This window comes from Vespula pensylvanica, chromosome 8 (assembly GCF_014466175.1).
Source record: "Vespula pensylvanica isolate Volc-1 chromosome 8, ASM1446617v1, whole genome shotgun sequence".
NCBI lineage: Eukaryota > Metazoa > Arthropoda > Insecta > Hymenoptera > Vespidae > Vespula > Vespula pensylvanica.
This window is the reverse complement of record NC_057692.1, coordinates 5,598,053-5,670,141: the sequence shown is the minus strand read 5'-3', so window position 1 is coordinate 5,670,141 and position 72,089 is coordinate 5,598,053. Positions and strand designations below refer to the sequence as shown.

General features: G+C 33.1%; 3 protein-coding genes across 6 annotated transcripts; 2 read left to right on the top strand and 1 right to left on the bottom strand.

The window, feature by feature from the left end:
- Positions 1 to 12,955: 12,955 nt before the first annotated feature.
- On the bottom strand, positions 12,956 to 39,592 carry LOC122631235 (MICOS complex subunit Mic60). 3 transcript variants are annotated; one of them, XM_043816659.1, is made up of 15 exons: positions 39,471 to 39,592; positions 38,922 to 39,007; positions 38,465 to 38,533; positions 38,059 to 38,271; positions 37,876 to 37,982; positions 37,607 to 37,723; positions 37,271 to 37,475; positions 36,783 to 37,194; positions 36,539 to 36,673; positions 31,538 to 31,766; positions 19,574 to 19,726; positions 17,697 to 17,800; positions 16,771 to 16,952; positions 15,965 to 16,160; positions 12,956 to 13,666 (listed from the first exon to the last, which is right to left on the bottom strand). In XM_043816659.1, the coding sequence occupies exons 1-15, from the start codon at positions 39,513 to 39,515 to the stop codon at positions 13,646 to 13,648; spliced, it is 2,274 nt and encodes a 757-aa protein (XP_043672594.1). In that variant the 5' UTR covers positions 39,516 to 39,592; the 3' UTR covers positions 12,956 to 13,645. The 3 variants fall into 3 exon arrangements, with proteins under 3 accessions (XP_043672594.1, XP_043672595.1, XP_043672596.1); XM_043816660.1 differs by having other exon boundaries at positions 37,927 to 37,982; XM_043816661.1 differs by lacking the exon at positions 37,607 to 37,723 and having other exon boundaries at positions 37,927 to 37,982.
- Positions 39,504 to 41,208, top strand: LOC122631238 (39S ribosomal protein L35, mitochondrial). Its single transcript, XM_043816665.1, has 4 exons — positions 39,504 to 39,638; positions 40,001 to 40,157; positions 40,260 to 40,403; positions 40,531 to 41,208. The coding sequence occupies exons 1-4, from the start codon at positions 39,608 to 39,610 to the stop codon at positions 40,760 to 40,762; spliced, it is 564 nt and encodes a 187-aa protein (XP_043672600.1). The 5' UTR covers positions 39,504 to 39,607; the 3' UTR covers positions 40,763 to 41,208.
- Positions 41,209 to 41,399: 191 nt separating this feature from the next.
- On the top strand, positions 41,400 to 47,722 carry LOC122631236 (fumarylacetoacetate hydrolase domain-containing protein 2A). 2 transcript variants are annotated; one of them, XM_043816662.1, is made up of 7 exons: positions 41,400 to 41,834; positions 44,146 to 44,307; positions 44,917 to 44,952; positions 45,615 to 45,831; positions 46,654 to 46,988; positions 47,074 to 47,161; positions 47,261 to 47,722. In XM_043816662.1, exons 1-7 carry the CDS (start codon positions 41,686 to 41,688, stop codon positions 47,321 to 47,323), a joined length of 1,050 nt encoding a protein of 349 aa, XP_043672597.1. In that variant the 5' UTR covers positions 41,400 to 41,685; the 3' UTR covers positions 47,324 to 47,722. The 2 variants fall into 2 exon arrangements, with proteins under 2 accessions (XP_043672597.1, XP_043672598.1); XM_043816663.1 differs by lacking the exon at positions 44,917 to 44,952 and having other exon boundaries at positions 41,407 to 41,834.
- The last annotated feature ends 24,367 nt before the right edge of the window (positions 47,723 to 72,089 follow it).

Below are 72,089 nucleotides of genomic sequence, written 5' to 3'. Positions count from 1 at the left end.
CAAGAAAGAAAAAAAGATAAAAAGAAAGAAAAAGAAAAAAGATCTATTCTTCCTCTCATACATACGATCGCTAATCCTTCGATCGAGCGGTGATCTATTTCTTTAAATCTTATCCGTATATTTTTATAATGCATTACGGAAAAGGGGTACGGACAGATTTATCGATATTCCATCGAAACGCGTAAAATTAAATTTAACGATCGTTAAATTTAAATCGATCTTCATCGATCATCGCTCGGTCTTCTCGGTGAAAAGAGAAAAGACAAATACATATATACATATTTTCAATTACCGACAGTCCGATGACGAGAATTGATGTTGAATCGTGGATTAAAAAGGGAAACGATGTATCCGTGGTTTTTATTTTTTTTTTTTTCGATAGAGACAACGATTGGGATACTGTTCTCGATAAAAAAAAAAAAGAGAGAGAGAGAAATAAGTAAAAAAAAAAAAAAAAAAAAGAAAGAAGAAAGAAAAAGAAAAAAGAGAATAAACGATCGAGACGCGATCCCGCGTATACCTCGAATCATTTTACACGAATATTCTGTAAAGTAAAAGCTAAAGAAAGGAAATAAAGAAAAGAAAAGAAAAGACAAGAGAAAAAGAAAAAAAAGAAAAGAAAACTCGAAGAATGGATCATCGAAGAGGTATCGATTAGTAAATATCAAACGAGTTATCGATAGCCTTTGATTGATGCGTTGTCGTGAAAAGTAAAGAAAACGTTCACACCATTATATTATATTATAATATTAGGCGATTATCTAACGCGTAAGATTTTATTATTATATTACAAGTTATATAGTATATATATATATATATATATATATATATATATATATATGACTTAAAGAAAAGAAAAACAAACGCTGATATCGTTCCGAGTCCTACGAAGCTTCTGCCGCTAGATAATGAATTAATTAACGTTTACTTATCATCAGCGATGGTAGTATCGTGAGTACTAATATACGTGCCGATTGGTAATAATGATAATAATTGTTTCATTTCGACGCTTTCGTTTTCGTGAGATAAATTTAAAAGGGAGAAAGAAAAAAAACTCTGACGATCGGAATCGACAAAGAAAGAAAAAGAATCTAATCCTATAGATTTATATTTGAAAATTCGTATTCCGCATGGTTTCACTTTTGACTTTTACGTCAATCTCGATCCAATCTCACTTCATCCCAGGAAAAGATATCGATATATAGATATCGTAGCTTTTTATTTCCATTCCTTTCGCGGTTTTGTTTTTAATGTTGTTTCTATTTCAGGCACGATCTCGTTACTCTTCGATATAAATCAATCGTTTCTATAACTCTCTTTTCTCCATCGCTTTTCTCTTGTAACGGAGAGAGAAAAGTTCTCTTTTTATTTAATTGAGTTAAATTAATCAGGAAAAGCTCGACGTTGATTGCAAAATGTACGAAAAAGAAAATAATAAGTTTTAATCGGTGGAAATGCGGGAATTATATTTAAATATTTAATGGTCGAGGTCGAGAGTATATCGACACCGTAACTCTCCGTTCTCGTTTTCATAGAAAGAACGAAGTTCTATAAAAAAAATATCTGTAAAAAATATTAAACGAAACGAAATAAATTTCTCGAACGAAAGCGTCGATTATGCCGACGGACAAATCGATTCTACCTCGTTGATTCAACAGAGAACATTCTAAGTGACAATCGTGCTGTATGTAAGTAAATACGTACAACACGTACAGAATTCTTACGATTAACCGTGATCCTTCGACGAGCAGCTAAGAATTAATAAAAAAAGAAACAAGAAAAAAGTTAAAAAAAAATAGAAGGAAAAAAAGAAAAATTTCAAAAAAAGAAGGAAGAAGAAAAGAGAACAAACGAACAAACGTATCAAACGTTGCTGCGTATTTGCGAACGAGACACGATCGATAACAATTAAAAAAAAAAATAAACGGATAATATATCTTTTGTAATTTATATTCGGGAACGAAATTAAAAAAAAGAAAAAGAAAAAAAAAGAACAAAACAAAAAAATAGACAAAAAAAGAAAAAGAAAGAAAAAAAGAAAGATAGTCCGCCATCGATCAAGTTACAAGTATTAATACTTACAAGTCATTCTCCTATTTTTTCTACCTGGTCGCACGAACACACGCACATGCAGATAGAGTTCAGACGTGCATGCACGTTAATCGATTCATCGAATCGATATGTCGAAGCAATTAAATCGTAATATCGTGTCGGAGATTCAATCGTGAATGTATTTTACCATAGCTGCTCGTCGGTGCTTTATAGAAAAGATACCTTTGTCACTTGTCGCTTACACGAGAGAAAGATAAAGAGTGATAGTGAGAGAAAATGAGAAGGGCTCGTTGTGTCGATGAACGAGTATGGAATACGAGTATACATGTCGAGAAAATGAACTTCGAGAGATTTATGAGAATACGTCGTTCGAATGAACGTTGCGCTTGTATGAAAGAAAGTGTGTACGAATGAGTGGACAAGCAAGAAAATAAAACGACGAAATAAAAAAGGAATTAATTAAGTCAATCGCTTTAACTTGGACAGAGAAAGAATGAGAAAGAGAGAGAGAGAGAAAGAGAGAGAGAGAGAGAGAGAGAGAGAGAGAATGTTATTTTCTTTCCACGTTTCGTCGATTTCTTCCCTCGACAAAATCAAACACTCGTCTATCCCTTTTTCTAACAAGCACAACAACGTTGTTCTAGTCTGCTCAAGCTATCAGTTCTATTTCTTCTTCTTCTTTTTTTTTTTTCTTTTTTGCAAATGATGCTCCAACATAGCGGAGATAGTGCTCGGACGCAAACGCACGAGAAAAAAAAAAGTAAATCACTAAACGAATAAGAAATAAAAACGCAAGAGAAATAAGAGGAGGAGGAGGAGGAGAAGGAGGAGGAGGAGGAGGAGGAGGAGGAGGAGATTTGCGAGCGTTTTAAAATAAATTTTAAGATTACGATTTTAAACGACGATTATATATACATATACATATATATATATATGTGTGTATGTATGTATATATAGTAATTATATCGATAGTTGAGCGGACCGAGCGAAGGAAAATATTACAATTATGTTATATACATACATATATATATATATATATATGTGTGTGTATATATATATATGTATATACACGTATATATACACACACACATATATATATTATACTATATTATATTATACTAAATTATATAGCCACGTAAGCAGAGTCATATGTATGGCGAGTTGTACATTTATAATAGACATACAGACGCAATAATAAAAATCATACTCCGAAGGATGCTTTCACTCTCGTATTAAGAACCGACCGACTCTCGTATTTATTATAAAATGAAAACACAAGATCGAGCATAACAAGATTATACTATACATACGGAATATTACCGTGGGACCATGTCCAAGGTAAATATTTACATATGGTGTACTTTTTGAAAACCCACAGGACAACGGGAAACATAATTAAGACGACCCAAAGAGACTTTATGTGTAATAATCTGCGGACGTACGTGCATGTCCAATTCTAATTAAGAAACTAGAATTATGAAAGGGCTCTTTGTCGTGGTAAACGACGAGTTCATTTCATTTCATTATAAAACTTTATGCGGTGTTGTTCATCGGCTAAGTTTTCTACGTATGTTGTCTCGTTGATATAGTTTATCGGTAGGGAATATCCTTTTTAAATGGATACATTATTTTATTTTATTTTGTCGAGACCAAGACTGCATTGAAAGAAAAAAAAAGAAATGTCTCATGTTTTTATTTCTCTTTGATTACAATTCTGACATTAATTTAATCGGTATATCTCTTGCGAATAAAGTAATATTTGGAAATTACAGATATCTCGTACAAAGACCAATAACAATTTCGTTATCTACTTTTATTTTCTCGTTTGTATTGATCTCACTTATTATCTTTATCAGTATCGTTATTATTATTATTATTATTATTATTATTATTATTATTATTATTATTGTTGTTGTTATTCATATTTACATAGATATTTATTGCTATCTATACTTGTTATCTATCTATCTTTGTCTCTCTTTTTCTCTATGTTTCATCGAAAGAGAGAAATAGGAACGAATAGACAACGAATGAGAAGGAAATACAATTATTGGATATGTAATATCATGCTATCACGTTCGTACTCTTATAATTTAAAATGATATCAGGCACATGAACGAAGTACGATAATTAACTCGAAATAAAGACGAACTTGTGCGGAATCATACGTTTAATAGGTGGAATGAGCATAATGTCCGTTTTCCTGCTCGAAACCACAAAACCCAAATCGAGTTACATCATGAAGGGCATACTAAAGGTAGCGTAGTAATTTGGCCATCTTGTATATTACGTTCAAGTAATTTGCATAGCGTTTTTTTTATGAATTAACAGGCTTATAACAATTACAATAACAATGATAATAATAATAATAATAATAATAATAATAATAATAATAATAATTAAGAGTAGAAATTTTGTGTATACGAGAGAAAATTGAAACGTTAATTATAAATTCAGTTTGTCTAAGAATAGATATATTCGTGTAACTAGTAAAAAATAATATCTTAAATTTATCGATGGCTAATTAAAAACTTTTATTTCGTTGTTTAGAAAATACTATGATCATTATAGTTTATTCGCTGGTTCGTATTAAAGAGTAATAAAAAGATAGAAAGATATTCTATATTAGCGGTCACAAATTAAAAAAGTTTAGCATTTCTCTAGCGGTGTACATGCAACTGGGCATCATTCCCCTTGGATGTTTAAAACCATCCAGGTGGAGATGTAAGCACCCTCGGACGATTATTTCCACTTGTCCGCGGGTGAATGCCAAACACGTAAAAGCAGAAGCCGCAGAGACCCTGTAATTAACTTCGCTCGAGTAAAAATCGATATTCATTCGCGGCAACGAATAACTTTTTCTCTCATTTCCTTTCTCCCTTTATTTCTTTCCTTCTTTTTTAGTTTTTCATTGTTTTTATTTTGTATTATAAGAAAATAATAAAAATTGCTCGATAAAATATACGAAGAGAATCGGAGTTAGAAATCGTTACGTTAGATCGTTCGTGTATGCCAATCGAAAAGAGGCATTGAATTTTTGATGAGATAGTTGGCCCTATAACGTACATTTCCTGCGGTTTTCAACGATGTTAGGATGCGCTACGGACCATTCTTGGCAGCGGTTTTGTGGTCTAGTCCCTCAACCCCCTTACCCCTCATCCCCACTTCTACGAAAATGTAATAGTCTTTTTATCCGCTTCGCTCGCAGACCGAATGCATAAAGGATCTGAAATTTCTCTCTGTCGTTTATAACGAGTACTTCCTATAAATCTATTTCAATACTTTTCTACTCTTACGGGTCAATGCGTGTTCCTACGTATGAAAATAATAAGCAAAAGATGTCTTCTTCATCAAGTTTTATCGATTAATTATGAATTTATGATTTATTGTTCAGACATATTTTAAATAGGTCAAATAATATGCGATGTCTTTTTTTTTTTTTTTTTATGTATCGAACATCAATTATTCGTTAATAACAGCAGCGATATAATTTACAAGTTTACAAGTCATTTTCTTGATTTTTTTTTTTTATTAAAAATTTTGACGTAGAATGATAATAATGATAATGAAGATAAGGTTCAGGTTCGCGTATGTTCCATATCGGTAATGGACCTTGCAAATGTACATACCATACGCTCGAATAATCAGGTTAGATAAGTCCAAGATCAAAACCATTGGACGAAGGCCAATGTTAAACTCAGGCCGTTTCTAACTCGAAGGGAAAAGTTTTGAAGAAACAAAAAACATTAAGATTGATTCGATTGTTTTTCAGTAACTCGTCTTCTTAAGTCGATCTATTTTCTTACTTGCTTTTTCAAGATCTCTGAACACGTCCAAAAAGGATAACCATTCCATCTTTGTTCCTATGTAATACTTGTAAAAGTGTTTTTTGTATTCTGAATGTTTACACTCAACAGAACAAAATTTTTTCTCTTCTTAAATTATATAATAAATATATATAGATATAAATATATTTTATATATATTTATTATATATATATATATATATATGTATATATATATATTTTAAATCGAACTTTCTAAATCCCTTTTTTTTCAAGAATTAAATTTTTCTCACGTAAGTAATTTTACGATGTATTAAATATAATATGTTTTTAAATAAAAAAGAAAAAAGAAAGAGTAACTACTGAAACAAATGTTCTCCAAAATTGTAGGTGACAGGAGAAGATGCATCGTAGTCTTTGAAAATTTATTCTCACCCTCTACATATATTTACGAGCATCGTACGATGAGAGAAGAGAAACGACGAGAATCAGGGAAAAATTCTTTTCTCGAAGCGAAGAACGGTATTACGTTATTTATTTTAGAATCTGTACGCGCTGTTGTCGAGAATATTTTCACGGAGCGTACTTATTCTTTAATAAATGTCGTCAACAATCAACAAGGTTAATTCTAGAATAAAAGGAGAGTGTATTTTTTGTCCACTTGTCTTACAGTTAAAGGTAAATTTTCTTGAAATTTTTCATCTTTACATTAAGAGAAACTGTCTCATCCGATCCTCGACGATTACTTAATAATTTTTATTTAAAAAAGAACAAAAAGATTAAGATCAAATTTGTTTATCATCTTTGTCTCATCCTTCTTCATTTGTTTGTTAATTTCGTTTCCAATTAATTTACAATGATTTATATATATATATATATGTAAGTACTTATTATAATTTATCATCAACGAAGGAAAATTGCTTTTAGTAAAATTGATTTGGCTTCGTATCGTTTAAGTTCAATCATACATCAAACGTCAGGTTGTGTTTATCGGACGAAAATATGTTGATCGAAGGAAAATTTACACAAAGTGCCGAAAATAGATCGAACAGGAAAAAATTATATATAAAGCTTTGCCTTTACGTTCGGCAGTCATTTTCGGTTTCGGCGTTAAAATCCATTAATTATATTATATAAACTTTCACGAGCAGATGAAAAAGTTTCATTTTCGTCTACGTCGACCAAGTTGCCAAGCGTCTGATGCTTCTTTTTCTAATTCACACCCAGACATAAATTGTAACTTAAGATACATAAACAGAGTTCCTCGTCTGATATAGCTATTTGCATATTAAGTGTCCGCTAAGGATTGCATTTAAATTGTAAATGTAGTCGCCTCGGTGTTTCACATTTCTCTTTTGAAGAATATGTATCCATACGACTCGAATGTAATATAATGAAGTTGTAATAAATTCTATCCTCAAAACACAGTACTCTTTTTTATTATCAAGCAAGGACGAATAAGTTTCTTACGGAATTTTTCTTTTTTAAGTGAAGTTGAAAAGAGATAGAGAGAAAGAAAGATCATTATTCTTAGCGTTGTTTTTAAGTTTGATTAAAGATCTATCTTGAATATTATGACTTATATGCGTTTATATACTTATATTGTATATGTTATATATTTGTTTATCATTACAATATTATATCTACAAATTCACGAAAATTACTAACTCTATACGATAATACTGACTTTAACATTTAACTTCGAAGATATACACTTTAGATAGATATATCTATATTATTCAAGTCCTATTTAATTTTAACACCATAGAACTAATAGTCTGTTAATATTTGTTAAGTATAAGTTATATATGTTTTCTTTCACATTCATGATTCTTGTTTGTCGAAAAAAAAAATTGGATTATAGAGGATCAGAAATATTCATTCGCACAACCTACTTTAACGTACTGGGACTGAATTTAAAAAAAGAAAAGAAAAACATTTTGAAAAATGGTAACATAAAATTATATGTGTCTCCTATGCCACATAAACGTTTATATTTTAGGATTTTCTCGGTTAAGAATGTACGCTTAGTTAGATTAAAGCGGCTACAACTTTTAAACCATGGCTATATATTCAATTTCGAACACAGGTATTAACACACCTAATGGTTTATGTCTCGTAGCGGAAGTTTAATTAAATTTAAAGTTTAATGGTGCGCTCATGTCGTTTGTCGCAACCACCATACGCATACATACATTATCGTCTATTCGTGTACACGATTATTTACAATCGAATTTATTCACGGTTGTTTCGTTTCCAACGCTTCATTTAACTCGAACGAATATATTTTGAATTATAGTAATCCTTTATTTTTTTAGAAATAATCTATAGAAAGATGAAACTTAAATTTTTTCTTTTTTTTTTCGATACATAATAAATTTTAATTAGACCAAATATTATTAAGAATCGAAATTGTCTCGTAATTCATCGTTGGCGTGAAAAATATTAATAAACTTAATTGCATTTAAATTCGTTCTTTTTTTTTTCCCTTTATTTTTTTGTTTTTCTTTTTACTTTATTTCGAGAACTAAAAATAACTCTATAGTATATACTGTAAAATATACGTATCTGGTGATAGTAGTAAGCTATCATTTTGTGATTTATAGCAATGTTATAATTCATAGATATACGGACAGGCTGGATGGAAGTGTATCTTCGATATATGATCTATGATTTCCGCAGACAGCAAATTTCTAGAGCATACTTTACCTTTATCAGGTACGAGTTTACCGAGACGGAAGTCCACTTGACGGTTATGCGATTAGCATCGTTCGATTTATGTTATCCTCTTGTATTCTGAAGAATTATAAAAGAACATTTTCAAATCGTGAAATCATTCGTTCCTTCTCTTTTAAAGAGCAAAGAAAATCAAAACGATTTCATCGAAAAGTAAATAAATTATAAAGTAAGGACGGATCTTTTCTATACGCTTTTATTGAAAGGATCATCAAAATGGATTTTGTTTGGCCGAGTAGAAGTAATTATGCTCAACGTGAATATCCCATCGAAGCGTGTGGATTCGACATCGAATGAAGACACATATCGCCTAGGCGAGATGATCGACGTTCAATAAATATGCTAATGTCAACTCGTCCTCCCTAAATTCGTATATCCATCGCCCTACTGTCCCTTATTCCAGTTTCTATAAGGCTATATAATTTATTTTCAAGGACTAAAGGGAAAACGTTCGATACGTTCCTTTATTATAAATTTAATGATAAAAAAGATGAATCGTATTTAATTAAATAACAATTTTTTAATTTTGCTGAAATTCTTAATTCTACTTTTATTTATTTATTTATTATTTTCTTTATTTTTGTTTATATAGCTTTGATCGTATTATTCGAAGAGTAAGAGACAAGCCGACTTGATGGAATTGATGAAATAATAAAATGGATAAGACAGATATATCAAGGATGAAAATTGAATCTCGCTATAATAGATATATATTCTATTCTATTTCTACTTATCTGCCGACATTTTCGGTTTTCTCCTTTTCGTTATCTTCGTTACCTCGCCGAAGTAAGTCGTAGCTAATTAAGACTGACGAATAAATGCATATGAATTGAACATCGTTAGCTCGACGACTATCTACTCTGTCAGTTTCTTTGAGCGACGTTTGCGTCACGAATACAACTTAAACGAGATAAAATTTTGTGAATTCGTTTGAAAAGAACTTTTTATCGATTCTCGAAAAAATAAAGGAAAAAAAAAAAATCAGAAATGTAGATAGTTCCTGCTCAAAATCTTTATTAACGAAATATATTACGAATAAGCAGTTAAAAGCTCGATGATTTTCGACCAAAAAAAAAATCCACACAAATTTTTCATATATATTTTTTGTTTTTAATTCTTTTTCTTTTTTCTTTTTAATTTTCTTTTTATAATAAAATCGAAGTAATCGCTTTTCATACTTCATTCCTCTTTACATCTTCCTCGTTTTGTCATCGATTACGATGACGTTGTCAAAAGATTCTTGACACTCCAATTTGGAACGAATAATTATTAATTAATGCTAATTAAATTCAAATGATCGATGACGCTTCCGTATGTTCCGCTTTCGATGGTGCCTGTTTTAAAAAATTCTTTTATCAGCACGACACCGCATCCTTCCATCATTACGGAACTTCAAGCAATTTATCGAACGAAACGTTTGAATTTTATCTATCGTTCAGAAAATTTGCGGAAATGAAAGTATTATCCTCAAGGGAATTTCATTTTTCATACCTTCAAATATTATGCGTTTTTAGTTAACATATGATACAGCAAAATGACGTGTTAAAAATTACAAACGAATTACAAATTGGATAAATAAATTAAATGTAAAATACAAACAATCTAACTACATACCATCAGATTGTGAATCTAAAAATTTAATATCGTTACATTAAATACATTCAATGGAAAATAACTTTGGTAGTAATGTTTTGTCGAACTCCGTTAATCCAATTACATAATTAACTTTGATGATCAACATTCTAACTTATATTTCTGTCAATTTCAAATAGTACGGAAGAAAAGAAAAACAAATTCTTGGAAAGTTAACAATGAGCGTTAAATAGACATGAAACGTTGAAATGCCTCGATGGATAATTTTGGTAAGGTTCAAGCGAATCGAAACCAATCGAACAAACTTGCTGCAGTTCTGAAACGTACACATATATAGTGTATCCGAGTATACCATTTCGATTTAACAGAAACGATCGAAGTTTAATTGCCTTCTGCGGGCGCATTCATCGAACTCTTCTACAACAAATGTACAATTCGTTAGCTCTTATTTTAGCTCATTTATATATATATATATATATATATATATATATATATATATATATATATATATATATATATTGAAGCTTCGCTTTCATTAACACTTTCGACCTTTCTCTCTTCTTCTTTAATCATTTTTATTATCCTTCTATTCATTTCTACTTTCTTTTTCATCTATTTTCTATCGACGCATTAAAAAATACTTTTACTGTTTTACTTTCATTATAAGTTTCATGATTACCTATACTATATCTCTTTTAAAAAGCAAAAATAAATAAATAAATAAAAAAGAAAGAACGTTGACGAAACGAATTCAAGAATCGCCATTTCTAATGAAATCCCTGAAGAAGAAAAGTGATAACACGAAAGATCGTCAAAATTTTACTTTAAGGAGTATCCTGTTGAAAAGATTATAAAGTTGGGTCCGTACGTTTATCGGAATCGTCTTTAAAAAAGAGAAGGTATTGTTAAAAGAATCCTCGTAAAAAAGATATAATTATAAGAGAAGTCATAAAAGAAATGATACTTGTGAAAAAAATGTTTGGAAACAAATTTTCGTTCTTTATCGTTTTGTTATAAAATTTGTTATAAATTAGACACATATCGAAATATATCTAATATCTGATATTGATTCGAACTTCAATTCGATTATTAAATTCGAATATTTCAAATTCGGTTACGATATTCAAATTTCTTGCTAATCCACTAAATTGATATTAGTGTTACGAGAATAACCGATTGTTAAGCGATATCTCTGTTAGTAAATCTTCGACAAGGATCGGAGAGTCACGATAGGCATCGTTTATGAATGTCGATGGAATTGTTTCAATTAGAGAGAGAGAGAGAGAGAGAGAGAGGATGAAATGTAGTTGTATACGAGGATGAGGAGATTAAGCCAGCATCGAATCCTGCGTGACACCGTTACAGGGCCAAAGCCATTATCGTAAACACGCGGCCACCAAATTGATTTTAAATTAGGACAGTGGCCTGACGGTCCGTAGACGATCATTATACGCAACGTGTTGTTGTTCACGACCCCGTTTTCGTTCTAACTTACAAATGCTTATCTACGGAGAGTACGTATAAATAATCTATTCCAATATTATATCATCAATAAATATCTGATCGCAATGAAACATGAAACAAATATAACAAATAATTTTTTTTAATTATTACTAAATATCATTATTTATACATATGAAATATTAAAAATCAAATGAAATGCTGTAACGAATATTTCGATCTCCTTAACAAAAATGATATAAATATTTTTGAATAGATTTATATTATTGTTATAATATAGAGAAAGAAACTTACTCTATATATCACGTTAATTTAAATATTAATCTTATACGTACATATATATATGTATATATGAATGTTTCTGATATATCTTGTGTATATACTCACGAGAAAAATATTAGTTGGTTTTATTTGCTCGAACGAGTCAATCGGTCTTCGATGTTCCAATCGACCCAAAGTTTTATCCTTGCTGCAAAGGAAGGACGAGTAAAGCACCACTCAAAGTTCGTTTAAGCCGATCGTAGAATAACTCTCTTCGAGTGGTACTCCAGTAGCGGGAAATCTCGAATCCTTAGTGCAAGTAGATGGCTCGTATGAATCTTGTAAGATTTAAAATCACTTTTTTTCTCCATCTATATTTTCTCCATCGAAATAGTCGTCCATTTGTTTAAACAAAGTAATCTATAAGATGCTTATTGCATTATCGCATTTGTTTATTTTTAACCCGTTTTCATAAGACACTGTTTACCTTTTGTACATGAAAATCAAAGAAAGAAAAGAACTTAGAAAAATCGTTGAATCATTATATCGTACACAGTTATATTTTAAACTAGCAATAAGCAAAATTCTCCGAATATTTGAGAAAGTAAATTCTTCTTTCGTACTTATCATCGAACAAACATCTTTTTAATCTCAAAAATTGTCTTTTAATCGTCACGATACCGGTTCGTCGTACGAACGATTACGCTTAGATCCGTAGTTCTCTTTCCGAAATCACGACGAATACTGTTTCAAGAAGAACTGGTCGAAACACGTTCGTCTCGTTATTGTTGTAATATAAACAAACAATACTCAGCGACAAGAACGAACGAACAAAGCGAGACACGCGGACAAAGCGAGACATTCAAAATAAACTCAATCGGACGAGTCGTAGAAGTCATCGGCGATGATTCAATACTTTTCGTATTGTTTCACTTAGAAAATATTTTGTGGGATCAAGACTATTACGTTGCGATCGAAGAAAAACAACAAAATATATATTCTCAAGGGAAAGGAATCTTGGATAGAGATTCGAGTGATATAGGAAATTCAAATATACATTGCAACAAATTATATTGTGTATAACAATATTTAATATCATATACTTTGCTTATCTTCCGATTGAGACATTTCAACTAGCCGTGCAAAAAACGAATTAACGAATTCGTTCACGGTTTCAATTACCATTGCCTATGAATAATACTTTATTCTTTTTTCTTCTTATTTCTTTTTTGTTATGCTCCTATAAAATTCGTTCGATTCTGAACACTCAATGAAGAAACAATTAGAGATAGTCGTTAACGTTTCTTCAAGGTAGCATGTTAAACGATATCTTTTATTATCGTTATCAACGAAGCGTTATTTTCACCTGTATAACGTTGAACAGTCGCGACGTTATGTATAAATTGCAAGAATTAATTATAGAAAAACGATTTTCTGAAAATTAGCGAAAGAAACTACTTGCTCCTTTTCGCAGTAATATATGTCCTTGAACGGACTAATTTCTTCAAAATTAGATTCCATTCAAGGCAGACAGTGGGTGCCGATAATTTGTTCTTTTGTTCATTCACTATCCCTTTTATTCTTTTTTTTTCTCTCTCTCTCTCTTTCTCTCACTCTCTCACTCTTTCTCTCTCTCTTTCTCTCTCTCTCTCTCTCTCTCTCTCTCTGTCTATCGTACAAATATTCATACATACATTCTGTCTATATTTTTTATTTTATCTGGCCTCGCCCTCGATCGTGTCCGATTCTTATCCGGTTTTATTTTTGTCCGGCCGATAGCTGAAACATTCGTAAGGATGGTGAATGCATAAATCAGAAAAGTTTCAAGGTTTGTGGAAGAGAACATACATTTTCTCTAAAGGAGGAAACACGTTTAGAAAATTACACGGAAATTTCCGAGTATTACGGAACATCTATCCTTGCTGTGAATACCTACACACGTATACATTCACAGTAATTTTCTTTCGAAAGTAAATGCAGTTCCATTATCTCCGTTTAAAATCGAATTAGGGGATACCTCGCACTTCAAATTCGTGCTTGCCATTTACTTCTCTTACTTCGAAACAACTTGCTCAGATATTGTACAACCATAATCTGATTACATTGTAATTAATTTTGTTTTCTATTTATCTCTTCTTTTTTTATCAAGTTACAACACGACGGTGATTTCACTGATCAGAGAACTGATATTCAGCTAAACATATCAGCTAACATGCTCACTTTGCGTAATTTTTAAATTAGATGTTTTATGAAATATTGCCGTATAAAAAATTTGCATAGTTTCAAGAGAGAGATGTAATGTATTAACTTTCTTTTTTTCTGGATGGAAAGAAGACAAATAATTTTATTAAAAATCATGTAATATTTTGGTATAAAACATTTTTTCATAAAACATATAATTTACAAGTTATTCAAACTGTTTATGTTAGTGACTCATCCTATTTGTATATATACAGGATAGAATAATAACCATGATCACTTAGAATAATTTTTTTTAGACACGTAAAAAATCAACTGAGTTTTTTTTTAAATGATTTATGTTTTTCATAGCATTATTTCATGGAATTCGATATTATCTATAAAAAAGTATTAACCCATGTACGTAAAAAAAATTTGTAGTTTTGGAGATATTTTAATTTAAATATTTTAAAAAAATTATATATATATATATATGTGTGTGTGAATAAAATGCTGTAAGAATGATAGTAAATAAATAAAGTAGTAAAAGAGCGATGCTTGTATCATTATTTTGCATTTATGCATAATAATAGTGTAAGGTAAACGTAAAGTGTAATATAAGTGCAGAGACCTTATCACGAAAGAACGATCTTTCGAATTTTCGATCATTCAATTACATACATTATCGACTATTAATAGATCTTTAATTTCTTCTACTTTGAATAAACAAAATAAAATTTAGATAAACTTTGATACTTAATAATTAAACAGGAAATAATTATAATAAATATTTAAACGATTTCGTTACGTCCTTGTTACGAAGCAAAATAAATGATTCAATTAAAAAAATTGTTAACAAAAGAATAAAATATATTTGAAAACGGTGTTTGTTTCAAGTCCGTATAACTTTTCGTTTCGAAGTTATCACCTTCATCCATAATTCGTGGAGTACACCTGTTTGTAATAATCATATAGTATAACTTCTACAGCTGGTTCGTGTAAATTCTCGGAATTTATATGGGTTAGTGGATCACCCAGTCAATTAGAATTAAATTATATAGGTCAGCGAGCCAACGTAAACATCTTCAATTTAAATGGAAATATCTCCAGAACTAAAAGTTATAAAAACGTAAATGAAATACCATTTTAAAGGGCAGACTTTCCACTATTCTTTTTTTCTAGTACTCTTACTACATTATAATCGCATTTCTATATACTTTTTTAGTATTTCGATATATACATGGGTTAATGTTTTGTTTATAAAGCTGTATCACCCAATGCAATCAAAATCATATTAATTCCATTTAAAAAATACACAATTAAAAAATCTCATATGTCCTTAAATCGTCCATCTTCAAAAAAATTATTACTGTAATATTTATAATTCTTTCCGTAAACGAAGATATTCAAGATGATCAAAGTTATTATTCCGCCTTGTATAGAAAATTTCTTTAAAAATGAAATAATTTCGATAATCAAGACAATGACAGTAGATAGAAGGAGAATTTAAAATGGCATAGCAACGATTTAAAAATAAAACGATCGAGACTAAACTTATATAGTATTAAATGAAAATAAGTTGAATGAACTATCAAGTACAAACTAAAAGATAAATTAAATATAAATTAAAAGATAGATTAATGTTTTTTTTTTTTTTATTTCTTCCTCTTATTTCTTTTTCGTTTGTACTAAAAAAAAAAAAAAAAAAGAAAAAAAATTGTCTTTATATCACAATATGACAATAAAAATTACACGATGGGAACGTATTATCCTTACAAGGACAAGGACATATTATCCATCAATGGAGTTGTATACATGACAAGGGAGACAAGAAGAAATAGGAAACAAATACACAGGAGACACAGATCGAGAACATTACGTTGAAGGATACTAACTGACCTTGGGCGAGTCAGCGCCACCGATAAACATGAGGCCCGTCACACCGGCGTATGCCATCAGAGTGTCGATAGCCTGTTGAGTTTCCAGCAAGATTCTCGTTTCGTTCATCCACTCTCTGGCGATGGATCTGGGTGCACCTTTCAATAGATTCATATAACGTAGAGTCATCTTGAAGTTTCCTCGATCGAGCCAATACCTAAAAAAGAAAAGAGAAAAAAAAAAGAAGAAAGAAAAAATGAAAAAAAGAAAAGAAAAAACAGAAAAAAAAAAAAGAAAAGATTGGATGGATCGTAACATTCGTTTCTGATGTCTCACACATGTCCCTCACACAGTTTTACATCTATCGTCCTAATTTCTTTTTCTTTTTAACGACAAACGAAAGAAATGTATGGAATCGTATCATCTAAATTCCTAAACTCGACAGGTACATCCACTTGGCTCGCACAAATTACGTGTCCAAGTGCCCGACTAACATCGAACAAAGATCATGCCAAGTCACCAACCGGTAGCACCCACTCTCCATTTTTACCGTACGTGCCTAATAAAATATTCTTTTTCTCTCTCGGATTTCAAATGGAATTTTTAACTCCGTACTTATTCTATATACCTGTCGATACTTAAAAGTCGAATTTAGCAAACGGTATTGAACGTGACCGGAATGTTAAATAATTGTTGAACGAGTTAATCGTAAGAATGAGAATGTTCTCTCTCTCTCTCTCTCTCTCTCTCTCTCTCTCTCTCTCTCTCTTTCTATCTCTATTTCTATCTATCTTTTTCAAACGAACGACAATGACGATATGACTTACCTCGCACGTTGGAGTATATCGTACGTGTTGAGAGCATTCACGTCAATAGGACTGTCTTCGATTTCGCTCTTCGGTATATCTGTGTTCACAATCAAGACGCTTTGAAGATAGCTAAGAAGGTGAATTGGTAGAGCTGCTCCTTCCTCTGGTACCAACGCTAATCTTCTCGCTTGTTTCTCTATCTGAAAAATCAAATTTCCCACGAGGGACAAGAATTTTATAACATCTATTTTTCTTCTTCCATCTTTTACGAATTTTCTTTCTCTCTCTTTCGTGTTACGTTAACGAGACTTTATAATAACCAATTCTTTTATTAGAATTACGCTCTCGTATCGTTGAACAACAAAGTACTCAAAATATCTTCCCTCGCGCTTAGTTAAGATCGATGAGATCGATATTAATTACATCGATCGGCGAGAAGGCCATAGACAAAGTCGGTAAGTGCTCTTGCCTCTTAACGTAATCGACTATTAATTGCACTAATGAGATTAGAATGGAGAATTCGCGAAAGACTCTTCATAAAGGACATTACATATGATATATATATATAAGTAGATCGTGTGTAAGGCTTTTATCAGGAAGACATCAATCACTTTGAATTAATTTCAAATGGCTTGAAATGTAAAGAAAAATGATAAGACTGATGTATAAATCGTTGAAATGTTTTCTAACGAGTTGAATTAACTTCGAGTGGCTCGAAATGTAAAGAAAAATAATAAGACTGATGTATAATTCGTTGAAATGTTTTCAGGTGATGATAGTGCGCGAGACTACGGAAATAAATAAATCTATGTTGTGAGAAAGCGATAGGTTTTCGCGTTTCAAAAATAAATAAATAAATAAAAGAATAGAAAAATCAACGTTACTCAATCGTTCTTTTAGAAACTAAGTAAATATAAAGATAGTGACGTAGAAATAAAACTCACGTCGAGGAACTTTTTGCGAAGAATATCCTCCGGATAAACACCTCTTTTCGCAGCTTCTACAGGGATACCATCGATCGCAGCAGTAACCAATGGATCTTCTTTCGCTGAAAATTATATAAATAAAACTTGCAATTGATAATTAATAAAAGTAATATGCGAGAAAGTTTTATTACATTTACATCTGTTTCAGAGATATATCATTAAAATGTTTGAATGAAGAGAATAAAAAAGAAAGACAAAAAACAGCTTAAGTTACATTGTCCGAAGTATGTAAAGGTATGTACCTCTTAACACAAAACGTAGCAATTAAATGTTATTCTCTGAAGTACGTAAAGTGCCTTTCAGCATAAAGCGTTGCAATTTTGATTCATTTGACGAATTCTGAATATTATAATTCCACTATTTCACACCTAATTCTCTTTAAAATTGTAATTAATTGTAATTTGTAAGAAACGAAGAAAACGTACTTGTAATCATTTTGTTTCACTTTTTATTCGATATATATGTTCTAAATATTATTATCAATATATTCAATATTGATCTCTCTCAATATATATACATATATATATATATATATATATATATATATATATATATATATGTATCGAAACATTTTATAATCCACAGTGGATAGACTATTACTATAAAATGACGATAGCCCACAAGCTTTTTATCGATATATTTAAAAAACCATAAGGAAACATAAAGAATAACTAAAGATTTTAACGATGTTCGATCGTATCGTACGTCGTAATCGTTTCTTCCATTATACTTTGGTGCCACCGTAAACGTTCAAAGGACGACATGAAAATGGGGTTAAACTTGAGATATTAATGCGAACGCACGTTCTCGTTTTCTTAAGAGAGAAAATTCGAAGTCAAGGAAAGTCGCAGAAACGGAAATTCAAGCGGAACAGGACCAACGTGACTTGCAACAATAGTCACCAATAGAAAAAAAAAAAAGAAGAAAAAGAAATAGTAAAAGAAGAAGAAGCCTTAGACGAAAGCTAGAAAAAAAAGTGAACTAGAAATAAGCGAAAAAAAGGAAGAGTATTAAAAAGAGAAAGATGCAGAATACCTAAAGTCAAGCATGTAATTCTTTTATACTAGGAAACTACCGTCGGACATTAACGATATCAAGACAAGATTTATGTTTACACCGAACATCTCGTTGGAAATAATACCAAGAAGCTAGACAAAAATGATTGTGTTATATCAAAAGGGTTTTAATGAAATTGCACTCTTTTTTCTCTTTCTCTAGCCATTTTAACATTCATTTATTTTTCCGTTCGATCAAACGAAATCATAAAAAAAGTATTTTTTAATCATCGAATACTCTTCCCTTTTCAATCTTATTAAAGTGATATCATTCATTCGAATAAATAAGATCATTGATATTGTCTTATCAGAAAAAGTTTTAGATTCTAATTATCGAGTACACTATCTCGAAACTTTGCCAACGTATATATATCTTAATATCAGAGTATTGTTATAGTTATTAAACGATTTTATTCAATATGAAATGCTTTAGCGTCGAATACGTAGAATGAATTTGTATAAAATTGAAAGTAATTTTAAATGAATTATTGTAATAACTTTACCCATTGTCAAGTCGTTTTTTTTTTTTTTTTTTTTCTTTTAGAAACTTTAACTATAGATAAGAGTATGCTTCCGAATTGCTCGACGAAATTTTCTTTTGTTTTCCGAAATTTTCGAGTAAAATCGTTGTCTCGTTCGAGAATGAATGAGAATATGAGTATGATGAGAAACGGATCATTGTTAAATAGAAATTAAAACGTCGTTGGTGTCCATTGTGCGAAAATAAGATTCGAAGAAGTATATTTGAGAGAAGTCTTAAATTAAAATGAAATTTCTTACACGCTACGCTGGCGATGGCCTTAATTTCGGGTTCCAGAGGCCTTATGGTAGATTCGCTCGAAGATGACGGAACCTTTACTGCTCTGGCTAATGCCATACAAGCTGACCAAAGGAGTTGAGCGTTCGAAGCTCCTTTTTCCTCCTCGATGCGTGCTATAACAACAGAAAATAAACAGTTTTATTTTAATTAATACAATAGAAAAAAAAAAAGAAAATGATTTCGATACGACTTCATTTATCTATTTCACACGAATTACATTAATTTTTGATTTTCTATCTAACGTCTCATACAAATAAAATATCGATTATGAGAAGATGAAGAATATTATATTAGTTATTGTTTTCGTTAAAATGTATTCGCTTAAAGAGAGAATATACTTATTTATGTATATATTTATTTACGAACGAATACGAGCAAGCTTTTCACAAAAATTGATTCTTATATAAAAGTTATCTTTATAACGACGTAAGAAGAGTTGCAGAAAAAGATAGGAGTATTATTGTCGAAGATTCAGCAATAAATTCGTTTGACGTAACGATAAAGAGAGTCCGCGAAAATGGAAATAAATAACATCCAGTCGACCGGTAGGACAAACTTTGGGAAGTTTGTCCTGGCGATTTATTGATACTCGAATAATGTACCATGTTGAAGCTGCTTTGCGTGAAGAGTAGGGAGAATGGTTATTACATAAAAGTGGATCGAAACTATGTCGATTTACCAAAATTTCCTCATTACAAGAGAAGAGATAAATACGTGCGAACTCTCTCTCTCTTTCTCTCTCTCTTTCTCTTTTACTCTCATTCTTTCTCTCTTTCTCTGTGTGTACGTGTGTTTTGACGATAAATACAAACAATTTTCAAACCGTTCCTTTATTTTATTCGACGATACTTAACGAGCTGTCGCTTTTGATTCGAATGGCAGCAATAACCATCGAACGAATCGAATCGAATTAAATTCCTTTTGCGAAACGAGCAACTATCATTCTACCTATTTTATATTTGTGTTGATATATATTTACACACACACACACACATATATATATATGTATGTAAATATGTAGGAACACGTACATAAATATCATAAATCATGAGGACGACTCGTCGACGCATGACGTACGGAATAATCAAAAAGTTGGGAAAAAATCTGCCAAGCGTCGGGAATACGATCAAGCATTTATTACGTGTAATTACGGATCGTTGGGTCACGTGCGTATAATTAAAGCCGATAATTAAATAAGGATTATATATTTGAATCAATGAGGTAGTGCGAGAACGAAGGTTCACGTGTTTACGAGAGATAAATAATCGCATGTTCTTGTTTTGGAGATACCATTTGATAATACTAATTATACATCGACTATTGTATTAAATTTTTTGTATAAAGTAAGCAAAAGAAACAATCGAACACACGTGCATGTATTAAACAAAATACAAAAAGAAACAAAAACAAAAGAGAGAGAAAAAAGAAAAAGAGAGAGAGAGAAAAGTGATGAGAAATACGTGGAATCACGAACGATGGATTTAAAAGGGGTCAATGGGATGCAAAGTTTGGCGAAAAGCTTGGATCGTTTCGAGAGATAAAGCTCGTTGTATGCCGGACTAACACGTATACGCAAGTACGCAAGTACGCACCAAAATAAGGTTTGGTGAGGGTTAAAATCAGTGAGAGATTACACCGGCAAGCCGCGATATATGTTGGTATACGCGTAACGTTTTACGCTCGAAAAGCTTCCTGAATTTGTGATGTCGATGCTAGAGAGAGAAAAAGAGAAAAGGAAGGGAGGGGACAGAGAGATAGTGGAAGAGAGAGAGAGAGAGAGTGAGAGAGACAGAAAAACATGAAAACAGAGCAAGAGAGAAACAGACAGAGAAACATGAAAACAAAGAAAGAGAAAAAGAGACAGAAAAACATGAAAACAGAGAAAGAGAGAAATGATGTCCCTCGAGTTTTCTCGCTCTGTCGCGTTACATTCTCATTCTCTTTATCTCTCTCTCTCTCTCTCTCTCTCTCTCTCTCTCTCTCTCTCTCTCTCTCTCTCTGTCTCTCTCTCTTCCTCTTTCTCTGTCATAGAAACGCACGATCGTACTCTTTCGTCCTTGGAACGGAACGTGGCTGCATGGCCAGTTTTCGAAACATTTCGCGATCGACAAGCGTAACGATGCGGTCGACGCTTGACAAAAGGACCCATTGCACGCACCCGAAACGCAAATCGATTTTCCCCTTCGACACACAATCTATTTGTTCTCTTTTTCCACCCACTCTCTACCTCTTTCTCTCTCTGTCTGTGTGTTCGTCTGTCTACTTCTGTCTCTCAGCCACTATAGTGGTAGCAACGAAAAAACACTTAAACGCTCGCGAGATAAACGATTTCCGTTAGCTTTGGAAAGAATTCCAACGAAATCCGTCTCAATCGGAATTTGAAATTTTACGATAAATATTTTGGCAAAAGAAATAACCAAACTTTGTTGACTCTTCCATTTTTCTTCTCTTCGTTTTTTATTTCTTTATTTTTTCTTTAGATTAGAAATTAAATCGTATGGGTTTATTTATTAATATTTATCGATTGGGAACAAGTTCGTACGATTGAGAATATCTGGAAGATCGATTTTTAGGGATAGAAGGGAAAAAGTGTCGAGGACAAAGACTAAGAGGTGAGTGGAAAAAGTTTCGAAATAGGATGTTAAGTGGTGAAGTGACATGACGTCCGATAAGTATCCCTTTTCGTTCCTACTTGTTAACGTGTATCCAGTTTCAACATACACATATACAAATACATAGGTGTTGAAACAAAAAATAAAAAAAAATACGAGGATATTCGTATCGTCGCTTAAGTAAAGTATTATTTTTTGAAAAAGCGTGGAGAGAAATTTCATCTGGAATTTTCAGCGCATCGATACCTATATTACTTTTTTTTTTCTCTCTTTTTTTTTTTAGATACTTGTTTACTTATAATAACAAATGTGTACTTATATTACATACGTAAAGCTATCAATCTCTTTCCTGAGTATTCTCTAACTTTATATGTATATGTATATTCTTCCCTCTCAATTTTATCGTGACATTGTGTACCAAAGAAAAAAGTAGAAGCAGTCATGTTTGTTTGACATATTGGACGAAAGATGGAAACGAAGAAACGGACATTATCGTGTAAACGGATATCCTACTAAAAGCTTCCGTCCGTTTCACCCTCCTTTCTCAAGACGACGAAATCCCATCTCCATCGACGGTTCTAAAGAAAAGTAAGAGAGAAAAAAAAAAGAAAAAAGACGAGTTTTTAAAGGGACGACGTATCAAATCTAAGAACACACCATTTTATGTTACATTTTTCCTAAATAGATCTCAACGCGTTGTGAAACAATCTGAGAAGTCTTATGCGTTAATATGTAGAGATTATTACATACTGTGATATTTATTAATATCATTTGCATATACACACACACATATATATATATATATATTCATAAATAAATAGGACATGTATAATATCACATATCTATGTTCATTACAAATTTACTGTTCGATTGAAATCATGTGATATAAACCGTAAATAGAAGAAATAAAAAAAGAAGAAAAAGGATTTTTCCGTTCGATTTAAAGGTCTAATCTCACGAGAACGATCTCGACGAAAAATCGAATGAACGAACGACAAGAATAAAGAAACAAAAAACACAGCCACTCTCCATTTGCCGAGATAGAACAAAAGCTCATGCGAATTATCACAGAGAAAGAGAGAGAGAGAGAGAGAAAGAGAGAGAGAAGGAAGAAGAGTTAGCAATCGTTAAAAAGAGGAGAACGACAATTCCTTCGATATGGGCCAATCAATCGGGGCGCGTAGGCATCGGCAGGATAGTGTTTGATTTTCCCTCGTTTTCAAGCGGACCGGCCATTATCCTCGTCGTGGCGATTTATCCAAACGACCGTAAAAATTCCGACGGTGACGAGTGCTACGTGCTATCCACGATGGATAAAAAGTCTGCACGGTACGGGTTGATCGGTCTGCGTCATTCCGTGCGAAAGAACGTCGAGAAATTTGATAAAAAAGTAGAAAAGCGTGATTTCAACACGATGATCTCGATTTTTGCATATATATATATATTTTTTTTTTGCATTTATCGTTATCCATTTTTATCGTACTAAAAGAAAGAAAAATGAATAGACAGATTGATATTAAACGAAACAGTACGTAATTACTTTATCGAATAATCAAGTTCTTTAAACAAAGAATAAAAATATGAAAAATAAAGATGAATAAAAAAATGTAACATAAAATGTAAACGATAGAACGTAAAATATAAAAAAAGTATAACGTAAACGAGAGAAAGAGAGAGAGAGAGGAGAGAGAGAGAGAGGAGAGAGAGAGAGAGAGAGAGAAAATGTAATATAGAAATTTTATATGCTTAAATCATTTATATTTATCAAACTAATACCTGATTAAATCGATTGAACAATGAATTTAACGAAAGCGGATATCAGCGAGAGATTAAATCTGTTTTAAAAAATTTGAATAAAAATTTTATCGAGCTATACGCATGTATTTATTATACACGCATAGATAGCCCGGATATATATGCAGTTTATCTACAAAACAGCATACCTAACATGAACCGCTGATCTATGTATGTATGTATGTATGTATGTATGTATGTACCTATCATATATGACATTACCCATTTCAGCAAAATCTCGGCACAATGGGCGTATGTACCGGTTAACGTCGAATAAAAATACGCTCGCACTTTCGTATCTCTAAAATTCACGCGGATCAAAATCTCCCGCTTCACTGTGCTTTTTTGACCGGAGATAAAAACCGAGGTGATATTTGCGCGTCGAGCACCAGCGACGATATTCGCTGAGCTGCGATCAAATAAAATCATTGATCTGCGATCAAATGGAATCATTCGTATAAATTTGTTTTCAATTTAACGTTATATAATTTATAGGTACGCACCCACCGGCGCGCACACACGCAAACACACACCGATAAAATAGAATGGTTGTTTATTTGTTTGTTTCCTGTCAACTTTTAAGCCCTATGATCGATCTGGACTAAATTTAAGCTTAATTGATTAATTGAAAAGATTTATAGAAATTAATAAACCTATTTTAATCGAGTATTGTTAATATATCGATTTGATGAATAAATTGAAATGCTAATTATTTTCCTTTGATGTATCATAAGAAAATATTTCTTATTAATATGCTGTTTATTCAAACAGTTCAAAATTTACTAGCAAAATTAAATTGATCTTGCAGTTGCGTCATTCGAAATTGCCTTACATTACTATATCGTTTAACGGAGATGAATGTTAAACCAAAAATATATCAAGCGATATATGATAAATTGGACATTTTGCAATAATATATCCACGTATTTAGTATAACAGTACAAATTGTAGTATATCAATTCGTAAATCATGGGTATAACTATAAATTAATTACAATATGCTATTATTTAATTTTCTCATTTCCATGAATTCCATGAAATTCGATTAAAATATAAATGGATAAATGGATAGATAAATAGATAGAAGAAAATAGAAAAGATTATGTAGATTTTACGAAAAGATCGTTGGAGAGGAAATGAAGGGAAGTAATACGATCGAAAAAGGAAATGTAATCGGATAAAGAGTATCTCGAAAAATCGAACAGTCACGTTCTTTTTGTACGTTTAGTCTACACTCACCTATCGCAATAAAGGATACGTTTCTTCTCTTTCTCTCTTTCTCTCTCTCTCTCTCTCTCTCTCTCTAGTTATCTCTCTCATTCTCTTTCTTTTTCTTTTTTATTCTTTTTCTTTCCGAAGGGGTATCGTACCTCACGAAACTTCGATGGACCAACTTAACTTTTCACCCGTGACCTTCGATGGAACGATCGGTATCTCTTGAGAAGTAGATAAAAAAAAAAAAAATCACCCAGAGAATTTCCAGCATCGAAAGAAAAAAATTAAATGAGTTTCCTTCCGCAGATAAACCGAGTTCGTGTCCGTTCTCGAATAGTGAATTCTCCAAAGTGTTTTTCATGGACTGTCGTATATCGACATTGAAAATAAAAATAATGAGACAAGAATATGGGAGAAAGAAGAAACAAAGAAAAATAGCAAATAGACAGAAAAAGAAATGTTTCCCTTCTTATTTAAAAGAATCAGACTTAAAGAAATCGTATTATCATTATTACAATCGATTATTAAAGAAACCGTGTTATTACCATTGCAATTAATTATGATAATAATGTATGTAATATAGGATAATTATTAGATACATATATCGATAAATAAAAGAATAAGTTTATTGGATACTTGGAAAATTTCTAAAGATGGATAAAACGATTGCTAAACGCAAGTTTTGCTGATCGGTAAGTTATGAACTAGTCTGACGAATGAAGTACCGTTACTACTTATCGAGAATGATCGACACGACATCGACACTCGAAACTATAACGAGTGCCGTCGATGGGTATCGATAATTGATGTATACTGTTACGAAGCCTACTCGAAAATGCCAATGACATCGGCACATATTGCGGCGACCTTTGGCACAGAAACGTGACTCATTAAAAATTTGTGAAATCATAAATCATAAAGAGACAGCTCGAAAGCAAGTGACACCGTCGATGCTAAAGAATAAAAAGAGTATACTCGGAATTTCTATCAATTTCTCATCGTAATTCTTTGTGTACAGGTGTATATTTCTCTTTCCTTCTCTCTCTCTCTCTCTTTCTCTCTCTCTCTTCGTGTCTTTTTCTCTCTTTCGCGATACTTATGGACGTCGGTGATATTTACAAGTCGATCTACAATCCAAGAATACCGCGTGCTCTTTTTTTTCTCTTTTTCTCGCGGTATCGGCTGCGCATAAATCTTGTTAAGAGTTTTGAAGTATCTACAAGGGAGAGAGTTTTAAAACTAAAAAAAATGACGACTCAATGAACTCGATGAAAAAGCGAGAAAAAGAGAAAAAGAGATAGAGAGAGAAAGAGAGAATGAAAGAAAGAAAGAAAGAAAGAAAGAAAGAAAGAAAGAGACGTAGACGAAACTATGTAAATGTAATTTGAGGGAAAAATAAATAATGATTCTCGAAATCTATAAATCGAAGTACTCTTAATTAACTCCCTCGATTTTTTCGCTTTAAGTCTTTTCAAAACGTCGAAAAAATACGAATGAGAAGAAAAAGAGAGAGAGAGAGAGAGAGAGAGAGAAATGTTGCAAATGACAAATAGACAAGGCAGAATTTCATATCCACGAGAGAGGACTTGTCAACGTGATCTTACGTATTACTTGGATATGTAATAAACTTTGCCACAAGTTTCGAGAGAATTATCCGAACATTCGAAAACTTTCAACCAAGAATCGAAGGCGGAACGATCAAATCCGTGCGACAATATCGCGCTCTTTCACTAACACACCAACCAAGTGAGTTGCTTATTCGGTTGCCTCCTTAGCAAACTGCTTTCTAATTCGCTAAGTTTTCGAGAAGCATTGAAAATGATGCGATAGTCTCCACTTGTCCCAAGACAAGTTATCTCCAAGTCATTCATATTGTTACATATTGTTAGCGTATATTTTTGATAGGTTATGGATAAAAGATCAGATAAAAATTACAGTGAATAAAAGATTTATAATTTAGAGTTTAATAATAGAGTTAAATAATTAAAGGGAATGAAACGTTTTGAAAACAGTGATTCGTTCGACAAAAACTACAATTTCTCATGATTCCGTTATTTATCCAATCAGTTATCCACCACCAACTGGTTGTTCTCTTTACTCGATTATTTCTCGCTTGGTTTTCTCGAGTTTTCCACTAGACTGCCGCTTTCATTGTCATCGTTGACCCGTAATTCCAGAAGCCTGTCACTGACACAAGAGAAAGAGAGAGAGAGAGAGGACAGCAGCTTTGTTCGATAACATATTTCGTTGATCACAATTGCTAAACCAAAGTATATCCTACTTTCTTACTGTCACCATCGGTATTGTTATCGTTGGATATAAAAAGAAAAATAGAAAGAAAAGAAAACTATCAATTTGATTTTTGGCACTTCTCAGCTACTTTCTTAACGTTGCGAAAGCAAGAGAATTATTCCACCATATTTTCATGTTTCCATCTCAACAGTGCTTTAGAGAAACAAATAATTCAAGTTATAATTGACGACGCGCGCTGCATATATTAGCTTCTCGTCGTCGGGCTTGTAAAATCGTGATTCGACGATTTGTGCTGCTTTATCACCCCTTCCTCTCTTTTTCACTCTCTCCCTCTCTTCCTCTTTATGTATATCTATATATCTATCTATTTCGTTCTATTCGTGTTCCTCCGCGTCCGCCTTTGTCCCTTTATCTGGCTCAAACTATCGAGGGAACTATAAATTTGGAGCTTGCTATTTGGTAAGACCACCCCTGGGTGCCACTATTACGTATATCGTCTCTTTGCGAATATATTGCTTACGTTTTTATCATTACGTCCAGAGAACCCCAACAAACTCATTTACGAGTTACATGATATGGTGTGTGTGTATGTGTGTATGTGCATATGCGTTTATGTCTCTGAGTATATACACCTCGTTAATAGTAGATTTAAATAACTCCAAGTTACGTCATTAACTTCGCTACCTTCTATTTTTCTTTCTCGTGAATGTTAATCCATTCACGATTTCATATCTCTCATTGAAGGTCGTTATTCGTCAAAATACCAACGGAAATGATGAATCAAAGATCATTAAAATCTGTGATGATTTCGGAATAATTCGCATCGATGGTCACGTCACGTTCTATTGATGAACGACGAAGTAGTAGCTAACAGGCATTAATCAAACGATTTCAAATATTTCCAATAGGTATTGAAAAGTCGATCGAAATATTTTGATGAATATACTATATACATATTATAAATTATCGAAAATTATTATTCGAAATAATTTCGTAGAAATTTTAGAATACGTTCGTTATGCAATTGACTTTTATTGAAAATACGCGAAATTTTTCTATTTTCTCGACATGATAAAGCTCATAATTTATTGTAAATTCTAATCTTAAGTAATGCTAACAAATATGACAAAATATATGATCGATGTAACGTTACGAATTTGTGAGAAAAAAAAAAATTTGTCGGAAATAAAAGAATTTTTGATTTTACGATTTAACTTCGTGTAAAATTTCTGTTGGTATAAGATAATTCTCTCAATTTTATTTATCCAAATATTTCGCTCTCCTCTCTCTCTCTCTCTCTCTCTCTCTTTCTCTTTCTATCTTATACTGTAGTATCTTTCGCAAGAAGAATAAGAAGAAAACTTCTTTTTATCTCGGTCCATTCTCTTTTCGTTATCAACATCGTTTTCCTCCACCTATTCTCTTAAATGTACGTTTACCTTTCTTCTCTTCTACCATCTATACTGTTTTCCCAAGAGAGTCAGAGTACTTTACTAACTTCTAGCCACGACCTCGTTTGCGCAAACACCTTTCTCAATCGTTAAATGAAGTGAGATCACTTTAAAATGAAACAAAAAACTATAGCTATGAACTTAGATATTATTATATCTTGAGTATGTAATATGTTTCTTTCTCCGATAACTAGCCATTCCTTTCTTCCTTATTTTCTCTTTCATTCTTTGTTTTTGGTTCTTTTTGTTATATACGCGATCTTTTCTCAGAAAGAAAGATAATGACAATATGAATGTGTAGAAAGGAGGATTAAAAAACTTTCGTATCGATGAGAAAAAAAGAAAAAGAGAGAAAGATGAAGAAGGTTAAATCTAGGCAAGATAAATACGATACATGAATCTCTATTTTTTTTATCTCTTTCTCTCTCTTGATTTATACAGCCAAAAAGAGAGGGAGAGAGAGAGAGAGAGAGAGAGAGAGAGAGAAAGAGAGAGAGAGAGACGAAAACCGAGATAAAAAATCTTGAACGTAGCATTCACAATCGCGAATCTCATTTTGAACAAACTGTGTATGTATATAAAACGAAGTTTTCTAAAACGTATGATGCAGGCCGAGCAGATAATTACACCAAAGAGTAATTCCCATGACGAGCTGTTTTTTTTTCGCTCAGAAGGGAAAAAGGATAAAAAGATTGGTAATGGTGAAATGGTAATGGTGCTCAGTTTATAGAAAAAAAAAAAGCGGAAAAGAAAAAAAAAGGAAAAAATAAAATGATGATTAACTAGCTCGTAAATCTTCGTCTACATTTATCTCGCCGTTTAACCACCCACTAAGGTATTTCAACATTTCCTTCCGCTATCATAACCACAGACGGAAGTGATAGTAGTAGTAGAGTAAAAGAAGAAGAAGGAGGAGGAGGAAGAGGAAGAGGTAGCTGCGAAAGTTAAGTTTATGATGGAGAACGATCGAGCGTAATCGCGATTAAATCGAGCGTATGTTTCTACGAATAATAACTACGGTATTAAATAATTGTTTTCTTCGTTACTTCTTCGTTAATTCGTTATTCGAATATAAAATAAAATAGAAACAGATGAAACATAAGAAAAACGAAAGATCCATATCAAGGAAAGGAAAGCAAATTCAAAAAGAAAAAAAGAATCTCGAAAATAAGAAACATTTATCGTTCACCGCAAAAGTATAATATCTACGATCCATGAGCTTTAATCTTCTCTGACGACAGGTCGGAAGCGATAAAGCGATTGCCGGCAAAATTGTCGGAGCTGTTATTGAACCCGACTTAAGTTAATCCGTATTACTTAAGCTTCGATCGAACAATCACGAGTTAATAAAACTAGCAAGACAAACGAGGAACCGGAAAGATGCTAAGAAAGAAGCTGAGAAATCAGAGCAAGAGAGAAAGAGGAAAGGGGGAGGGAAGAAGGGTTGAAAAAGAGAGAAAGAGAATGCGGTCGAGTTACTCTATCTCTGTCTTTCTGTCCTTCTGTTTCTCTTTTTTTTTTTTTTTTCTCTTGACGCCCAGTGTCACGCGTTACAATACTTAAGGAGCCTTTTTGTCGTTGTAATTAAGCGCCACGATAGGATATAATGGAAAGACGCGACAAAGGGAAAAGTATCACGTCGTCCTTGTTTCCCAAACTAGTACGTAGATTTTACTCGTTGCATACGGACAAAAGGATATCCCGTTTCGGACATTTACTTACCACCAAGGATAGTGGATTAGAGAGAAGCTTTCGAGCTTCGTCGGATGACGACGTGCGAGCGAGCTTTCGCCGAGTTTTATCGGACAACCGTTCCCAATTCGATCTTCCTTTTCATCCCTTTTTTCTATCTGTTTCTCTCATTCACATAGATATTTCATTTTTTTCTTCCCTTTTTTATTCTTTGGTCTTTCCCATCGAACATTCTTTTACTATGGATTAACAGGGGATTAATCGAATTTTATAAGAACGATTAAACGATGAAACCAAGTGAAATTTTGTAGGAGTATATTATAAAAATAAAAGCATGTAAATAAAAGTTCACTTTGACGATCAATACACACTATCATCTCCTCTCTCTTTCCACCCTCTCTCTCTCTCCCTCTCTCTCTCTCTCTCTCTCTCTCTCTCTCTCTCTCTCTCTCTCTCTCTCTCTCTCTCTCTCTCTCTCTCTCTTCAAAGCTATCCATTTACGAAATTATCGTCGACAAAGTGCACTCTCGTATTCGGTACACGTTACGTAATTTCGTAGACGAATCGTATGTCTACGTGACCAATTTTGATATTCGATGACGTCACTACTACACAGACATCAAGAGAATAATATCGAAATATGTACGTGAAAATATTGTTTGGCGTGTAACGGAATGATAGGAACATGATATAAATGGATCGATGATAACGATCAAAAGCAATGTTACGATAGTTACGATATTATTGGTATCATGTCGAAAATGGGTTCTTCCTTTTATTCTTTTCTTCTTTTATAAGGTTAATCAACCATTGGAAGATGTCGTCAATGAATAACAATAACAGGTATCGAGTAAATAAGAAAAGAGGATTATCCAATTGGAAAGGAAATATATCATAAAAGTTGTTACCTTTGAGGGCAGCTTCCAAACCACGTAACCTCCCGACGATGGGAGCTTGCTGAGCCTTGTACTTCATCGATTCTTCTTCCGACTGTTCGCTGAGAGCACGTTCCATTGCTCTGGTCATTTCCTTCTCTTTAACAGAAAGAGCCTCTTTCAAATGATCCGCATGGATCTGTGATTGTAACTTTAGCTGTCGTCTTAGCTCCTCGTCGAATTTTTGTTGTTCCTCCAATAGCTAAAAAAGAACAGATGTTGTTGATCGTGGGCTGTTAAGATCAGACACATCCTTTTCTTTTTTTTTTTTTTTTTTTTTTTTTTTTCAAATGAAATTTTAGGACTAACTCGAGCGATAGAATTGATATAATGTAACAAGTATCGATATATTTAAGTTTGAATTTCAATGATAAACATGGAACCAGATATTGCTTTTAAGGATTCCTTTCGTGAGACACGGAAAGGGCAAAAAAGACGACCTACCAAAGGAGACTCTTCAAATACACGCACACAGACATACATACATACGTAAAGAAGGAAAGTATGCCAGTCAAGTGTCGAAGCATTAGCGTAATGAGACTTTGATTAATTACCCGCACTTAAGGTTTAGCTCAAGTCGTCCTGATTGGGAAGTGACCCAAGTCTCGAAGGTCTGATCTGTCTGCCCACTCTCTCTCTCTCTTACTCTCTCCCTTATTCTCTCATATACATACACACACACACACACACGCTACTGCCTATTTTCACGATCTCCAACTCTCTTGAGTTCTCTCTCAGGGCATGTCGTCTTCTGCCTGACGTATTTTGTATGCTCAACGCCTACGGATCCTTGTTTCTGAATCCAGGACTAGCGTGCGAGAGCCACTGGCACTTCGCCTCTATGTGAAGAGACGCTGTGTCAATAATTAACGCACCACTGATCCGACAACCCGTTGTGTGTAGCCAAGTGAACGATGCTCCAAGGGAGACAGAGATAGATAGATAGATAGATAGAGAGATAGAGAGAGAGAAAGAGATAAAGAGAAAATTCGCGGCAATCCATCGAATGATTCAAACGAAAGAGAACAAAGTTCGGCTCTGTCTCTCTTATCGAACATCTACTATATACTATACCAACGTTACGTTTCATTCTAAATCCCTGTGGACAAGCGAACACGAAAGCGCGTGCCAAGTCTCCCTTTGAAATTTTAACGCGATAATTTATAACCCTTATATACTCTAACGGCTACAGGAACCTGCAACCTTAAATATTTCCCTACATGTGCGATTCTTGGATTCTTTCAATATTTAAGATCGCTGACCTTCGCCTATTCCGTAGTCTCTCTCTCTCTCTCTCTCTTTCTTTTTTTCTCTTTTACTAAAGAGTAAGATAGAAAGAGAAGAAAAAGAGAAAGAGAAAAAGAAAGAGAGAGAGAGAGAGAGAGAGAGAGAGAGAGAGAGAGAGAGAGAGAGAGAGAGAGAGAGAGAGTAATATATAAGGAATTATTGATACGATTCATTTTAGGTAAAATCGAGGGCAAAAATAGGATATGTTAATATATATGTATATATACACTATATTTGAAATTCTATGAATATCATAGAAGAATCATTATCGAAGGTTGAATAGGTCAGAAGATTAAAGTTATTAATTATTTCGTTCCTTTCGTAATTATTCATATATCTTGGTATTCAATAAATTAGAAACTAACGATATAAAAAGTTGGATATTTTATTATATAGTATGGGTATTTTTCGACAAAAGAATTTGTTAAAAATGTCGTAGAAAAAGATTAAAAATCTATCACAGAATAATTGTCTCTCGTTTTATAGCAACATAATAATAAATAATAAATAACTATATACGATACGTTCGAAAGCTCGTAAATCGTTAGACGGAACATACGTAACCGTGAAAATATCATTTGACGAATATATTATTTCTGTTTTCGATCAATCGTTAAAGTGATTCACCTTGCGGTCGGACGATTTATGTTTCCTTTTCTTTTAGCGATTTCGTTCCTAGAGAATAGAACTATTTCGGGATGTTTCATCAACCGTATCGGTTCTGTGGATATTGGATTTCGCGAGAACGAAGTTCCAGCGCGTACTCGAATATCGTAATTTTTCAAGATGTCGATCGTTAAACGATCGATTTTCCACAAAATGGTCTGCCATTCGAGCGAATACCATTCGATATCGGAAAATAGTATTATCGAACCATGTCAATGACGATATACTTTGATATCACCCTTGATATCATCCATTATACTTCTTGCATGTCCTCAAAAACCGAATAACTTTTCTAAACGTTTTCGAAGATACATAGGAAAGCATACGATAAGATACAAAAAAGTTTCTCGATTTTTCCTTCGAACCTTTCTTCGTCCTATATCGATTTGATTGGTAAAGTTTAATAAGACGATCGAAAGTTGAAACTCATCATTTAGATACATATATGTATATACCATGATATACCACGAATATCAGGCATTGTAGAATAGTATCGACGAAATCGTTTTTCGTTCGCTCGAAAAATTTCGTTTCTGTTTCGCTTGGGGACAAAGTTCGAAACGATTTCTTGCTGCGAGACAAATCTACGTTGCTCTTTCCCGTATCGAATAACTATTGTTTACGTCGAACCTCGAAACCAAAGCTATCAAACGCAAAAATTGTTCGAAAGTGCAAAAAAAAAAAAAAGAACAAAAAAGTAGAAATGCAACTCAGTATTATTCAATCTTTCAATCGGAAAAGTTCTTCTGGTATTAATTCTATATGAGAAAGAGATTAATTAATAATAATTTTTGAATAAAAATAAACAATATTTCATAACTCGTCGATAATTATGCTCGTGATAGAGTAAGAAACTTTATACCCCTTACGATAGACAATCCGTTCATATAAGCGTGTAACAAAGAATCCTTGTTTATCTGCGTACAGGGGCTTAGAAAAATTCTTTTCTTATAGTCAATATTCGTGATCATAATTATCGATGAAGTATAAGCCTTGTCTATTTTTATACAAGATAGTCAACATTCGCATAATAATAATCCAACAATTTCACGTTAATCGTTGATGTTATTTTAAAATAATATAATAAAAAATAATATAAAAAGTTTGATTTTGTTGTAGATAAAAGTTACTTCAAAGATTAAAATGAAATTTGCTATAATTTTTTTTTTCTTCCTCCAATATTTTAAGTATAACCATCACGTATCCAACGATAAAAAAGAATACTATTTCTCCAAATGATCGAGTAAACAAATGCACGTAAAAACGATTCGTCGTTTATAGAGTCGATCGATCGAAATATTTCTTATATCTTGAAAGAAAGCTAAACGTGTAACCATCGAACGAGATCAAGCTCGCATTAAAAAGTTCGAAAGGCTCAGTCCGGATAAGAAACTTTCGAGTTTTCCGAGTCAATCCGAAGCAGCATGGAATAACGAATCTTTATTTCTTCTTTCTCTATCTTCTTTACCATTTTCTTTTCCCACTTCTCCTACTTTTTCTTTGTTTTACAGCTTTCTACCCTTTTTCTGACTCTTACATAATTTCGTCGAGCGTCTTGTGCCACGTCAGCGCATAAATTTTCGAAACATCGCCAAGGGATTTGACGTCAGACCTTTTCGCTCACAAATAAAGTACGCTGAGTCGGACATCGAATCGATTACCCGAAGGATATCGATCGATCGTTTTTTCAGCCGAAAAATATTGTCACATTTATTTATTTATCCTGTTTAACGAACCATCCAACTTTTCTTTCCGTTCGATCGAACTTTTTTCTTTTTAAAAAAAAAAAAAAAAAAGAGTGAAAGAAAAGAAAAAAAAAAGAAGGGTAAGAAATCGAGTGAAAGTATCCTTTAAACAAAACGTATACAAAGTTTTTTCTTTTTCTTTTTTTTTTTTTTCCCCTTTTAAACAGGAAGCTAAAATTACCAATTCGTAGGGTAGGAAAACTCGAAAGAAGCACACATCGTATCTTCTTTTGAAAAATTGAACGAACATTCTAAGTGAAAAATATGCGATTGTCGGGAAATCTGACGCAAGAATAATAAGCTAAAAGCATTGTTACTCTCGAATGGTTAGAAAAAAATAGATATCAGAAAGAAAAAGAGCAAAGAAAGGGAAGAAAATATCTTTGAATCGAAGACTATTCGACAGATAGTCCCTACTAGTTATAGCTAAAGACAAAAGAGAGAGAGAGAGAGAGAGAGAGAGAGAGAGAGAGAGAGAGAGAGAGAGAGAGAGAAAGAGAGAGAAATAGGAGATAGTTCGTCGATCGGACCTCGAAAAAGATTTATATCTCTTCTCACACACAAGAATGCATCACATAGTAGAGATGTAGAGTATGGAACGAATGGACGACAGTAAGTCATAGTGATTCTCTCGAAACGGATATCTCGCCTAAACTATCCGTATAGACAGTACGGATATACCACGAGTCTAGTCTAAAGAGATAATATTGCCTCCCGTTGCCGAAATATTGGCTGTGTTCCAAATGGAAATAGATAAAAAGCCCGAAGGGAATAGTAGGCTATCTCTCTCTCTCTCTCTCTCTCTCTCTCTCTCTCTCTCTCTCCCTCTCTCTCTCTCTCTCTCTCTCCCTCTCTCTCTCTCTCCTTCTCTCTCAACATTTTTTCAACTCCTCTTTACGTTTTCCGAGTCAATGGATATATATATATATATATATATATATATATATACTCGTATATACACATACTCATAGAATCGAGAGCACAGGTAATATCTGCGTAAAGCGTTAAACATTGCGAGTTTCCAATATTATTAATCTTCGACTATGATAATATCGACACCTACACAATATTAAAATAGGATGAACGCTTTCATCGTACGTTAGAGTACTTTCGATAATGTTATGATATCGATCGTACGATAATTATCATAACTTGGTTCGTTGTTATGAAATATTTGATCATGGATCGCAATGCATCGACAATCGATATTAATGTTCTTTGAAAATTTTTATTATTCTTAAGATAGATTAATATTAGTTGGAGAAAGAAAACTTACCTTTTTACTGAATTCTTCCTCGAGAAGACGTCTTTCTTTTTCAATTTCTAGACATACTAATTCATTCAGTTTCTCCTCCGTAATATCTTCCTTTGATGCTTTTAACGCAGCTTTTACTTTGGCAGTGTGTATTATCTGTAATAGAGAATACGTTGGTGCGTTTATTTTCTTCAAAATAATATATAATAGTAATAATTAGATATTTATTTCCATTCATAATCATTCATAATGATTAAATATTTACCTGTAGTCTTGCTAATTCTTTTTGAAGATAAATCACTGTATTGTACATGTGTACAACGAACAGATCAAAGGCATCCTCCTTGACGGAAAATTTCTTTTCTTGAAGATTTATACTAGGGAATAAAATGTGTAATTCCTCGTCGAATTTATCTCGAGCCGCTCTCACTTGTTTCCAATAACGTTCAGTAATGTTTCCATTTTCTAATTCATCTTCGAATTTCTGTTTGATATCGTCAAGATCATCCAACACTTTTTTGATATTTCTTCTTGCTGCAGTTTTCACATGACTCGGTGCATCAAATTTAGGCTCATCGATCAAATAATACATTTGTTTGAGCGAATCTAAGACTTTAGTAGCATGTTCCTCTGCTTCATCCAATGCTTCTTTCCTTTTTTCCGTGGCTTCTTTTAATCTACAATAGATTATATTGGTTAATAAAATAATTCTGTTATCTATAAAATCATATTTTGTGCAATTTAAAACTATACCTCTTCCAAACGCCAGCGGGTACCGATGTATCGACACTTTCTACTACTTTAATTACATCGTGATTGTAATCTTGTAATGCACATATTGCTGTCTTATAAGCAGCAATAGCTTTAGCCGCAGTTTGACCACAAAAAGTTTCCAATTCGACGAGATTTTCCGGCATCAATTCTTTTGGTATTTCTTTAGATGCTGGCTTTTCAGTAACTGTGTAATATGTAAATCGTTTAATTGATATATTAAGTTCATGTCAATTGATTGCTACAAGTTTTAATAAAGTAAATTATGAATTAAATCTAAAAAATAAACAAAACAAAAATAAATAAATAAAAGCATACCGCCTTGAATTTCTTCTTGTTTTTCTTTAGTTTCTTTGCTTACTCGAATTTCAGCAAAAGGTTCTTTAGGAGATGATTCCTTCTTGTTCATCAGTTCTACAAAAGCTGGTTTGGGAGCTACAGTATACACATGAACTTGTTAAATGTTAGTAAGTAAATTTTAAGATACATAGACCATACTAATTTTTGTACAACTATAAATGCTTTATATGATAACATAGGTAGGGATAGTGGGAAAAATTAATTTGTTAATAAGGTTCAAAGCTCACGTTTATAATCTTCAAATTTCGTGCAATCTAATGATTTTCTATTAGCCTGACCTGATTCTTTTTTTTCTGATGTACCCTTGTAGAAAATAGAAGTTATATTTGATATTCTAGAAAAAATGCATAAACGTTAATATCGTTTGAAAATTATTAAACTATATCTAAGGAAAACTTTTTCTGACTTACTTCTCCTTCAAAGCATCTAAACGTGTAAGGATTAACTCCAAATAATTGGAATCTTCCTGAAAGATGATTCGTATTGTTTTGTCTGTTCCTGGTATCCATCCTTCTAATGTCGCTCGGAATTCTGGATTAGTCTTCGCAAAAGCCAATACGCCTATGGTCCCGATAGTTAAGGCTCCTAAAGCTACCAATGTACCGGAACTTCTGCTCTTCTCGCTTCCATCAAAAACAGATGTATAAACTTTATGTTGTAACTGAATAAAAATATATATCAAATCAGAATCAAATAAAAACATATATTTCTGGCCATGCATTTTCTCATGAATCATTGATATAACATTAATATATAATCATACAAATGTAACACATATATAATGTTTTAACTTCAGCATGCATAAAATTTAAATACCTTCTCTTGGAATCAGTTGAGTACTTATGTCCAGAAAGTCTGGACGTAAGTCTAACATCCTTGCAAAACCTAAAAAAAAGCTATAACGTTATAACATGTTCTTCTATATTATATATCAGTGAAGTACATATTTTATTTGTTTTTTTTTTTTTATGCTTTATATCACACTGATATGAACTTACTTTAAAAAGTTATCACTATTATCACATTAAACTTTGTACCTACGAATGGTAATCAATTTGAAACATAACCTTACCTGTGACATGTTCTACATATTAAATGAATTAAATAATTAAGGAAATAACTTCCAGACGATAAAATGAAACGTAAGAAGAATTTGTAAGAGAATTATAGCTCGTAAACGCGAATATTAGGTAAATTTTCGTAAATAGAATCTTCGTTTCATAAATTCTAATCAAACGTATTTAAAACCTGTCATAACAGAATTTGTTCTCACCTTCCCTCCGGTTCACACTTGACACGAGCACGCGTTTCGTAGTACCTAGCAGTTAGATACAGTCTAGAGTAACCGTGTTTTTTTACCTGAAAGGTCAAGCGTATCAGTCAATGTTCCCAGAATTATGTAAGCCTTCCAATTTTAAGCCATCTTGTCACACGAGGCATGCAACCTTGATCTTATTCGTTATAATAATCACTGACAATTCGTATAAATGTCTTCGTTCACAATTTCAAAGTAATTCGTAATGAATACGCACGCTTCTGATCCTTGAAAAAGCAAACGTATTCGATAGAGATATAAAGAAAATTTAAATAACAAACCAATGACTAAAAAAAACGTTGTTTTCCAATCATTCTCTCTCTCTCTCTCTCTCTCTCTCTCTCTCTCTCATTCTCTTTCTTTACTTCTCTCTCTTTCTCTCCTTCTGTCTCTCTCTCTCTCTCTTGCTTTTAACCATAAAAAGAGAATTCTTTTCTAATTAATCTCAAATAAAGAAATCGTATGACAAGAAGACTATTTTTCTCATAGCACTATCACTTTACATACCCCATTTAGACCGTTGCACGAAAATTTGAGTCCAATTCGAAACATCTTTTTCGGGTTGGCCGGTCAGGCAGCCGAAGGAAAAGAGGGAACGACGGTACAAAACAGCTGGCCACTGAACGGAACTACGCGAAAGAAGAATGTTGCGCGTTATTAGCGCTGCAGTTCGAGGTACGCTTTACAATGATATTTCTTTCTACATCGATAATATTTTCTCTCATTACGACTATTTGTCATATGTTCTCGTTCTTACGCATAATTTCAAACACTTCTATCTTTTTCTAGATTGCCTTTGAAAATATTATTTCAGTGTACCTTTTAGGTTAGATTTCATAACGGAGCGGAACGATCACATAACGTTTTTAACAGAAGGAACAGTCCACTCGTAATTTATCTGTTTCATTTTATCTAGTATTTATTTTTTTTCTTTTCTATTTTTGAATTCCATTCGAACATCTTACTTCAATCGTAATTTTATGGAAATTTTATCTTGTAATCGTTGATAATTTATTATCTATTTTTTTATATTTCAGGGATCGTGCCACGTGCAACTGTAGGAAATGCTGGTGCTCTTCTATTCAAAGAACATCCGAAACTTTTTACAAATATTACTCAAAATAGATGCTCCTCTCTTTTATCTACGCAGACATGGTTTGATAGAAATAGAGTAAAAGAAAAAACATCGATTGGGTACGTGATAATCGCCTTTTAAATTCAAATTCAAATTTTAAATTCAATATATAACGCGAGATATTTTGAAAGGATTGCGTTTTAAAATTATAATTGTTACAGTACTGTAATGCCACATGGAAATATTTTATCCTCTATGCAAGATACATTAACCATTCCAAAAAGAACTTTGACAAAGTTTTCTTTGAAGAAAGGAAAGAGAAAAACTGTCAAAACAGTTATCAAAAGATTTTATAGGCTAAATTGGTAAAATTATTAAGGCTTAAGTCATTTAAAAAATATATATCTTTAAGATATAATATTAATGTCATGTATAAAATGAATATGATAAAATTTTAAGTGATGTTACATTTACTGATATTTATTTTCATAGGGGTATATGGATACGAAGATATGTTGCGCATGACAAACATATGTGGAGAAAAACAGAAGGTAGAAAGAACAGGTTACGTCAGCATATTTTCACTAATGGTACGCAGTCTTGGTTACTCGATACAATGGTAACCAAATATTGGAGAAGACCGCGATTCTACATCGATGATCCTTACAATCCATATCACAAAAGAGAAGAATTCAGTATAACACGAAGAAAACCATTAGATTAAATTATTTATTTTAGACTTACTTGATATTACATTACTCGAATTCTGATTTATCTTATCGTATATAAAATATTATAAAGTATGTTACAGAGAAAAAGAAATAATATCGAAAGCAAATCATTAAGATATTTTCATATTGACAAAGATTATTTTTCACAGTCACTTTGCAGAAAATAATATTACCAAAGACGCAAGGTGATTTTATTTAAGAGAGAATAAGTTTAGAAGACGCCACGAGATGGCGTTAGCAAAAAATTCCAATCTCACAACTTGTAAACTTATATTGTTCCTTACTATATACGAATCCGCCTAAATTTGATTGGTCGCTCGTACGGTTGATTGATCGTTTATAGAGTTTGATCAATTTAAGAAGAAGGCACATTCTTTCCACGTAATTTAATCTTATATCAGTAACACGTAACAGTTTAATAAAACAATATTAAAATTTATGCGCACGTTCACAATAGTCTTGCGAATAAAAAGTTAGACGAGATTACTCCTTACCAAAAAAAAGAAAGGAGCTAAATTTTTTTTTTATATAAAAATACCAAAGCGAATCACTCTACTTCAACCGATAAAAAATGTATTCGAAGGATAACTAAATAAATTGGCATATTATTTAAAAGAGTAATAATTACGTGAAATAGGTTATTATCGCAATATCGATTAGTTCCCTCAACATCCGTTAGAGGGACTGCAGACAGTGGTACGCATTCTTCAGTCACAATCTGTCTCTCGTAACGGATGTATCGATCTCTTTCTGTCGTGTTTATTCTATCTTTTTTTAATTATATTTATCATAGAGCTTCTGTTCGAGATTTCTTAATTACCGGTGAAGGAGTATAGATTACAAATATTTATCAGAAATAAAAAAAAAAAAAAAAAAAGAAAAGAAAAGGAAGAATTCTGAGAATAGAAACGAAAGTATGCCTTATCGTGGAAGATACCGATTACTTGGCAGAACTTTCCTCTTTTTGAGGAGTTCTTGCAGCGAGAAAGCGAAAGTCAATACACATTTCGTCGCAAATATTACTGCTGTTAGGAACTTCTCTGTGAACAACGCGCTCAATATGAGGTGAGTCAAATACACCCGGTCTCAGGGACGTATTAATTTAGGGGTTCTCAAGAGAAAGAATTATAACACTAATAAAAAAATATATATATATATATATATATACACATACACATAAGTATAACATAAGAACCTATTTGATTCTTAATCGTAATAATCGTGAAATATATACTTAAGATTAAATTGAAATTGACGTCATTGACCATTCAATTATATTCGGACCTTTCTGTATTTGTCTATCTGTATCTCTTACTGTCTTTTTTTGTACGTCTTCCATACGTTCGGTTCATTTGGTATTCTGCCAATTTTTCCTAGAGTATTTTTCATTCTATCCGTAACGTTATCTCGTGTTACATTTATCCTCCTTTTAATAATTCACATAATTATTTGAATCAATTAATATTCGTTTACTTCGAAAAGTTATCTTCTCCTTTTTCTTTTTTCCTTCTTTGTAAATATGTTTTCGTTATCGAACAAAATTTACATACGTACGTTCTCACCTTTCAATTTTGTGACCTTTCTTATTCTTATCACTTTGTGATCAGAAATGAAGGTGAAATTAGATCCAGACGTTATTTGAGGTATAATATATTGTAAAAGGAAAAGAAAAAAAAAAAAAAAAAGAAAAATAAACAAAACGGAAAAATTTTAATATGTAATGAGAAAATATCGTTTCATTTCATTTCATTGATTTAAAATATAATTATTCAATTGAATATCGTTGAGAAAGTGAAATATTAGAATGTGTATATACATACATACATACATACATACATACATACATACATACACGTGCGTATTATATATAAAAGAAAAAAAGAATAAATGATTGGATTAGAAAGTTACATTCGTATGATTTACTTGTAAAACACGTTTGAACGTTGTAACAGCGAATGCATTTCTAATTGCAAAATAAAAAAAATATTTGAGAATGTAAAACAGGTCTTAACAACATAAATCATTCTTTTTAATCTCGCGTCGTAGATCAAAAATACATCATTGTTTCTTTTGGATGATTACTATTTTTTCTTTATATCTTTTTCTTTTTTTCTTTATTTTCTTTTTGTAAATTATTCGTCATACGTATGTCGATTCCTCGTTTGTACGTAATAATTTCACGATATATTTACGTAAAAGAACAATTTCATTCGTCAGAAAAAGTAATTGCCGGTATTGCATAAATATGATTATCATATTCCGTCTCTTTTATGGTTAACTATACATTTATGATGAGAACTGTCAACGACGTAACCATTTTATTTTTTTCAAAATTGATTGTTCATCCTTCAAAATTATGTAATCTACAATTCTTCATGTTTATTAATAACATTTGTTCTCAAAAATGTTTCGAAAATATCAATGATATTTATTTCATATATTAATTTCTACATTTCTGAATATGCAATATGAAAATTGATTCGTTGAAAAAAATTCATCTAGTCAAATATTCACAAAGAAAATATTAGAAATCTCTGTCTATTGAATATTTCGTTCCTTTTATTTTTTTCTAATAATGTATGTATAGGGAACATGCGTAAATGAATTGCACCTGCTTGGTTTTGAAATATTGAGGTTAGTTACGCATCGATGTGTCGACGTTTAACAAAGAATATGTACGTGTAATCTGTAATTATAACGTTTGTCTACGTAGAAATAATATCCCATATAATTAATATTGTCATCGCATTAATAGCTTTGGTTTAGCAAAATATAAATGTAATCAATTTTATCACATAGATAATAAGTTTTTAATTTATTATACTTCTTCAAAAAATAAAATATTACATTATATTAGAATAATTAAAAGATATACGTTTATAAAATGTTGATAAAAAAATTTCTTTAATTCATAATATACATACATACATACATACATACATACATACATACATACATACATACATACATACATACATACATACATACATACATACATACATACATACATACATACATACATACATACATACATACATACATACATACATACATACATACATACATACATACATACATACATACATACATACATACACACACACACACACACATACATACATAAATATTTTATATCTTGCATGATAAGTACGATTTTGTTATTTTCGTTATTTACAATTTAAATCCTCTCGAAAATATTCATTTAAATTATTTGTATATATCAACCTTGGTGATAAAGAGAAACAGAGAGAGAGAGAGAGAGAGAGAGAGAGAGAGAGAGAGAGAGAGAGAGAGAGAGAGAGAAGGAGAGAGAGAGAGAGAGATAAAGAAAAAATTATCTATTAAATTGAGTTCTGATTTTGAATTGTCTTTATAGATTCGTACAATTTACAAGTAAAAATGGGGGACCTCAACATTTAGGAGTTCAACTTAAAGAAGGTGGAGATATCATAGCTGTGTCTGCAGTTGATTCCAGAATTCCGAATTCGTTAAAGAAATTCCTGGAGGGTGGAGACGATCTTGTAAAAAGTGCTAAAAGGTAATTCTATCGTATTTTTCACCTTGTCTTTTCATCTTTTCGTTTCAATATCGATTATTAACGATGTTATCGATAGTTGATATTTAACGAGATTAACGATCGTCGATCAAAATTTATCAAATTTAGAAAAAGAAAATAGAAATAAGAATACTTTATATAAATATTAATGAAATTTTATCGATCCTTTTCTATTGAAAATTTTCTATTAGAATTTCCCTTTAAAACGAATCATTTTAATTAATATCTTAATTATTTTATCGCAACGAAAATTATTTACAAGATTTCGAGATTAATTACAATTACAATTGAAATTAATAATTTCCATTGAAAATTTCAAGTAATTTCTAAAGTAAATGGGAACAATAAAAATGTAAAGAAAGTAAAGATAAATCAATTATACTTACGTAATTTGGTCAATAAAAAATTTATAATACGAGATAAGCTGTAAAAGTGATCATTGAGTACTATATATATAAATAAATGATTCGTGAATCAATGGGTTTATTGTTGTACTTATTTTGTTTCTTTTTTTTCTTTCTTTTTTTTTTTTTTTTGATTCTTCGAAAATATATAAAATATCGTTCTCACAGTAAAACTTTGTTTCGCCAGGAAAGACGATATCGATTTAAAGGCGGCTGTAGAGAGGTTGGTGATTGCACGAAATTTAAGTCCCGTCAAGTTTGCATTACACTTTCCTAATTATTATTATTTTTTTTCTTTTTACTGAAAGACAATTACATTTCGTATAATTGTCATTCAGGAAGAAAATCTAAAATAATTCTTAATTGTCACGACTATGATTATACTCCCTCTCTTTCTCCCTTCCTCTCTTTCCTTTTAAAAAAAAGAAAACTAAAGAAAGAAAAAATATAAATCCTCTTATCGAATCACGTTCATATGTTATCATCGTATCCTTATCGCATTGTTTGGCTTTCAACAACGAATAACGAGATTTTGATCTTAAAACAAACACATGTTTCGTGTTACATACAATTGAAAATATACACACTGTATGGCTATGTTTGAAAGTGCAAAATACGATACCTATCGCCTTACTTCTTTCTAATACCTCCTAGTATGTGAAAACAATACCTAGATTTTTCTTTTTTTGTTTTTGAGCCTTGAGAGCTTCTCTAAATGTTTTCATGTTAGAAATTAGTATGCAAATTGTTCACTCATTTTGTTCTTTAAAAGAAAAATGTGTTTTTTTTTCTTTTTCTTTTTTTTTCTCTCATATTAGACACATGTATATATCCGCTAAAAAGTGTATATATGTATTTATGATATAACGTATCATGTTTGAATAGAATCGTTGCCGAAGGACGTAGCGTAATACCGGCGGAAGACGTACATTTTTTGGCACCGGTTATGCGTATGGACAAATTAGCATGCATCGGTTTAAATTATAGCGGACATTGCGAAGAACAAGGTGTATCGCCACCGGAAAGTCCAGTAGTTTTCAGTAAATTTCCTAGTAACATCATAGGACCAACCGACGAGATTATTTTACCTTCAATATCAGAGGTATGTTTAGATCTCGAATAAAAATATTTTTTTAAGATTTACATATAATAAAATCTGTATTAGCAATTAAGTGATTATCGATTGTATTGACTTTAGAATTATAGTAGAAAATTATGGACAAGTTTTATTCGCAGACAACATCAATATAAGTGTAATTAAGGTTTATTCAAGATAGATAATGAACGAATTAAAGATCGTATTATCAATCAATAATACCGATTCATTTCATCAATCTACATAATATTTTTTGAAAGATGTCTGTGAGAAATATTAACGTCTTTAATTATATCCGTTCTCTTAAGTTATATACTAAACTTTTGAAAGTATCAATGTCAACATTTGAATGGTCAGAATATTTTCAGCCATCGAGATTATATAAGTGATTAACATGCTTCTGATTTAATTATATGAGATATCTTTTTGATTTGTAACGTCTGTTAACTTGATTTATAACGTTTCTGTTAACTCCGTTTGAGAGATAAGAAAAAAATAATAATATGATTGCAATCCAATTGTTTTTGTAATAAATGATGAAAAATATTAAACGGTAATAATTGGTTTTATGATTTTAATGATAAAGATAAAAGCGTTTAATTATATAAATTGTATGAATATCGTAATCTTGTAATTAATGTCTTTTAAAAAATATTTCTATCTAATTTAAATTCTACTCACGTTTCACATACTCACAGATTCGTTTATACACAGAGACGTTATTAAATATAAAATAATTTCGATTTATAGATACTTATTATCCTTTAAAAAATACAATAATTACGATATATTCAAGGATAGTAATATTTATAAATCTTTTCAACGTAGAAAGTCGATTGGGAAGCTGAACTCGCTATAGTAATTGGAAAACGATGTAAGACTATCAGCGATAAGGAAGCAGAGGATTGTATCTTTGGGTTTACAATTGCTCAAGATATAACAGCGCGAGATTGGCAGAAATCGAAACGCAATGGTGGACAATTTCTACTTGGTAAAGGTATGGACACGTTCTGTCCACTTGGACCTGCTGTTGTAACGAAGGAATCAATATCCGACATTAATAATTTAACGGTGAAAACCTGGGTAAATGGTAAGCTCAAGCAAGATGGAAATACCAGTGAACTTATTTTCAAACCTCACGAAATTGTCGCTTATATATCCCAGTTAGTATTATCTGTTTTTTTTTTCCGTTTCATAATAGAAATGCGATGTTTCATGTTAAAGAATATATTATATCTTTATTTTTAGATTTATGACTTTGTTACCTGGAGATGTAATACTTACTGGCACTCCAGCAGGTGTAGGATTCACGAGAAAGCCACCAGAGTTCTTGAAAGTATGTTGAAATAAATCTCTTCATTTATTAAATAATTAAGAAAGAAATTATTTTGTCAGACTTTAAAACGTTAAACTTTGTTTTCTCAACTTTTTACAGCGTGGAGACGTTTTAGAAACAGAAATTGGTAATCTTGGTCGTTTGAGAAACAAAGTATTGTGATCGATGAAACGTACTTACTTGCGTCGAACGAAACAGAGATATCTTTTAATTAGTAAATGGAGAAACATGTGCTTTCTCGATTCATTTACGTATGTCAAACTCGAATCGTATCGATGATTTGTCACAGATAGATCAGAATAGTTTACTGTGACGGAGAGTTAAACTTTATGAACATATACGTAGCCATGCTACTTAAAAAGAGCTATCATCGATATATAACTATTATCGATATGACTTTATAGAAAGAAAATATTAAGTCGGGCAAACCATGAAATCCGTGCGAAACCCGTGCCTTTTAAATATAATCATTCGATTTCGCTACTTTTATATACATCACGCATTTTATGTATTTGTACAACAAAACAATAAAGAAAGACTGTTTCTACAGCATCGATTAGATCTCGTTATCTCAATAATTGAATTTACAATTTACAATTTACAATTTTCATGTAACTTCAATTATCAATGATGCATTTATAAACTATAAAGTTGATACTTCGCGAACGTTACCATTACCTATTGTCGGTATGTTCAATTTCTTCTATAAGAACGACATGTTTGATTATATTCATATCAGATGGCACCACTTGTAATTGTCGACAAAAAATATATATATATATATAATAAGTAGAACAAATAAGATATAGATAAAGATACTATTATTGTTTTTTTGAGTCAGTATCATTGGCAAAACATTTAATTTGAAAATATATTTTACGCATTAGCGATTCTTTTATCGAAACGTTTTTAAATTCAGTAATGAAATTTTATTCTTCACATAATTAATCCTTATTAGATCCTTTTGTAAATCGAGAGAGGGTAGGAAAAAGAACAGAAGGTACTGATGAAGCTGAAAGTTCCTGAAAAGTCGATTGACTTTCGAAGCCAACCCTCGAAAAATTGTTCTTTGGGGAATATTTCTCGAGCCTCCCGTTGTCCTCGACAATAGATCGTTCGGTGGTACCTAATTCGCAACAATGGTTCTAGTGGCCATATATTAATAGTCACTGGTATATATACGTGTAGTAAATGGTAGAACAGGATGGGCATTGTTGCGTAGGTCGGAAGGGCCGATATCGAACATTTCGAGTTCCGTATCGCGTTTCTACGACTTGCTTGTTCACCAGAGGACAGATGTCATACTCGATATTGTGAATGATAAATGACTCTTCAAAGATCCATCATATTCACGTTTGAAATCATGATTTAGATATCTTAGGAAGGATATGAAACGAATTTTACACTAGTACGAAACTAGTAGTTTTCGAAATGGCCTCATCGAAAAATTGTACATGTTTATTCCGAAGATCGTAATAAGACTGGACATCTTGATAAACGTGCATCTATCAATTAAGATATAAATCATATAACGATATTTGTAGAAGTTTTGTATATCCGAACTTTTTCAAATTCTAAAAACGAATGGAGATCGTTAAGTTACATTAATAATCTTGTATATTAATTACTAGAAAAAAAGAGAAGAACATTAAAATATTCTAATTAAGAGAAAAAAACGTTCGTTCAATAATCACATAACTATAATTAATAAAACAAATGAAATAAATCTAATCCGGAGAGGAAGGAGCAAACAATATATATATATATATATATACATAAAAAAAAACAAATTCTTATTTTCTCGTACTTCTCGAGTACTTAGCCGTCTCCGCTTCGTTGCATAGATTCGAAGAAAATAATTATTGTCGTCCCGTAATTACGTCGATGCTTCGTAAGTGGCCGGATAGAACACGATGGACGGGAGAGATTTCTTAATATTCAATTATTCTCACGCGAGGAATACGTATACGTACGTAGATACTTATATACGTATATACGTATACATAGGTACATGTATATACGGTATATAGTATACGAGATTTGTGAGATCACTTGAATCAGTGATGTATACCTAGGTACCTACTTGATGGTGCATAATGTAAAAGAAAATGGAGGGTGGAGTTGTAAGAATAAGGGAAAGGGTGTGTTTTCTTTACTTATATACACGAGCTTCGCTATTCGTTGGTTTCATAGTCACCGTAATTAGGGAGCGCGTAACAAACGGCCAACTATTATTCCACGATGGTATAATGACCGCGTGCCAGCGGGATGTTTGCCTTCAATTTGGTGAGCTTATCGTCGCCGTTATCGGCCGATTTATTGACCGAGCCCGGAGAAACGGCTTGCTCTAGGAAAAACACAAGCCTCGTGCCACGAAACGCCACGCATGAATTCATCGGGATTACGAAGGGGTGATCTTATCTGGTCCTCCATTAAGAAACATCGTGACGTTACCAACCTCCCACCCTCTTCTTTTCGATCCACCATCGTATCTTTATAGCAAGTAAGTACTCACATACATATGCGTTCGTACGTTATTCGTTTCAGTCTCTTTTAGTCTCTTTTTGCTTTTCTCCTCTTTTTCTGTTCTCTCTCTCTTTTTTTTTGTTTTTGTTTTTGTTTTTTTTTTTTTAATTTGGCCTTATCATCATCTTATTATAGGTTCATTTTCATTTAATTTCGATGATAAGATTGAAGAATTAAGATCTTAAATCTTTGGAAATGATTGTTGCTTTTTATTCCGTTTTATTTTGTTTGTGAACGTAAATGAATATCAAGAGCTAACTTTTATTGATTTATTAACAAACGATAATTTATATTAATGCGTTTCTTTTCCGTAATCTTTCCTTCTTTTCTTCTTTTGATATTGATATTTATAGATAGTTAAGTGTTACCATTTTTCTTGTTTTTCTAAATCTTTTATCTCGTCAATTTTTTCTTGGTATTTCCTACTTTATAAGTAGATATTTCTAACAGAGCAAATACATGTACCGTTCGATCGAATGAATATGCATGTGAAACATTTAATTAATCGTCTTGTGAATATTTATATAAATTTTTGAAAAATAAAACAAAAGATTTTCCAAGTCCACGAACGGATTGGAATTTTTACTCGAACACATAGAATTCACCTTATATGCGCAATATATGTTGTATGTATAATATATATGTACGTCTCATGTATGGTTATATACCATAGAAGAGAACAATGACGATAGCGTTCTGGTGAAGCAACGGAAGCGACGGCTTACACGGTACGACTAGACCTGTCCACAATACCAACGACAATGGACGCAAACTACGGTCAATAAAGGCCGACCTTATGACTCCGTCACGACGGAAGCTCCTTCCGTCGATCTGTAATTTGATTTTCGAAAGGATATCAAACGATTACGGAAACTGATTAAATGAGATAATCAACGATACTATTAGAACAAAGCTAATTAAGAATGAATAACCAGTAAGATAATGATTTCGATAATTAACATTCTAAAAGAAAAGAATAAATAATAAATGTTCTCTAAATTTTTGAAATCTCGATCCTTGAATTTTATCATTTAAATCAAATGAAAATGAAGAAAGAATAAGAAAGGGACCACGATAATTAACGTTATGAAAGAAAAAAATAAATAATACATGCTCTCCAAATTTCCGAGATCTTAATTCTGAAATATTATCATTTAATTTTAAATGAAAATGAATAAATTATAATAAAGTGATTTTATATAACTTGTGAACAATTGTGTAAATTGTTTGAAATATAAAAAGAGGAAAGATTTTTTTTTTTATCAAAGTCCATTTCTACGCTCTAATGGAATATTCAAATACATACATAAGATAATTAACAGTACATACGGGCAAAACAAAATTATAATAAAAATTACGAAATAAAACGAATAAGAAGGAAGATTACTTTCGAGTATTATAAATCTTTCTCGTGAAAAAGTTAAACTATTACGAAGGGAATAAGTATATTCATATAAAAACAGTTAATGGGCTCACAATTTGTTATTTTGATGAACATTTTTTTCAAGACATCAACTCGTACATTTTATCTTTCAAATCATCTTGAAAAGTAAAATGAACGTGTTAAGGTAAAAAGTATAACAAACTGTTAATTCTTTATGGAAGCTAACGAAGGTGGCTACCTATCCGAAGAACACGCAGCAAACGTGTACTAATGGCGTTTCGATTAGCCACGATGCGGATCGAATGCCGCAGGCTAGGCATCGTTGCACCTGCCGATTGGCTTCCTTTTCCTTTCTGACGTCCAGACTGCAGCTGGACGATTTTGATCTTTCCCTGATTACTGGAGTTATTAGTTGTTGGTGTCCTTCCGTGACTGATAGTCCTCACGTTCTACTCGCTTGACAATATTTTTTTCGTCGTAATTCTCGAACGATCGTTTCACTCGATATTCGAATAAAAAAGACTTTAGGGTAAACAGTTGAATTATCGATCATCGTGACAACGATAATTATTTATGGTCTTTTCAATTTAGTATTAAAGAATTTTATAACATTCATCGTTTATTTTATTATTGTTATCGTTGTTTTGTCCGTGCACGTTAGATCTTTTTACTCGGATATCTTATAATATATGTGAACAGTTTATAAGAAAAGGATCCATTATGGTTCAGAAACGATTTTAGTTCAGGTTCGTTGTTAAAAGCTTAGGTCTTTCAGTTAAAATAGATCTGACAAAAGAACGGAACGTGGCACGGTTTCTCAAAAATATCTAAATGAGTCGTTCAAGAATGAAGCGTGAAAACAGCGCTTGCATAAGGGCGCAGTTCCAGTTTCGGAACAATGGGGAAAACTAAGTGGTTGGGTATGGTTCTCAACGGGTGGTATACTAACGGCAGGGGTTTTCAAATTTTTTACAACACTTTGAGACATTTTTTTCTTGCAACTGTAAATATATTAATGGAAATAAAGTTATAGATTTATTAGTTAAAATTCGTTATTTCGATGATCTCTTCTAGAATCGTTTTTCTTTTGATCGAATGGAAAAATCGATCGAATCCTTTTCAAGGTCCTCGAGATAATAAATAGTCTGCACTTACTTAGAATCGATCTGTACAGTTGTACACAGAAAGGGCGGTTTTTGGTCAATCGATAGTTTGGAAACCGCTGTGCTTCTAGGATATACCGAACGACAATGTCAAGAGTCAATGGTACCCTGTTATTCGGGACATTATGGGACATCGTTCATCACGTCTCACGACAGGGAAGCTGGGCGTCCGTATGTTCTTGCCAATTCTCTGGAAACCATCAAACTCGCGACTCTACCTTTTCCAACAATGAATTACACTTTAAATCAGTAGATATAGGGATATCTAACGAGCCGATATCTAACGAGTTTCGTTACGGTATTGATTTCAAATATAAAAGGATAACTTTGACAATCTTATGGTACGATGATTTAAATTTCGTTTCTCTTAGAAAATTCGATTTTAAACATTAAACGGCAAGATTATAACGTCCAGATGATTTCGTTGATAATAATTGAAAAAATAAAAATAGGAATTATTTATATCTAATTAAAAATGAGCGAGCTGTTCGCCATCTTTGAATGATAAGAATGAGGATTACCTGTAAAAAAGAAAAAAAAAAAAAAAAAAAAAAAACAGGCGAAAGACGATAAGGAACACTGATAAGTACCTTAAACAGATCCCGTCCAATTTTTTTCCTTATCCGATGGAAATCTCGTCCTTCTGCGCGCGAGGATGAGGAATCACAGGGAAAAATCAGTATTCCAAGAAGGAGAGCCTTCTTACCTTCTTTTGATGGTGACGATGGTGAATGCGAGAGAATGAGATAGAGATAGAGAGAAAGTAACGGTATACGCAAAAAACTGACAGATTTACGGTAAGCTACTGTTACTCGGAGACCAATCACATTTAAAGATGAAGAATAACAAGAAAAAGAAGAAGAAGTCGAAGAGAAGAGTATCTTCTTTTTTATGTGAATCTTCGTTTGCTGATCAATCCTTGATCTAGATTCCAAAATGTCGGATAAATAATAAGATTCATGATCAACATTGTTCTACCTATAGAAGAAATTTGTTTTTCTTTTTCTTTTTTGTTTTCTTTCTTATTTTCTCTCTCTCTCTCTCTCTCTCTCTCTATTACTTTATACTTTCTTTTTTTAGCTCTCCCGTTCTTTTTCTTTTTTTCTTGATCCCTTTCTCTTTCTCTTTCTTTTCTCGCCTGTGCACATCCTTCGGGACACCTGCGGTTCACGCTGTTCGTGGTAAACCGTTACGGTCATCGGACAGAGATTCCATCTAATAAAGACATAATTCTAGCAGATAGAATCTTTACCTTCTCTCTTCCTTGCTTTGGTTTGCTTTGCTTTACTCTTGCGCGCGCGCGAGAACGCACATCTCCAGTATCTTTTTACGACCGACCTATCTTTCCGTCTTCTAATTCCAAAACAGATCGAGTGTCGTGCCTTCGAATATATATGATCTCATAGTCACCGTTCCCGGAAAGAAGAAAGAAGCTTTTCTCGTCTTGCTACCTCGTTAATTCGACTAAATCGTTTACATTATATACCGAGTCTCGCGTACTAATGACGTTTTTGAATTCTATTCGAGTTATTTCTTCTCTCGGAATTGAAAAGATCTTTATCATCGAGTTGTTGTTAATCCGAAAACTCGATTTTAAATCCGCCTTATGTGAAATAGCGTTTTGTATTTTTATAGGATGAACGTTAACGCTTTGTGCAAATCATGAAAGTAATAGACAAGTATTTCTGATAAATCGAACGATTCATGTTTGTGATATAAATATTATATCAGTATCTTTGAGAATCATGTACGACTAAGATTTGTTTCTTATAATCCATGCTTCTAATAAAATTTAATTTTCGCTACCAATTAAAAAAATATATAAAAAATGACTTTTATTGCATAAACACTAAAAGTATTAATATTGATAATGATGAAAAATATTAATGATGAATTATCAATGTTTCGACATATTTGCTGAAAATGATCGATAGAGCTTGATAAAATCAGCTGATCTCTCTTGGTTCTATGATAAATCTTTAATCGATTAGTTTTACAAACTCAAACTCGCAATTTTTGAGGTAGCATCCCCTGCGTGTGTCCAACAGGGTCGTTCGGTAGGTAAGCTAGAAAAGAGAGTGCCGAGGGGCAATCCGGTAGCGCGTTTACTTTTAATCGCTGGCGAAAACGCTCTCGTGTCTCGACGTACAGTGGTGTCGAGTGCCTCGGGAGGCAAAACAAGTTACTCTTCGTCCGCCGCCATTCGCCATTCCAATCGACGGCAAAATGGCCGGCCATTCGCTGCGATAACAACAAGTTGATGAAACGATTAAAAGCGTTACGAGCGTGTAACTTCTCTCTCTCTCTCTCTCTCTCTCTCTCTCTCTCTCTCTCTCTCTTTCTCTCTATCTCTATCTCTCTTTCTAGAACAGTTCTAGATGACTGTTGTTATCACGAAATGTATCATACGTATGTGCGTCTCTATATGTACCCGGCAGCCGATTTCCAACGCAAAAATTTTCCCAATTCGCATGTATGAGCGCGCACTCGCCCATGGGAGCTCTCAGTCAACGGTAAAAGGGAGACGTCTCCCACGGGATGTTAGCTTCCCTTTCTACGTAAGGCCATTCCCTGAACGATAAATCCAGTCCGAGCAACGTTAACCGCGATTTTCGAAACTCCTACCGTCCGAAATTTGCCAACTTGATCGTCTTACACGTGGTATACACACAGACACACGTTTTGTGACCCTTACATCTTTTTTCTCACTTTTTCTTTTCTTCCTTTTTTTTTGTTTGACACCTTTAACGATCACAGGAAAAGAACGAATGATCTAAGAACGTCTCAATGAGATTGTGATACTTGAACGATCATGAAGATTGAATGAGCAAATATTTTTTATGAATTGTTCATTGTTTTATAACAATTACGATATACTATAGGTATAATATTGTTTTTCCATACGTAACAAAATTTGAAATTGACAATGATTAGAATTGAATTGACAAAAAATTGAAAACTGTACTGTATACGAATCAGTGATCGCATAAAAACTATTAATATAATAATACAGTTTAAAAGTAATACTTTTCTTTTTATTTTTGAAATAAAAATAAAATGTAATCATTATTACCTCTACATCTATTAATTTAAATCAAAATATTAGTTGTTTGCAAGTAATTATTATTGAAACAATATAGTTCTATATTAAAAGTATGAGAATATAACGAATTTGAATAATAGTAACAATTAAAAAAAAATGAATTTGTACAATAGTAACAATTAAAAAATCTCGTGTCCTATTATATTTCAATGTTAATAATTTTCAAGATATTCCCATTAATTTTGATAGTTACTTCGACTCGCGCCATTTTTAGAAATTTCGTGTTTCAAGATATCGAAGATAGGTGGCGAAGGTTAGTATAACCCCGTCGATCGCGTTCATCTGGAGGAAAGTAAGTGTCGAACGGTTTAGCTTGTAAAATAACTTGGTCCATTAGAGTCATTCATCGGAGATCACTCAATGATCATCTCAAAAAGCAGGAATCTCTTTGGTGATGCCATTTTCATGGTAATTTTCAAGCTTCTTCGATGTTCTATCTATAAGAAAGCATAAGCGAGAAAGCGGATTGGACGAATTATAACAGGCAATATAAGAGCGAGAGAGCGAGAGAGAGAGAGAGAGAGAAAGAGAAGAAGAAAAGAAAAACAGCTACGATAAATAAAGTCTAAGCCCATTCAAGTAAGTGGTTATGTTTTTAACACGTGCTAGAGCCTAACAGCTCTCTATGCCCTCCTCCTCCTCCGCCTTTTCATCCTACTCTCTACGCGCGTTAACATCATCGCACTCGTAAAGCCCGAGCACACGAACGCGTTCGTCCACCGGCGCCATTATCGCGAAACCAGGATCGTACTTATATACTCGGGTACCCTTTCACGTACCGAAATTTCAAATTACAAATTTTCCCAATTTTTTTTTTTTTTGTACACTCTTTTTCTTATCATATATAATACCTCGTTTAAGGAATCATTATTTTAATTAGTTTCGTTTCGATTAAAACATCAGATATGTCTTTTCAAATAATCGATGAAATTACGAGAGATCGAATGAATTTAAATGATCGCACAATATCATTTTAATTGATTAGAATGAAGATTCGATAAAGTGATTCTAAAAGAAGAATCATTTGGTCGATTTCATTTTGTAACTCCTTGATTTAATCTCTACAGATAGATTATTTGAAAAACACGAACAACACTTGTTATATTCTCTAAGACAGTTTAACTTCGTGATATTCTTCCAAAGTATCATTAACACTTATCCTTATTTTCTACCCAACTGATTTTCTACAATTCCATCGAATTAAAAGGAACAAAAAATTGTGTATTTCTCTCCCCTTTTCTTTCTTTCCATTTGTAATTTACTTTATCGTTCGATTTTCCAAGAACATTTCGAAAGTAAGTACGTAGGAACAAATTACGATAAATTACAACGCTCGGAGTTCGACCCACCACTTTAGTTGCATCCCTGTTCTAAGGATAGGACGGTGTCTTCGCAGGAGTGTAGACTTTTACGCGTGTGGGAGGAAAAGATAGAAAGAGAGAGAGACAAAGAGAGAAAGAGAAACTATGAAGGAAAAAGAGAGAGAGAGAGAGAGAGAGAGAGAGAGAGAGAGAGAGAGAACGAGAAAGAAAGAAAGAAAGAGAGAGAAGAGTCGAGACTTCTCTCGTCGAGATGGGAGATGCGCCGACATAACCGATAAATAACAACGGCAACGAGCCTGTCAGACCCTTGTTAAAGCATCGCGCGCACGCTCACGCGCCAAGAGCGAGCGTGTACTCGCTCCTGCCCGCTCACGCATTAGAATACGCTTTAACATACACCAAGAAATCGTATCTCTCGTTTTCGCGCGAGTAGAAGCTCCGTAGATGCGATAGCCTCCGCGATTTCTACTTCTGCTTCATACGTGTGTGTACGTGCGAGAAAGAAAGAGGAAGAGAGGTTGAAAAAGAGAGAAAGAGAAAGAGAGAGAGAGAGAGAGAGAGAAAATGGTAGTTAGAATGTTAGATTGCACGAGAGAAAGAGAGAGAAAGAGAAAAATGTGTGTGGACGTTTCGACCCCCGAGGGCTCTGCTAGTGACGAATATTATTGTCTCTCGTGAGGATCATAACTATGCCGCGCTGATTAATTAGCCTGATCAACCGTTCACGCTGCTTGTAAACCTTTACGACTATTTTACGATTGTTTTACAGATATTTTCTTTTATTTTGTTCGTTTTCTTTTGTCCTTTTAACGGTTCTACGAGTTTTATTTATCGTATCAGATACATACGTGAGAAATAAAGAATCTGTGAAATGATCTATGAACGTTTGAAAACGATAAGATTTCTGTGAATTGATGATCGATATCGAATGAATGATCGATTAATAGAGGTTCTGTTGAAGATGGTCAATTTTTATTTTTTGTATTATCTGAAGATACGTTATTATTATTATTATTATTATTATTATATGTGCATATATATTTTTGATAAAGTTTGCGTAAATTTTGGATAAATTTCTTAAATAATCGAGTAAACCCTATGAAAATGTTATATTTCATTCAAACATTCATTTCATTCAAACATTATCGTATATAGAATACGACGTATCAAAATTTGTTCAACGAACACGTAAATATCTATTTTGTTATAACGAAATTATTTTAATTTTTTCGCTTGTTTATTTCTAATCAATTAATTCGATCGATCAATGGTGTAAGAGTTATAGGCAAATCGTTAACAAGTCGAACCATTTCAAATCGTTCGTATTATACTTTCGAGTTTCTTTTTCTTCCCTTTATGTTCAGCTCGTCTTTTAAGTGAATGCGTAGGACGGACCACCGGAGGCCAGATGCTCGTTGTTTGAGGGATGCCGATACCATTCTGCGTTATCCTAAATCGAGCGCAGGAGATGAGCGCACGTGGAGTGTTAAAAGTCGCACTTACGAGCCCCGACATAAATACGTTCGCATCCGTTTACAGAGCTACTCATCTTTTCCATTTATTACTTTAACCTGGTTACAAACAGTCTTTTTGGATTTGCGATGAAAGAATTTGTTGGTTATGGTCCATACGATTTCCGTTCAGTCTTCAACGATCTCCTTGAAATTTGCTTTCCCGATAATCATCTCGAAAATCATCTTCTAGTTAGTAATTAATTAATAAAGTTCTAATCGTTTCAATAATTAATATTTCAATCTAAGAGCAAGTAATCATTCGTTGTCGTATAATTTTTATCATGAAAATGATTTTATTTTACGTACGATCATACGCATCCGTCTTGCTATCATTATACACGAGGGCCATTTGAAAAGTTATTGTTTCTTTTTCTTTTCTTTTTTTTTTTTTTTTTTAACATATAAATGTCATTTTTATAGCGAAAAATAAAAAAAAAGAGCAGTGCAGTTTTCAAATGCTCATACGTGATTATCCAGCAAAGCTTTTTTTTTTATATGAAAAAAAAATATATATATATATATTAATAGGAAGACTGAAATAATTCAAGAGAGAAAAAAAAATATCTTACAATTCTTATTGTTAGGGTTTCGTTCGGAGATAAAAGTAAAGAATGAAAAAAGAGAAGAGAAGAAAGCAGTTACGGATTCGTGTGTCGTCTTGTTCGAAAAAACGAGACAGAAAGAAAGAAGGAAGACAAGAAAAGAGAATACATGGCAGATGCAACGAGGAAAGTCGCTCTTGAGGATCGATCTTTCGCTTTCGTAAAAACGGAGACGAGAATAAAGTCGAGCGATAAGCATTTTCGAGAACACAAGAGTAGTGATCTTAAGCAAGGATCGAGAAAAAGTCTGCTTCGAATTAGTCTTATGGCGTGTGCCTACATCTTGAGATGAAGCTCGTTAAAAGATGAAGACGGATCTCCTAGTTCAAGATTTATTCTCTTCTTCTTTCTCTCTGATGTATCGTTCTTGTTAAGAAAAGTTAAAAATTTAACTTGAATTCAAGAGATTCTTTTTTCAACTAATAATGAATATCTAATCATAATAGTAAATACGTACTAATGAAAAATATTGATCATTAGGTAGATAATGATCGAATCAATATTATTAAATAGTTAACACTTCTATTACTTATTAAATTATTTAAATAAATAACGAGACATTAATTGTTTAAATATAAACACAATGTAAGTGACATTGTAAACAAGAAAATATTTCTTCTTCGATGTCTCAGAAAATTTTAATTTTATATAACAATTATTAGATTTACTATTAGGAATGTAATCGTCGATAGAAAAAAGTTCTCTTGTTAAGATTATTATTATTATTGATGATTCATAATTCATAATAAAATCATTAGAAACGATATATCGCGTCATCGTAAAAATCCAACGAACAAATCACAAATTTAATCAAATAAATCTCTCTTTACGAAGGATTTATCAATTGACCTATCCTCGTATCTATTTTATACGATACTTTTTTCTTAATAACGATCGAAGATATAGTAACGAAAGGTTACATAGCGCTCTTCCAGGTCCTTTCCTCATATTTACCTTACTATCCTTTTAATATTATCTTCGAAGGTTAACACCTGGCCATGTATAGTATACTGGCACGGTGTATATCGGTTTCAGAAGCGTCGGATAGGGGCTGCCAACACCCTTTGCAATAATATTTCCCCGACACCAAGACGATGTTTGTAGAGTAAACTAAGGCATCGCGAGATTATCCAGTCGTCTCTACCCTTCGCACCCTTCGTTTTGCTTTTTATTGCTATGAAAATTGTTCCCGTGTCCCATAACGCGATCGATCTCGCGAGATTCTTTATCATCGAAGCTTTTTCGATCTCATTTAATAAAAGAAGAATATTCTTTTGTCGAATAATGTTTCTTCACATACAGAACTGTATAAAATGTATATAAATAGATATATATTACATCTGTTATTAGGTATACAACATTTATTTAGTATAATATAAATTTTTAGGGGATAATAGCAAATACAGTACTGTTCGTTCAAATATTAAATACTGAAAATGTTAATATTACTCTATTCAATATTTTGATGCATAAATATAATTATATTTTAATGTAACGTGCTGCATAATTTTTCGTTACACTCGTATTCATAGTCTTATTTCTGAAAAATTTCTCTCAGTGATCTGACTTTAAGCATATTTTTACAACGAAACAAAAAATATATATACAGTATCAAATTCAGTGCCGTCCTTACTCGTCCACATCTTCTTTCGTCATGCACAGATCCAGTTTCCTTAAATTTATTCACCGGTGCACGAATTACAGTGTCCGTAAAAGAACCGGATTTTTAAAAATCATCTTGACAATCTACCCGTGGTATCACTAAATTTCATCCCTTTTTATGTGACACCTTGCCATATGAATTTACGTTCATGCATATTTATCATGAATTATAACTATGAGCACAGGAAATAGTCGTGAATATAAAAAAATTAATTTTAGCGTATTGCAGGACGTTTATCCTTTTCTTTTTATTATTGTTGTTATGCATATATACTAATTTATAATTGATATGCATACATACACATACATACTGCTTATACACGTGAGACATATTTTTGAAATTTATATTATTTACAATAAATACGTAGATATATTTCGAAGACACCCTATATATTAGATATGTTAGACGATACATTATCTACAACCATAGTCAGTGACGATTCTTCTAATTATACCTTAACGAAGTATCTCGGTTACTCTCATATAATTAGTCTTCCAACTTTTCCTTCGTTTTCACGAAAATCTTGGCAATTACCGACGCAATACGTCAGGCCACGCTCGAGGGAATTTTTCGAGGGTGCACGTGTGGCAAAAGGGCGAATGAGAGGAAAGAAAAAAATAGAGAGAAAGGAGAGAGAAAAAATGAAGAGACTTAGAGAAAGAAAAGAAACGGAGTAAGATCAATTTCACGCAATATGTAGAACGATTTCTTTCCGTTTCTCTCGAAATCCATCCACTCGGGATTGGCTATGTAACGAGAAAAGAGAAAAGACACATACACGTACACATATATGTATATATATATGCATTATCTTTCTCTCTTTCTCTTCACGGTTCTTCCTATATTCTTTATTTCTACGACGATTTATGTTCTGTCATTTTTCCGGCCGATGAAGAAGCAGGAGAGAGAGAGAGAGAGAGAGAGAGAGAAAGAGATAAAGGGAGACAAAGAGAGAGGGAGAGGGAGAGAGAAAGAGGAAGAAAGAAAGAGAGATAGAAAGAAAAATAAGTAAAGAAGTCGACAGGACGAAAGGGCAGACGTTGGAGGGGGAAACGGAAGTCGTTCAAAGAGGGTGGAAAGAAAGACGAAGAAAGAGAAAGAGAGAGAGAGAGAGAGAGAGAGAAGGAGAAAAGAGTAAAGACGAGGGGTGGCGAAAGACCATTTTCTCTTCAGAGAGGTTTTATTGGCCTTTTTATGGGACGAATAAACGGCTCCGTTACGCGGATTTACATACCGCTTGCTTCGTGATTCACTGACTTCCATTTGCAAGACTACGTGCCTGCACATGCGCATACATAGTACCTAGATATAAGATGAATCGTGTAATTTGATCACTTTTATTTAGAATTAAGAGGGACTTATAAATAGTACATTAGACACAATGAACTTGCGGTTTTAATATAGATGTAATAAATTTTTCGAAATGAAAAATTATTGTTTCGAAACACGATTCATTAATCGATCAGAAATAAGATTTTATTGTATCAACCCTTTGCTCTATAAAGTTTCCAATTGCATGATAATAATATCTTTTTTTAAACTCTTAAATTATCTCTACATTGAGTAACATCTTACTTAGTTAACGAAACGAATCAATAGTAAACAATTTTATTTAAAAATTGTTTTAAACTTATATAAGTGTATACGTGTGAGGATAAGATATTGAAAGTAGCAAAAATCAGATTACGTTTGAGCGAAAACGAATTAAGAAAATAAATTATAATACGAAGGGTTAACGCGTTTTTATAAAAAAAAAAAAAAAAGAAAAATTATAATTATACAAATGTTAAGAGAAACGATTTTTCAAAAAGGTAAAATACGCATTTTTAATAAGAAAGAACATGTAAACGAATTACGAAAGCGAGTCGACCATTATCGACTTCTCTAGACTAACTGACGTAACTATAACGAAATATTGCGGAATGGTTTATTAGACTATCGCTCGTCACGGTTCAAGGAGGTCACTCGAGTTCCTCTAATTAAATTATTAAAAGCTGACTTAAATTGGTCAATTAACGACGCCCATAGCCGTAATTTAGGGAATCTTTGCGTCAGCATTTCAGTCAAATATATTTTTTTATATTCGTTTATTGACTCTCTTGCGGGTGGGAAAACATATTTTGTTCGGATTAAAAATGGGTTATATACACGTAATTATGAGACAATATTGCGTCACCTGTAAAACAATTTTAATTTATGCGTCGACAATCAAGCCGTATCTTTCTTTTTTTTTTTTTTCTTTATTTTCGTCGTTAACAAGGAGATAAATTTTTCTCGTCGAGACTTTCACGTAACGATAAATTAATTACGATACATACAAGGTGAATTTTTTTTGTTTATATCGGGCCACCTAAATATCTCGAGCAACGCATTTTTGACACCAAAATTATTCGGTTTTGGAGGATGAATATAGAAATTGGTATATAACATTGATATGATCTACGATTGATGCGCCTTGAGCGAATCATCGTTTTTATTATAATCTATTATAGTAGCGTTCGGTTTAAAATGGTTCCGATATCTTTGGAAAAAAGCGAAGATTGTCAAAGACAGTACCTATTCACATCTATTCTAAGCTATTTTCGACTATCCGATTCGAACCGAGTCGAGCCGAATCAAACCAGGCCAAGTTAAACCAAGCCGAAGCGGAGTTGAATCAGGCCTAGTCGAGTTGACCCGAATCGAACCGAGCTGAGTCGAATAAAATAGAACCGAGTCAAGCCGATCCGACTCTGTACGAATATAGCCGAGCTAAACCAACCAATCAAGCCGATTCATCCCGAACCATGCCGACCCTATGTTGTTCGATCTTGTCCAAATCGATCCTATTCGATCCAATTCGACCAAATTAAATTAAAATCGATCCTTTTGAGATCTAATTCGACTTTATTCGTTCCAACACTTTATTCAATCATATTCAATCCTATTCGATCTTATTAGATCCAATTCGATCGTTTTCGACTTTATTCGATCCTTTTCGATCCTTTTCGATCTTATTTGATCCTATTCGATAGAATTCCAGCAAATTAAATTAAACTCAATTCTTTTGCGATCTAATTTAACCTTATTTGATCCAGAGCGATCTTATTTGGTCCCATCCGATCGTTTTCGATTTTTTTCGATCCTATTCTATCCTATTCGATCGTTTTCGATCCTGTTTGGTTTTATTCGATCCTATTTGATCAAATTAAATTCAATTAAATCTTTTACGATCTAATTTGACCTTGTTCGATCCTATTCGATCCTACTCGATTATATTCAATCCCATTCGATTCGATTCGACACTGTTGGATCCAATTCGATCATTTTCGATCGTTTTTGATCTTGTTCAATCTTACTCGACCCTATTAGACCTAATTCTATCGTTTTCGACTCTTTTCGATCTTGTTCGATCCTACTGGACCCAATTCTATCGGTTTCAATCCTATTCGATCCGATTCGGTTCAATTCAATCCTATCCGATCCCGTCTTATTTTAACCGATGTAATCCCGTCTGACCTGTCCAATCCCATCCATTTGTTGTTCTGCCTTATTCTGTATTATCCTTTGTTTTTCAAAATAAAACAACTGGTGTCTTAAACTTTTTTTTCTTTTTTTCATAAAAACAGTTCTCAAAAAAATTAAGTTTCTCAATTTAAAAGGGTCACCTTGTAAAAAATACATACATATATTTTGCACGAGTTTCTCTTATTTAATGTCCTAATATTATCAATTCTGCAGTAATTCGGCGTTTATAACACTAATCAAATAAGACATGACTCGTAAAGATAACAAACGGTAATAGAAATTTCATCTTCTTTTCCCGAAGAAGAGAAGAAGTTGGCCGGAAAACCACATCGATTTAACGATAAATTAGACCAGTTTCGCGTTCTGTCGCTCGCGATTTCGATTCGGTAACAAGAGGTCGATGGACACAACAAAGAGGCCATCCTTGTGGAAAGGGCGTTACGTGTCATTTGATTTCAATTCGAAACGATGCTGTACCCTACCGGCCGACACAATAATCCCTATTAAACAAATAGTCTTGATCATCGTAGGGGTAGGTACGTTTCGTATCATGCGTATAACGCACACCCTCGTAAGAAATATTTGTGAAAGGTATAATGAAAGTGTATGTGTGTATTTGAAAAAGAGATAGATGGATTGATAGATACATTAAATAGATAGAGAAAGATATATATATGTGCATATACATATATATATATATATATATATATATATATATATATATATATCGTTCACGCCGTTCACCCCACAATCGGTCTCTAGAACGCGATCAACCCTCCCATAATGCAATTTGAGTTAACTGCAGGGGATGATCTCCCCGTCCAGCCCGCTAACACACCCCTACCGGCTCGTATCATCCTATAAACTGTAAGCACACAATACGTAATGTACTACGTGCGGCGGGACTCGATTTCTAGCTGTTCCGAAAGGGGAGCTCGTCCCCTGTTATTTTTCTCCCTCGACTACCTCCACCATCGTTTCTCTTCCTTCTCCACCTCCTGATCGTCCTACTGGTATGCGCGTGCGCTCGCTATCACATCCGTATCGAGTCTGTCCTTTGGAATTTTCAACCCTTCTGGTAAAGATCACTATCGTTCGAACTTATGACTCAATTAACAGACTCAAATATAATTCATTAAGATTCGTCGGATATCTCTCGATCGAGATTACGCATTTTTGTCGATATTTCTTGAAAGATTCGAAAGGAACGATAAAATATTAATTGGAAATATTTTTGAAGGAAAAACGTGATAGTGCAAATTTAAATTAAATTTGTAAATTATTTCACAAGTTATACAAATTTCCTGTACAATTATTTTTTTCTAGAAAACTGTACGAAGATTATATATTATAATAATAATATATCTACGTATATAGAGTATGATCATAAAATAGCATAAGCAATTTATATATAATATACCCAATGTTATATAAAGTTCTATATACAATAATTTACGATCTATATGTGTAGATATTTAATATAAAATATTAATATAAGATATTACATTATATTAATTTTAATATTATTGTGCGAAAAATATTTTCGAAGATTTATCGATGTAAGAGAATCGATCGTTACGTGATCGAAAAAGTTAAGAAGAAAATTGAGGTCGAGTAGATCCGATTTCTAAATTCGTCGATAATAAAGCGTTATCCGTCGCGGTTCTAATTATCGCTAGAGTGGAGGAAGAGGAAGGAGAGTCGCAATTACGCGTAGAAAGAGCTCAACTCGATTAACTCGAGGCTTGAAATCGCTACGAAGCACACGCGAACCCCGCGTCGATCTCGCTAACGTCTCCTTCTCTCTCTCTCTTTCTCTCTCTATTTCTCTCCAGACTCTGAATCAACTAATCGCCGTAATCGAGAACGCGTTTTGTTCTATCTCCCTAATTACCGAGTTCATTCGATTACGGGAATTGCAACAATGCTCCGAGGAAGTCACGGTCATGCACGTTCACGAAATTAGTCACGCTCTTCTAAAGAAGCTGTCGCTATTTGCTTATTCGATAATTATTTTACGTTCTCTATCGTGAACATTGTTTCCATTTATTCCCTTATACAATTTAATATTCCATGTTTTAATTAATAAATTTAAAATATATTCACTTAGTCAAATCGATTTTAATCTAAAAGTTCGAATTGTATTCGTTGGATGAAATCAATTTTAATTAAAAAATTTTTAATATATGCACTTAATAAAATCAGCTTTAAATAGATCATTCAAATTGGATTCATTCGAGAGGGATTCATTCGTTTTTTTCATTAAAAATATTAAAAAGGCTGATGGAAAATGCGGATGGATAAGTTTAAAAAATTAACATTTTCGATATATTTGTTAATTTTAAATATTAATCATTGTTACCGTCATATGAATCACATTCTAAAGATATATACATTTTTATAGAAATTTTATTCAAACGATTTATATTTTTCGAATAACTTACGAATAGAAAGAAAGCTATTTGAACAATGAGAATCGCATTGCACGAAAGGCGCATCCTTTCCAATCTAGCTGAATACCGGAAATCGTGAAACTCGCGCCATTTTGGAGAACGCGTTCCTAGCCGGTATCTTCTTCCTTTTTCTCTCTCACGAAAGGCAGTAAACCTCGAGCGAATTGCAGCTGCAATTTCGTCTCGCCGCTTCCACTGTGATCTTCGAGAAAGAGAGAGAGAGAGAGAGAGAGAGAGAGAGAGAGAGAGAGAGAGAGAGAAAGAGAGATATATATAGAGAAAGAAAGAAAGAAAGAAAGAAAGAGCTTCGAGGTCGACCTTCTTCTCATCCACAAGAGTTCAAGAACGAAGAAGAAAAGGAAGAGAAAGAGAAGAAGAAAAAGAAGAAAAAGGAAGAGGAGGAGGAGGAGGAGGAGGAGGATCGGCAAAGAAAATTGCGAAAATCTTCGAAGGGGAAGGCCGTTTCTTCTGGGTCGGTATAGCCAAGCTAAACAAACAGTAGTTGCTTGCAAGAGCAATCACGTGAAAAGGGGCGATCGTTTCTTCTCTTGGAGTAGAAAGAAGAAAAAGAGAGAGAGAGAGAGAGAGAGAGAGAGAGAGAGAGAGAGAGAGAGAGAGAGAGAGATAAAGTAGAAAGAGAAAAGAAGAGAAGAGAAAAGAAGAGAAGAAAAGAAGAAGGTGGAGATGGACGGATGATCGTCGGGTAGTCTATGAGGAGAGGTGCGTTGCCAGGTGAAAATTGCTGGTTTCAGGAGAATTGTACAGTTCTAGTGAGTACCGAGGGAGTATCAAAGGAAGTAAAGAGAAGGTGAGCAAAAGAGAAAGAGAGAGAAGGAGCAAATAGCCAACTGAGGGAACGATGGCGAGAATATCTCGAAGATCATAGCTGGTAGCAAACGCATGAGAGAGCTAAGACCAAGTCGACGAGTTAGAGAGAAGAGCTTTGGTTTTATCGGCTCAAATTGGCCGGAAAGTCGAAGACCGTTTCGCACGCGTGCCTCCTCGCTTCGACGAGCTTATAACAACTACACAACGACGAGGACGATGACGACTACGATGAACTCTCTTTTAACGCGTTCTTTCGACGATCGATTGTTTACACAATGCCCTCGTAGTAAGCCTGTTTTCCTTTTCGCTTCGATCGCTTTGCCGAAGTACCTTTGAACGAATCAACGAACGTGTAGGTAGGTAGTACACCTATCTATCAGTACATACAATGACGGACTTGGAACGAAAAGAATTCTCTTTTACGTTCTTCAACAAAGATCTCTGAGAACTGAATAGGTACATTTGGAAATAGTTCTGTAATGGCTAAAGAATTTTTATTTTCTATTTGTGCAACTATAGAAATCGTATATCTATAATTTTCTAAATAAGTTTGATATTATTTTAAGAATTTCTTCTTTTCTGTTTTATTTATTTTTTTCTCTCTCTTTCTTTTTTTTTTTTTTCTTTTTCATCAGAATTATTTACCATTAAATACTATCTTCTTCTTCTTATTATTATTTTATTTTATTATATATTACTTGTCATTGTTATTATTATGCATTTTCTGTTGATTCGTATCACAAAATCTTTGTAACATCTTTATCCACTTTCGTTCGTTCCTAATCTAAATCCCAAGTACCACTGATCTTAACGATTGTAAATTATTCTAAAAGAAATTCAAATCTCGTAACCCGATTTTCTACCTACTTTTCACCCTTCACATATCTCACTCGCGTTATATATTATATCTACTTACATTTTCTTTTCTTACTTTACAACATGAAAATGGTAGGCAATAAACTGAACGAATTCGAAACTATCACATTTCTCTGCTCCTTCTTTATCTTCTTTTTTCTTTTCTTTTTTATATTTTTTACTTCTTACTACATACTTCTCAACGTTACTCGCATTCCTCTTCAACGCCCATTTTCGTCCAAAATGAAAAGAGAAGGGAGAAGAAAAAATAAGAGGAGTTATAGAAGCCCATTAGATTTGTAACATTTTCATTTTTACGATTTTCCAGCTGGTTTGTATTTTAGGAACACCTTCTCTCTCCCCCACTCTCTTTTTCTCTCTCTTATCTATTTCTCTCCTTCTCTCTCTTATCTGACTTTCCAACGAAAGAGAAGACGTTCTGGTAACTCACAAAGGATTCCATTTTCTCAAATAATCCCGAAAATGTGATGGAAAGCTCATAAAACCACCAGGCAATCTCGAGTTTACGAGCTCTACTCGTTCCTTCGCTCGCTTCGTTTTTCTCATCTTCGATGAAACTCTACTAAGAACGTTTCTTTCGAACTCGTGTAATTTTTCCTTTGATAAAAAACGTTTTTTTTTTTTTCTTTTTCTTTTACTTTTTTCACGTTTAATGATCGAAGAGAATTTCACGTTCGTGAATCATGTCGAAAACGACACGAGCGTATTTCGGACGTTGTTCGATATTTTCCGGTTGGCCGGCGATTCCAAACGTGGGCGTTCTCTCTCTCTTTCTCTCTCTCTCTCTCTCTCTCTCTCTCTCTCTCATTCTCTCTTTTTCTTTCTCTTTCTCTTTTTCTCTATCTTTCTGTCGGACGTGTCACTCGGTCATTATGGGCCCATTAGTCGTGTCGAGTGACACACCGAGAGTACGTCTCGTGTTTCCTTCGAGACTAACAACGTAGACCGAAAGGAGCCCCTCGTAAAAATCGACGCGATAACTCATTACGACTGAACAAAGGCAAAGACCGCGGTACGGTAACTTTTACCATGAAAACAAACGTCATTTACGTGTAAGACTGAACGAAATGCTTTCTTTTCCTGTTTTTTCTGTTTTTTTTTCTTTTTTTTTTTTTATGAACAATGAACTTCAACATGAATTTCTAAACGAATTTTATCGTTAAATTTATCTCGTAAATGCTTATCACATTCCTAATTATTTCCTGAAAGATAAGGGACAAATCGAATGTTAGTACGATCAATTAAACAAATAGATTTTATTATATTATCTTTAAGAAAAAAAAAAAAAAAAGAATGATATTTTTCAGTTTTGTGAATGTAACGAAACGCAAAATTTTTAGCGTATAAATCGTAATGGTCCTGTCGCTTTTAACTTGGTTTTCTTTTTTACCAAAATTTTAACAGAAGATGGAAAGACGCGTGTTGCGTCGTAACTCGTGCAACCACCCAAAGTGATGCCACGCCCCTGCATAAAGAAAAAGAATATCGCAGGCTCCGCGATTTATGTCTTTTCGTAGAAAAGCCAATGAAATCGGAGCTGTACCGATGTGGCGAGACCTAAATGCAACCACATGTGGCGCTGCGGTCATTTTTGTTGTCACTAATTCTAGCAATTAAGTGGACGGTTCAAGTTTCTTTCTCACCCCTCTCGCTATTAAAAAAAAAAAAAAAAAGAAAAAAAAAAGAAAGAAAAAAAATAGAAAAAGAAACGAGCATTTTTCGTTAGCAAGAAATCATCATTCTAATTTCGATGTAAAAATCGATCGTGTTCTAAATTTTTCCGTAGAAATTTCGAAAGTTAGTGTCAGACTGAAACGTGTCTAGAATCGAAAAGTTTGTAAATCGTAGGTATGTATTTACCACACTGACAGTAGTAGTAGCAGCAATAGCACCAGCAGCAACATTGAACTCGTGCTTTATCGTTCCCTGTCGAGCTCATTCCATTTAGCCTTTTTTCACGGTACCTTCTCGTTTCTCGGAGATCATCGAGGTCTCGAGGCGAAAGTGAGCCAATCAGAGACGCCGTTTAGCTAATGTTCCTAACGCGGCACATGGGACAATTTTCCTCGCTCGCGATCGTGACGCCATCGCTGCTAGCTCGTAATCGTGTTAGCGACGATGTTGGTGGTGTGATGGTGGTGGTAAATCGTTTATATCAACCCTCGTAACTCCGTTGGTTACCACCCCACCATTTCGTCGCTTTCCACCCTCCTCGAAGGCCGACGAGCGTCTCTTTTACAATAGAAGCGAGTGTATTTGTCTCTGTGTGTGTGTGTGTGTGTATGTATGTATGTGTGTTATGTTACACCAACAAAGAAGGAGAGGGTGAGAGAGGGAGGATTGGCAAGGAGACGAAAGAGGAAGGGTAGATCGGAGTCTCGCACCCGATTTCCAATTTGCCCGGACGAGTAATCCGACGATTTACATAACGCCATAGTAACCGTATCTCTTTCTTCTTGGTGAGCTTGCAAGCTCCGCCTTGCGAAACGACGGAGGATGAGGATTTGCTAGTTTGATATTAAGAAGACGAAGTGCGTCTCGAGATGAATAAAACGAGAACCTGTTAACCCTGAACGATATTAGGATAAATACTCTCCTTTTTTCTTTTTTAATCGGAGAAGAATCGTTAAAAAATAACGCTGTTATGTATTAGACTTGACTAAGTAAATATTATTTTTTTTTAAGAGCATAAAAATCTATGATCGAACGATTGGAATGAATTCGCATTAATCGATCTTAGATCCGATCAATAAAGAAACAAATATGTAGGTATAACTTATTACAACAATTTGATTTCATAATTATTTATTTGTTTCAAACGTTTACCCGATGATACTTTTAACAAAGATTAATGAATCGTGTTTAAAATATTGAATGATGGATGTAAGAATATTGAATGTTGAAGATTAGTTACTCGATGATCAAAAAAGCTCGGGTTTTAAAGAAAGAGAGAGAGAGAGAGAGAGAGAGAGAAAGAGAAAAAAGAACTCAGCTCGGTAATTCAGCTCAGTAATTCAGCTAAAGTTTCCTCGCTTTTTCGATCGATCCGACGAACGAATCAGAGCTCAGTTAGCTAATGCGTGCTCGCGCGTTACTACAGCTCCTGAGGGAATGTCATGGAGTCTAGCGTTCGGTGCTTTGGGGATGAATCCCCGTGCTTCAATCTTCGACAATTACTTCGTCCTTCTTTTCGGTATTAAACACGACGTTTATTCGACGAATAAAAAGAAATAAATAAATATTTCGTGAAGCTATTTGACGCTATTACAATAGATATTTTCTAAAATGTTGTATGACATTTACATACAAATCGAATTGCTCGTTCGAGAGATGGAATTATATATATATATATATATATAAAAAAAAAAGAAAAGAAGAACTTGACCAAATCGGCCATATAATTATTTCACAAATAAATTTCTAAATGAAAGTTTAGAGAGAACGTTATTATCATTCTCAGATATTAATATCGAACCCTATCAAACGGAGAACTCTTTCACCCTCTCCCTGTGTCTACATTCCAATTCGTGATCTTAAAAAAAAAGACAAGAACGTTCCTCCGATCCACTTTCATATGGCTTTCCTCGTGATTAATTCGGAATTCAATTAATTCGTCAAGCGGCCAATGAAGTAAAACGTTGTTTGCCAAAGTGTAGGAGCAACGAGACAAAGATAGAATATATATCCGGCGATTGCGAGAATGAGAAAGAGAATGAAGAGGATGAGAAGGGAGAGGAAGATGAACCGAAGGTAAAGAAGATAGAGAAAGAAGAGAGCTAAAGAGAGAGAGAGAGAGAGAGAGAAGAGGAAGAGGAGGAGAAGGAGGACTTGGATATCGAGGGGGAGATAAAATTACATTATCGCTAAAGCGCTCCTCGACGAGAGGAGAAAACCAGGACGAAAATCACGTCCCGTAATTCCCAGGCATTAAGGTAAACGTCCAAGTCGCAGGGCGCAGGTTCGGTCGCCATGACGACTACGAGGTGC

Excerpts from the sequence above, each read along its gene's own strand:
- LOC122631235 (XM_043816659.1), bottom strand. The coding sequence starts at position 39,515 with ATGTTTCGAATTGGACTCAAATTTTCGTGCAACGGTCTAAATGGG. Across the intron at positions 37,983-38,058 it reads TTAGATGCTTTGAAGGAGAA|AATATCAAATATAACTTCTA; the intron begins GTAAGTCAGAAA and ends CATTTTTTCTAG. Across the intron at positions 19,727-31,537 it reads TTTGGAAGCTGCCCTCAAAG|CACGCATCGAGGAGGAAAAA; the intron begins GTAACAACTTTT and ends CTGTTGTTATAG.
- LOC122631238 (XM_043816665.1), top strand. The coding sequence starts at position 39,608 with ATGTTGCGCGTTATTAGCGCTGCAGTTCGAG. Across the intron at positions 40,158-40,259 it reads AAAGAAAAAACATCGATTGG|TACTGTAATGCCACATGGAA; the intron begins GTACGTGATAAT and ends TAATTGTTACAG. Across the intron at positions 40,404-40,530 it reads AGATTTTATAGGCTAAATTG|GGGTATATGGATACGAAGAT; the intron begins GTAAAATTATTA and ends TTATTTTCATAG.
- LOC122631236 (XM_043816662.1), top strand. The coding sequence starts at position 41,686 with ATGCCTTATCGTGGAAGATACCGATTACTTGGCAGAACTTTCCTCTTT. Across the intron at positions 44,953-45,614 it reads TTAAAGGCGGCTGTAGAGAG|AATCGTTGCCGAAGGACGTA; the intron begins GTTGGTGATTGC and ends ATGTTTGAATAG. Across the intron at positions 45,832-46,653 it reads TTTTACCTTCAATATCAGAG|AAAGTCGATTGGGAAGCTGA; the intron begins GTATGTTTAGAT and ends TTTTCAACGTAG.